Source organism: Xiphias gladius, chromosome 8 (assembly GCF_016859285.1).
Source record: "Xiphias gladius isolate SHS-SW01 ecotype Sanya breed wild chromosome 8, ASM1685928v1, whole genome shotgun sequence".
Taxonomy (NCBI): domain Eukaryota; kingdom Metazoa; phylum Chordata; class Actinopteri; order Istiophoriformes; family Xiphiidae; genus Xiphias; species Xiphias gladius.
Window position 1 is genome coordinate 26,784,604 of NC_053407.1, and position 72,089 is coordinate 26,856,692.

Here is a 72,089-nt window from a genome sequence, read left to right on the forward strand (position 1 = left end):
AACAATCCCTACAGGTAGTAGTAGTAAAACGTGCACTGAGTCTGCTTTGTTTTCGACACAATGATCCAGATTGCTATACGTCCCACTGTTCTTGATGCGAGGATGTCTTCTGATGTCTGTATGAATGTATCGAGGTGACTGCTTTTGCTTCACACCTTGTTTCTGTACTTATCCTCTGTTTTTTTGTTTTTTTTTCCTTTTTTGGTTTTTTTGGTAATTGGTTGTGGATCTCTTGTTGAAAGAACCAAGTGATAAACCTGCTGGTACAACCAGCATGCCACTGAAGCTTTTCTCATGTTGTGACAGCTGCTGCCTGTGTGACGTTCCACAAAAGCCCCCAAGACACAACCTGTTTCATTCTGGCTGAAGATTTACATGAAAAAAGACAAGTCTCCTATGAAACAAAATGGGACTTAGGTAATTGTTTTGATTACTCCTTTGTCTGGTCCCAGTTTGACGAAGGCATTACAAAGCGGAAAGTGGAGGTTTAGGGAAGAAGGGACTGAGGAAAAGTAGCAGCACATCTCCCTGTGGCAAGATTTGTTAGTTGGCAACAATGTGAGACAGATGGGAGGGTGGTGGTGGTGGTGGTGGTGGTAGCAGGAGAGAGAGAGGAAGGGGGGGGGTCACACCTTTGTGAGGCAAAGCAATTGGGAGCGATTAAACCCTCATTTGCCGTAGGGACTATCCATTCTGAGGCAGGAGCCGGCTCCAGCAGCGCCAGCAGCAATGTTCCTTTTATCTCCACTTCTCATGAAGACCCTGTAAATGCCATGGGAGTAGTTAAAGTGAAGCACACGGTGTTCTGCTGGGCTGGTTCATTCTTAATGTTGAACGTCATGACACTAAATGAAAAGAATTTCTTAGGTAGTCCGCACTAGTGCAATGGATCATGTATGCAATAAGACTGAAGCTTAACCCATGTAATTAAACTTGTGACCTACACAGTTCTACCTCGTCCCTTTTTTTTGCCATGTAAAACAGCTCAAACCACCACACTGCACACGTGCACATTTCACCTCACATAGCTTTGACTTGGCACCATCTGGAAACAAACGATGATTGAATGCTCAATGCGCTTTAATCCTCACCCTCAGCCGTTTTCAGCCTAGATTTGGCAGATGAGAATATATCCTATTCCTTTTCCATTAGGAAACCGCTTCAATACGCGGCGGCGCAGGCCGGCTCAGGCTGTCTCAGGCTGGCTCAGGCTGGCTCGGGCTGGCTCAGGCCTCCTGGTATACAGGGCAACTGGCTGCTCATCACCCGAACACTGAGGGGCCCCTCCATCACTGGTAGACACACAATCACAGGTTCCTGGCCAGGTTATTATGAGTCATTCATCACCTGTGCCTGCTTCGTATTACCGTGCTCTCAGCTTTGCTTCAATACTTTTAAATCCCTGTACTTTCTCATTCGTCTGTTCATTGCACTTATTTGCAGCTTCACCAACATGTCTTTTATCTCCCTACCTCTATTCCTCCAGCTCAGCCCCACCTCAGACCGTGCACCTGGCTCATGTGGATCTGTGCTGCAAACGTTCCGTGAAACACACAGCACAAAATGTACTGCTCAAGTGCTATTGACAAGCTTTGATGCTGCTCCGGTGTGTACTTGAAAACATATTGCGCCTGCACCTTGAGAGGACAAGCAGCCCAAAAAAAAAAAAAAAATCAAATGGGCCGTGTCCATTGTTCCTTTGATTTGCTGCACACACTGCTGCTGCTCCTTAATGGATGGATAGTGAATCTGAGGTGGAATTAAAATCCCTCCGCAGAGGCAGATTCTCAGACGCACAAGAGCAGGGCAGATCAAAAGCAAATGAGGAAATCCGCGCAATCCATATCAGTCTGGTATCATGTGGGGTTTGCCCTCCTGTGTCGGTACGTAGTGGCAGCACCATGGCAACCACAGCAATTGACTGGCCCGTGGCTCCTGCTGTGCACAGTGCAGGTCTTGTTATGTGGGATATTGGTTTTTTACTTGCTACCCCGAACCCTTCAGAGTGTGCATTAGCTGTGGTTTCTCAGGTACCCTGCCGTCATGTACGCTTACCTTCCATTTGGTTCTGGATGACTTTGAAGGACAGGATATGGAGAGAGGCAGGGACGACTGTGACAAAACGCTCAATGTCTCTGAAATGGTGTTGGTACTGTGAAAAGCCCGAAGGTGTTAAACTGAGTATGAAAGCTCATTTCCATTATCAAAAGCAGCCCTTATCAAACCTTTCATGAAACACACTGAAACTGTTATTTTGTCTATTGACCCTGCACTCTTTCGCCTAAACTTCTGATGAAGTGTTTGCATACCGATTTCATATTTTGTTCTGTATTTTCTTTTCTGTTTAATGTATTAGCATTGTTGTAAATTGCAATATGCCCGATGCTCTTCCTTAAACACCCAGTTGGCAATGACAGTTAGCGCGACACTGTGAATGCCGAGTCTATTCAGTTAACAGATTATATGCTCTTCTGTGGGTTGAGTGAATTCTCTAAATCTCCCAGATTCATGAATCTCTTTCAGAACCAGTGAGATGTCTCACAGCTAAGAGTGACACTGTTCATTTTAATTTGGGGAAATGTTGAAATTTTGATGATATAACTTTTGCGGATCAACATGTAACATGTAAGACTTTTGAAAACACTGTCCTTTGTTAGGCGAGATCTGAAGTTACAAGAAACACTTGATGTGAATCACATCTGTGCATCCACCAGTTTATGACACGAAGGAGAAACGGTGGGATTTTTGATGAATGTAAAATGTAAAATGCTTCGGGTACCTGAGAATAAAAAAGCAGCGAAAGGACTGAGCTTTTGCGTGTCCCTTTACACAGGCAATAAAGAAATATGCAGTAACTTGCAATGGATAAACTGCTTTAACTGTCAGCGGTTTTCCTTGACTGCCATGTACCCAGGTGTCGGACAGCGCACTTTTTTTATGAGAAAATGTATGACCTCTCTTGACATATACACAACGAGCGTGCGGCCTTAAGCAGTACAGCATCCCCCGAAGCATCATCCCCACACCTTCATTAAGTATGCAGTTAAAGAAAAAGAAGAAGCAGAAAGCATATGAATATTGAAATGAATAATGTATGGTTTTTGCTTTTGGCTATAGCAAGATCCGAGTCAAACAGGCTTGGTCTCATTGCTAGTTTCAAGGAACTGCAAATGTCAGTTATCGTTTTCTTTTTTTTTTTTCTTTAAAAAAAAAAAAATGTAATATGTATGCCATTACTGCATGTTCAACCTTTATTTATAAACACTCTTAACACTGAAACAAAGCATGTTCAGACGAAGACAGAGGGATGACATTTTAGATCCGGGGTCATGTAAATAGTGTTTTGTTTTCCTCAAGGCATTCAAACCAATATCCAAGCCCTGACACTGCAGACACATATTCAATATTTTGTGCTCTCTTTAGCTCTCTTGCGCACAGGTCTGTCTGAGCAGTCAATGCACCACAAAGTTGGCATTCGTTCGTTTAATCTAATTTCATTTTAAGTACAATATATACAATACAACATTTGAAATGATACGTGTAAAAAAATATATGTCATCTTACAATACAGTACCATTTAGAGAACGATGGAAAGTAAAACAAACACAGAAACAACATCTTAACACACTCGCTCCACTTAACAATATACAGCACATGTGGACTCCGAACCTGTAGTAAGGTAGTATCGGTAGGCTTCTACGTACAAACCCAGTACATTTTCATTAGCAGAAGCAGAACAATAATTCATAGATCCTGATGTACAAAAGGAGTTGTTTTATCCATTGAAAATGCGTTTGTTCATGCACTTTGTACATGCTCCACTGGAAGACAGCTCACATTTCTAATAACTCAGGAACCACAGATCATATTCACGTTTATCACTCGAATAAACGTGAGGATCTGGACCCTCACAGCCAATAATAATAAAACACAGGTAGACAGTTGCCTGCCTTCGAGTGATCAACAAATCTCTGCCCTTTTTCTGACAGGGATCTGTTGATTGACTTAGTTTTTAATCCTTGACAAATGGACAGTGAAGATGGCCATTTATTAGCTATAAGTACTCAACAGGAGGAAAGAAGAGTTTTTTAAGTAGTAAGTGAAAGGTATAACTGATACTGTCAACACTGTTCGCTCAAGGCCCTAGTACGGACTGTTGTTTCAAAACATGCTGCCAATAGCAAAAAAAATGTGTGCAGCTTTTGTTGTTATCCCCAAGACGTAAGTCTGACCATAAATCTGCAGCATGCAGCTAGTTTTGGCTAGCGTGTTATTTCAAATAAAGATCAGACAGCAATTTCTCCTCCAGAAAATATCAGTCTCGCAACACAGTTGCTCTGCTTGGGCATTAGGCGCATCAAAGCCATCCATTACACTTGTAAAACAGCTAACTGCCCTGCGGTGACATCGTGTGTTTATAGCTCGCAAGCAGGTAATACTAGGCTGAATTGGCACCAGGGTGTGCGTCATAAAGAATACCACACACGCAGCACAATGCAGATTGTGTTTCCGGGCATCATCCGTTCAAACAAGATCTCCTCCAAGGAGCTGATCCATGCAGGTCACAAAATCCTTCACCTAAATGAATAGCGACATTCCAAGGGAAACGCTGAGGAAAAACAATAAGTCATATTGTGAGGTGGTGAGCATTCTAATTTCATTTCAGACAGCGCAGGGGGGTTTGCTGAGTAAGGGTTTCGAAGGGGTGGTACAAGCCAATCTGTGGAAGGTCTCGATCTGTGTCACTGAACAAGACCTTGAGGAAAAACATGGAACAGGTGGCTATCGCAACAGCAGAACAAAGCTTTACAAAACTGTCGCAGCATGCTTAATGACTGCTTCCACCTGTTGTTCCTCAAGAACATCCGCGCTATGTAAACATTTACCTCTTTATTGCATTGTTGAGTGATTTCTTGAAGTCATTTCAATGAAGAAACTAATGTCACTGAACATCGCTCTCCGACAAATTTGAACTACATGAACGTGGAAAACGAGGAGGCTTTTTTTTTTTTTTTTTTTAAAAGCACAGCTCTGAATTGCTTTGAGCATCACGGTGATGATGAGTTAACATGTGCAGCGTTAATTCTTACAAATGTTAGTTGTTCAACAGCATAGAGCAAGTTGGGGAATTTGAAAGGGATCTTCAAAGGAAAGCCAAGCAAGTTTCCCCAAAGCAGCAGCAGACTGTATGAACCGAGAGCAAAGATCATAGCGAGGCAACCATGTAGGAGCAGAAACATTGAAGTTGTGAGAGTGCAAGGGAAAGAACGAATTGAGATCCTATAGCTCCAGGGGAGATGTTGTTTTGCTGGTGTAGAGAGTGAGGCAAACACAGACCAATTTACTAGGGGAAAATTGTGCTGTGGTGGGGAAAAAAAAAAAAAAAGAGACCTAAGAGCAGACCAGGTCCATTCTTCACTGTGCAATCTAATCTCAGCTCTTGGAGAAGGTGGGTGAAAACAAACATTGTTCTCCTGTCAGCAGCCTAGGACAGAACGTACTGTACAGTGCTACTAAAAGAGCTCAGCCCACTCACAGGCCCACCTCAACCAAAACGGAGAAGATAATTACACCGCGAAGGAATATTTGAAACCGGAAAAATGTTGGGTGTGACATGATGAATATTCAAGATAACAGTGACCTCTAATACTTTCCTGGTGGGTTTTCAAGGAGGCAAATAATTAAGGGCCAGATGGGGACATTCTCAAAGGGAAACCCCAGGGCTACACTTTTGCAGGCATAATATCAGACACAATAGCTTGAATTGGACGGTAGTTTCATTGAGAACCTGTTCCTAAAAAAAAAAAGTTAGTTACACTTCATGGCAGCTATCCTTTCCCCTCATTAACAACTAATTAGTGGTTCAAAATATTTTGAAAAGCAACAGTGGTCAATTTAAAAAAAATAACAAAATTAACAAAACTGTAATAAATTAGTAGTATGCTGTTCCCTACGTGAGATTTGTCTTCATTCCTCACTGGCAGCACCTTTCTGAATAGTCTTCAAAAACATTCATAAACGATAGTTAATTGCATCAGCCGCTTGTAAGTTGTATGTATAATCTGTCGTCAAGTTAGGGCTGGGTAATGTGGTTTAAAGGAATACCGTGATATTGAATTAGAAACATTTTCTGACATTGATGTAGTGATACTGATATATCATGATATGACAAAAGTTTGCAAAATCTTATGTAAAAAATGAACTTGATGTTGAATACTATGTTTAATAACTTGTTTTTTACTGTTACGCTTTACACTGGACTAAATTTGTAAAACAAAACCTTAAAAAGCTTCTTAATTTTTAAATCACATTTTGCTTGGAACCATTAACGGATAATGCTGGTGAGGTTGTATATACTTGTTACTGTCAACAAATCCCATGAAAAGACTAAACGAAAAATATGTTAGTCCATTTCTCAGTATTTCCTGACTTCCACTCAGCCCCAAGGCCATTCATTGCTAGTGAAGACATAAATCTTTAAAAATATTAATCATAAATAATTTTTTTTTCAAAGATAAGAAATTTACTCAAACAGCTGGGTGTTTAACTTTTAGCAAATGTTCCTAAAACAGTAGTAAATAGCGCATTTGTTGGGGACTATTTTCAACAGCAGATTAACACACATTTGGAGTTTTAGTGAATATTTCCCGAAGCAGTATGGCGTACGTGGGATTGGCTCAAAATAAACTACATTGTGTGTGTATTCGTGGTAATGGAGGAACATGTCACCCAGTGCAACGGTGTGGCTCAGTCAGGTGTTTTTAGGGGCATGAATGGAGCTCTGTGGCACAGAGGTGTGAGACATACGGTATCAGACTTTGGCTACATGACAATACCTGTTAGTAGGATCCATTCATTGTTGGATTTGGTCTTTTCATAGGACATTTTGCCAGTAAAAGTATAAAAAATAAAAAACAAGAATACTGTAAGCCTTATCCAGGACAGAAGAATGTTGTAACACGATAACATAATATGATTATATCATTACAATGCAGTATCACTTTTAAGTTGATAAAAAATAATACTGAATTATCACCCAGCCCTATGTTAAGGATAGCTATCAAAAACTGAAATAAATAAGGGCCTATGGAAAACTTAAGAAAACATACACTCATGAATACTCTGAGGTTAGTTGAACAGTCCTTAAGAGTGACTGGGAAGAAGCTCCACTAAGGTTACAACTTGCAGGTATAAAAAACTACAGCTTGATTTGGCAATCAAAATGAGTATCAATAAATACATACAAAAAGAATAAATTAACCTGGAAGTACATACATTAACAAATAATGATAATAATAATAATAATAAAAATCTTTGCCTCTATGACGTACTAAGAGTCTTTGTGTATAGTCCTCATTGGCTGGGAGGTTGTGTAGTCCATAAACTTATACTTCTAATAATAAGCCATTCTCTCTGACTGGCAGTAACGACTATTCGTACACACTCAATGTCAAAGGCAATCTTGTGGTCTACATCTTGAACCTCAATGTTGCCATTTTTAAACTCCCCTAATGTGATATAGGACGAACACTGTTTTCCTTTTTTAGTCCCAACTAGCTTCTCTCCTACTTCTAGAGCTCCATGGTGAAGAATGTCATTCTGCCGGTCGTCAGAACCAGTAGCTATCTTAATTTTACTAATTTTGTTAGATTTGTTAAAGACTATGACAAAGAAATCTCCAGTGGAAGGAGGTTTCCCCCAAAAGTATTCGTCCACCGTGCTGTAAGCCTTGGCGGCGTCATAGTTTTCAAAGACGTTGATGTTTGTGTAGAGGCTGGCAGGAGGGTTGTCAGGAATGTCTATGGAGTCTTCCTCAAAGTCGTCGTCCTTCAGCTTGTTCTCTGCTCCTTTGTATGAGGAGTAGTAGCCCATGTGCTGGAAAAGTGAGGGCTTGAAGCGGATCACGTCCTTCTGGGCCAGCAGACCCCTGAAGTGGATGAGGAGCCAGTCGCACGGCATTTCCTGGTAGAACATGAGGAGGAAGTGAGCCAGACGTGGCAGGTCTCTGGAGTGGTACAGCTTCCCGATGTAGCCCAGCTTGGAAAACTCCAGCATCACCCAGTAGGAACCTTCTCTGGAGGTGATCACCTTCTTCAGCGCTGTCAGGAAGTTCCTGGAGCAGCGCACATCGTCCTCTAACATCATGTAGAAGTGAGAGAGGTTTGTGCAGAAGTTGAGGAGGAAAGCGTAGTCAACGTTCTGCTTAGAGCGGAAACGGACCCGGTCTTCCGGGTCGTTGTAGTTCCTTTTCAACCCATCTAGAGATGGGTAATATTGCTCTGGAGCCTGGATCACCAGGAGGCGTCCGGCTATGATGTGGTGAGCAAACTTCCTAGTGATTTCCTGTACCAGGTTCTCACACCAGACCAGGTCAAAGTCTGCCAGGTGGACCACAACCACGATCTCTTTCAGTTCCTCGTAACTGGACTGATCAAAGATGGATTTGATCGTCTCCAGAAGGTAGTTCCCTCTTTTTCTTTTGACTGATGACAGCCCGATGGTAAGATACTCTGTGAAGAAAATATGAACATTTCACATTAACACAACTGCAACTGCAAATGAAATGCTTGCAGAAAACACAAATAATAAGCGAACTGTAAAGATTCAAAGTTTTTTGATTTTAAACTTGACTGTTCCCCAGAAAATGAACTTATATAAATTGTACCTTGAGGGTGAATGTTCTCAACCTTTGAAATAGCAGTTTAGCAAAAAAAAAAAAATGTGTAAATCAAAGTGCGCTTACTAGCTGTTTCCTAATCTTTAAAATGCATCTCACGGCCTTCATATGCAGTTCTCCTCCAGTATATACAGCAAGCTCTTATCACTGGCTCAAGTCACACATAAAGTTTTGGCACCTGATGCCTGATGATGGCACCTGCGCCATCGTCATGACAACTGAGCGACAGTCCATCTGATGTTCAACACCATGAGATGTGATTGAAAGTTCTAGAAAAGCTGGTAAGTGGACCTAAAGTTAAGAGGACTATGACAAACCATAGCTGTAATATTGTATGAAATGTGAAATTGGAATACAAGTGATCAATCTATTTTCTTAAATGTATTTGTCTGTCTGGAATATTTAAGATGAGACGCAGTTGCAGCTGAAAAATAGAAATACAAATGTTTTGTGAATAAAGCATGGCAAAGCAAGCAAGTATTGGAGGAGAGTTGTGTGTAGTGTTTAATTCTGGGGTTAAAAAAAGTCTCTGCAGAGCAGTTACGTTTTATGGTTGTGCTTTAAATCCCAACATCACAGATTTTAAGTTTTAGTTCTTATTCTCGCTCATGTGCACAACTACGACTTACTGTAACTCCCCCGAGCTCATGAAAAAAATTGTCACTGTAAATTCTTCTTTAAAGAAACACTAAACTTACTCTTGCGGTTCAGCGGGGTTCCAGCGAGATAACGATACGTGACATTAATGGTTCCGGAGAAATTACTGAGGTCTCTGAAGGTGTGAACGTATCGCTCTGAGCTCGGAGGGTGGACTGATGTTTCCCTGAGCTGCCTTTTATCCTCTTCCTGGAACACAACATGATCAAACAACATTTAGTGCAAATTAATGAAAAATAGAGGGGGGAAAAAAAGACATGTACAAGCTGTTATAACGACTGCAGAAAAGGGACAGGAAAGTCAACTTGAAAATTTCAATTTCTACTGTGAATAATTAAGATGAAGAGAAAACCAGACTTTAGTTTTCTTAAATTTGTCATTAACATCTTGTAAAAACTTGAGACAATTATGTGTTTTGATGTGGCTGAGCTAACCCTCGACGTTTGGAGACAAAAGCAATCTTAAAACCCCTTCAGGCAGTTTGCATAGCCGAGTAAATGGACTTAAGAGGAGCACCAGAGAGCTGAAAATGTGAACTCCCTCTTAATAATTTAAATAACAAACACAGATAATGGACTGTGTTCACCAAGTTTTGATGGCATCATGAATAAGAAATTAATCATCTGGATGATTTCAACTTGGGTCCATGTTATGAAAATTTAAACATGTTTCCTTTAAAAACAAGCAATTATAAAAGGGACAACATGTGTGGAGTGAACAAATACAAGAACACAATTGGTTTTAAAAGCATATTTGGTCACATTTATTTTCAGACATCAAGGAGGTCTACAAATACCAAGCGAGCGCTTAATCTAAATCTCTAATTTGGAAAGTAATTGCTGATAACACTCAAGAAACATAAATGTGCCCAACACGACGTACTAACCAGGACATAGCCATCTTCAATGTAGAGGTTCAGGAAGAGGAGGAAGGTGATGAGGAAGCCGAGGAAGGGAATAGTGGAGCGTTTCCTCAGACATCTCATCTTGTCCAGGGATTTCCACACCAGTCTCATGCTGTACACCCTCTCACTGGGATCTGCACGAGAAGAACGTGAGAAACGACGAGTTAGACCGGACTTGCTTTGAATGCTGTCAGCCCGAGGAGCTGCGCGCGTATAATTTGCCTTTTTATCAAGCATCAACAGATTGTGGGGGAATTAATTTTTAGGACCATACGACCACATATGACGTGATTATCTTCCTCTAGGATCATAATTATTCTTCAACAGATTTCTAATGATGTGTGATAGAGAAAGAGGGGAAGATAATGAGCCTGGGAGTGAGGCGGACCAAATCCACTGATTGGCAAATCACATGAGAGCAAAACCTAAGGCACTACAGGACATAAAGGATACTGATGTTCTCAACAATGGATTATTGATGTGAATGAAATAACAATGAAAACATTCACCAACTGGGGGCTAAATTTGTTCAAAGCACCCACACCCGCCACCCTACTGAAATTTTGAGCGGTTCAGCGATGCTGGTTGGCGCTCTGGTCGACTGCCAGCATTTCAATACTTTCTTATGCCTCGATAGTCAAAAAGAGATGCTCGTGCCTGCCCTTATCGTGTGGCTTACTCCTATTTCTTGTTAATATGTGATTTTTTTTTTTCTGTTTGTAGATTAGGGGCCACCGTGACTCAAGTCAATTCAATTTGACAAGGAAGATGACAAGGAAAAGAGACACCATAAGGTATAAAATGGATATTTACAGATAGTACCTAAATACTAGGTTTGCAATAAATGATTACTAGCAGTTGTTCTTTCGATTAATAAACCATTAATTTGATAAGATTTTTGAAACAATATAGAAAATATACACTTCCCAGAGCCCAGGCATATTTGCTTTATAAAGGACTTCAATTATTAATCGACTACGCACAATTAACACCAATGAATTTTCTGTCACTCAATTGTTTAGCAATATATATTTTTATTTATTTATTTTTCTTGTTTGTACAAATATCAAATAGAGACCGGCGTAGCAGAAGAAAATGTTCTAGTCATACTTTCCTTCTGGTTGCCAATAACGAGTGACAAAAGCTAATGCGGATGGCTCACTGGCACCTTGATGGTGGCTCTTGATGGTTTCGGGAAACTGATTCAGTTTCTCTGCCGGCGCAAGAATTTCATCTCGCGACCTTGCCCTCTGGTCACAAACCAGTTTCGAGATCCATTAACAACGGCGGTTACATTTGTTATAAACCAACAACACAAGGACACCTCAGCGTTATGAATGACAGGGAGAGGGAGGACACGAGGTACGGCCTGGAGCTCAAAAGATGTTTTGTCGAATCTTTCTTGCAATGGACTCTTCGGTGCCTTGATCAATTGAAAGCTACTATGAACAAAAAGGGAACAGGAGCAGTGAGTTGTGTAGAGGGAGGTGCACAGGGTGGACACAGTATCTGGCTAACTTGTACAATCTGATGCAATCCACTTCAATATCTACAAGACATATTACCTTTGAGAAGCTTATGGTATTGAATTTTTGAGGGTCGGAGATGTGCTGACTGAGCTCTAACTTTATTTTTGAGACATTAGTTTATGATGCCGTAACTGTACACCAGGGACTGACTGGGGGAGAAAAAAAAGCCCATAAACAGCAGCAGCAGCGTGCAGATGCAACAGTGGTGTTGGTCTTTTCTTTGCCAGCAATTAGACATCAGGATGTGCTTTTGTTCCACTGCTGCAAAGCCCCCGAGATGCCTAATAGAATACAAACTGCCTCTAAGCTCAGTTCAATGACCACACACACATCGATCACTCACAGCAGGAGTCGGCCTCACCTGGGATTCAGCCAGTCAATGCCTCTTTGTGCACACTTGAAAACTGAAATTAACATATCCATCCACTGTGGCCTGTTCTGTGCAATTCCCAGCTCACTGCGGTTTAACGTGAATGGCAATTATCAGTAGTTATGACATTTCGGCCTTTTTTTCTACTTAAACAGTATAACACACCAAGTAGGCGTAACTGCGTACAGTATAACAAACAAATCTGCTTTAGTTATGAAATGGTTAATGCTGGTGATTTTTATATCAATTATATCAATTATAAATTTCAAGAAATAGTATTTGAAGCATTTAGTTGCGATGTAGCTGTGAAATCTTTTGACAGACAGGCATGAACCGTACCACAACCTGTTAAATCTGAGCCGTGGGACTCTGCGTCTTCTATTAAATGGCAAACGCTGATATTCCCCAAATAAATCATGAAAATCTGATGCAATGCTCCCAGTTGGCACCTGTCTGGCATCCATGTTTCACCCATAATATTTTACCATATTTGTTACAATGTAGGCAATCTATCTGTCATACACTCTGCGTGAGCTATTGGGCCGCATCGCAAGAACGTTTTCATGTTCCTCTCCTAAATTTCTCTTACTTTTTTTCCCGTGATTCTCTTTCGTACTAGTGTTCAAAGTCGGATCAACTCTCTTAAATGCACAAACTTGACGTAGATTGCTTGTTTACAGACTGATGAATACCACCTGAGAAAGAGGGGAAGACGATGAGCCTGGGAGAGAGGCGGACCAAATCCGCTGATCGGAGAGCAAAACCTACGGCACTACGGGACATAAGGGATTCTGATGTGCTCAACAATGGATTATTGATGTGAATGAAATAACAAAGAAAACATTCACCGACTGGGGGCTAAATTTGTTCAATGCATCCACAGCCTCCACCCTACTGGTATTTTGAGCGGTTCGGTGATGACGGTTGGCGCTCTGGTCGACTGCCAGCATTTCAATGCTTTCTTATGCCTCGATAGTCAAAAAGAGTTGCACGTGCCTGCCCTTATCGGGCTCCACGCGCTCCACCACCTGCATGAGGAGGAGCGCGTTTGTGAGATTTGATCATTAGCATCATCCCCTAAAATTGCCATATAAGGCTGCCTGCTCTGCTTGGTTTGTGGGAAAGCTTCATTCACAAAAATGCCATGAAAGAGTAAAAAGAATTTCACACTGCTGAGCTTCAAAGAGTGCTGTCAGAAATCAGCAAACAAAAACATAACAAATTTAGCAGAGTACATTACAGCCTACAGTGGGGTGACGTTACGCTGTCGGGTGCAGCAGAGGATGATATTGGACAGCAACCTCCATAAAGACCCTGAGGCGGCTGTCGGAGTGAGAGAGTTTTCCAACAACTACTGAAATGTATAAGCTGCTGTGATGAAATATGCCAATAAAAAATACTGAAATCGAAGAAAATCTCTCAGTAAATTGGCAAGCTCTGATGATACGAACAGAATATCGTATTATATTGTCAGGGATGCCCTGAATACCGTGCACTGGTATGTGCTGAGGTGGCATGACATGCAATCTCAGTTACTCTAACTTAAAAGAACTTTCGCTGAATCAGAATACATTAGATTGTTTCCGTTGTATGTGTGGCGTGTCTCCAGTAAATTGCAGAGTTCTCCTGGAGAAAGCTGAGCGCAGCACGATGATGAGAAGAATCATTAGAGCCACTCTGGAGGAATCTCAGCTGACGGCTACAACACGGCTCAGGTAGCTTTTGCTTCTCGGCTTTGCCTGCCCTCCCTTCTATTTCGAGAACTCAGCGGCAGCTATTTCCCCTTTGCACAATCATAAGCGACTGTATGGTGAGACGCCTGACCTACAATTAAACTACCAGGCATCCCTTGCACGATTCCAGTGGGAAAGCTACAATTAAAACATTTTCTGCTTCATGCTGGGGGGAAAAGTTGATCTCTCAGAGTCATGGGTGTCTATACTGATGATACAAGAAAAAGCAAGGCGCCTCTCTTATTTTCAATAATTCAGTATGGGCTCAGAGCAGGAAGAGGATGAGATGCTTATCCTGCCAAAGGCGCAGCTGGAAACATGCTTTCTTCTGTTACCCCAGATTTAACTGTGACTAAGATGCACAGCAGAACATCTAAAACATCACCGTCCGTATTTCCAGTCTACTGTATATTCTTGGAATATGCTGTGGAATAGGTATATATGGATATATAACTGATGGTATGAATTCACTGTGAACTTCCACAAACAAGAGGAAAGCATATGTGTATTGTTATGTTTGCTCTTATGGCGTAAATCCAGAGCGGAACTGTAACAGAGAAATGGACTAAGTGTGTTTTAATGGGTGTGTCATCGTGGCAGTCACACACTCCCCCAGATGTCCCCAGCACCATTGCAGGACACAGCACACTTCCAGCAGGCTACGGCTGTTAAATATCCATTATGCACTTTGTGTGCATGTGAACTGGACCAAATAAACCACAATACCGCCTCTCTCCTCCTTTTTGCCCGGCAGGATGTTGTGCACGTAACTCATATCAACTGTCTGTCCCAAACTCCTTTTTGAAAACCGTGCTCTCAGTAAGAGGTTAAATCCCGTTAGATTGACATAAAGGGAGCTCGGTGGCACCAAAACTGTGACAAAAGCCCAGTGTACTAGCTGTAGGGACCTCATAAATTCAATTATATTTTCATTCTTCAGGCTAAATGTTCTCTTTGATCAGGATTTTTCTAGCCTTGCAATTTTTTAATTCAATACACAGCTATTTGTTGTCATTCTCACCATTTTGCCTTTAGCAAACAGTCACCTCCTAGGTGCCAGAAATTCCTTAAGATTGTTACTACAGTTGTTCCCCGAAGAGATCGAAGATACACTACCAAAAATCCTCCAAGGGAATTATCACCTGGTTGTATCACATCACGACTAACGGCTTGGGGGTGGAAATGGCTTCCAGCGGGAAAATGTTCTGCACGTCAATCCCTGACGTCACACTATGCTGAGGGTTATTATCTTGCTGTGCAGAAAGATGAGTACACGACGGATTGAAAACAAGAAACAATGGAATTGGAAAATTACATGAAGAGCTCTGTGTAAACTAGTCTCAGAATGAAGATGAAAAATTAATGTTCCCAACATTACCACAAAGTGCCTTGTACAATTAAGAGCATTGAATTCAGAACATGAGGTTGAATGAACTCATGTAACACCATCACCCAGATCCTTGGCTGAAAAAGTTTAATATATTAGAGCTGCAAATGACGATTCCTTTCAATAGCAATTTAAAAATAATCACTTTTTGTTCAATTATTTAGTATTTAAAATGTCAGATAGTGAAAAATGATCATCGCAAGTTCACAGAGCCCCAATTGGAGTCTTCAGGTTGCTTGTTTTGCTTGACTAACAGTCCAAAACCAAAAGATATTCAATTTACTATGATAAAAAAAACAAACAAAGAAAATCTGCAAATTCCCAAGTTCGAAGAATAAATCAATCATCTCATCATTTCAACACTAGATACAGTACAGTAGTCTTTGAGAAAGTAGGACGTAGTTTTTTTATACATGTTTTTTTCTGCAATATCCCAATTTCTCTGTGTTCCAGGCAGAAAGTACCTTGGCAAGCTATCTCTGGATTCATCCTCAATGTCGTCCATGTTTCTCTGGCAGCCAAAATGAGATGACTGATCCAGGAATTTTCTTCAGTACCCCCGCCCCCGCCCCTTAATGGTGAAATCTGATGGGGGCAGACTTGAAATGGAAAACATGGGCTCCCCAGTGTGGAGAACGCAATTATGGTCTGGCCTGATGTGCAACCTAATGCCAAGAATTCTATATCATGCCAAAATAAAACAAAGCAAAACGAAACAAACAAAAGCCCTCCATTCCCTCTCCATTCGTAATGGCTTGATTGCTGCCAATTGGAAACAGTCCTCCTGAATGCCAAAAACACCACTGTTTTTGTCAGAAGATGTGAAAGCAGAGCGAAAGGCAGAGTAAATGGAAAAAAGGCATTGGATTGAGCAGAGCGGCACTGACATGCAACAAACATGAGTCAAATTCCACAGTAATTTCACATCCCGTCTGCCCAAGGTTGTTCCTTTAAAGTCATTTCCACAAAAGTGAAACCACGGCATCAGGATGCCTTGGAGAACACGTGGCCTGACTGAGAACTAACAACTGTAAACCTGAATCTGAAGAAATCTGAATAGATTGCTTCAAAAAATGTTTGTGTACTGTATCAGCATAATGAATTCATTCCTTTGAATGCCAGCAAGGAACTGAGAAAGGCAGAATAATGAAGATGAGATTTGAAAATAAAATGTTCTCCTCTGGGAGTCTCAGGTACACACATCACTGAGTCCCTCCATGTGTTATAAAGAAATTAAAATAACCTCTTAACAAACACTTTTCTTGCTGGTTTGAATCAACTCTCAACTTTCGATTTAGGCCACGCCGTTTTTAAAATGTGAAGCCACGTTTCTGTAATGGGAAAAACCTAGATGGGAAACTCATTGTGAATAAGAAAAGGGGAAAAAGATAAATAAAATGGGCAGCAGAAAGCAATTCTCTCACATTTCATCCTGTTATCTGTTTTACATTATTTCCCCAGGGTATCCTGCACCTTGTAGATATACAGCTCTGCACAAATAATCAATTAAGCCTGCAGATTTGCGGGGATTCAGCAGTTGCTTTGTGTCAGGCCTTCAGCCACTTTCAATGGATTTTTTCTTTCTTGATTAAAAAGCCGCGAGTAACAGAGGCTTTTGTTGATAACAAAATCGTGGTGTGAGGGCGGAATAATAAATCCCTTTATCATGAAATGGCTGTTTTGTTAATAATTCAAATTGGTCAAACAGTATACCAATTACTACATTCTTACAGCCTGCCATACAAAGGAATCTGTCATCTACTAAGACTTAGCGACCCTTGTCAACCATCCGCACCCCTTATAGAAACATGGAAATGATCTTAATTATCAGGATCCAATGGGGAATTGTCAGTTAGTGTTATCAATGTACCGTGTGGTAAATTAAGGCCTGAAAGCTGTGTTACTGGGAGATGTAATTCCCGTAAACCCGTGTGTCACAGCAGCAAATCATGTTTGAAATTTGATGACCTGTCATCTCCACAAAGGTAATCTTCCTAAGGGACTCATCATGTTATTTGAGGTCACAACAAAAACTCTTATTTTGCTCTGTTTTTTTCTTTGCAACTTTCTGCTGCCAAGTGGTTTTCTGATCAGAAAATGGTTGCAGTGGTGTGCTTTTCCAATCCCGGCTGCATCAAACTCCAGAGGCCAGACGGCTGAGCCAAGGACCCGAACAGATGTACCACCCCCCTGCAGCAGCAGCAGCCCCCTCCCCCCGTTGCCTCCCTTTGCTGGGCCTGTCACCGTTGTCAGCAGCTTGACGCTGCTCAGTCTAATGCGAGGAGGAGGTGTTGTGGAATTGGCAGTAGCAGGGAGAGTGTGTGTGTGTGCTGAATGTGATGCGTTCCCCCGGACACACTGACCAAGTGCGCTGCCCTCCCCCTACCACCAACGGCACCACCAAACACCATCGCTACCACCGCCATGGTCCTCGAGGGAGAAACAAGCACTCCAGTTGTCTCCCATAAGGAACCGGGGTGCAAGACGAGCCTTGGAGTGTAAAAAACCCAAAAGCGTCTCAGCTGGTCAGCCCGTCAGGCTCTCTGATACAAGAATATTTCCAAGCACTGCAAAACAGCCCTTTCTATTTCGGACAGTCCCGGTGTCCTTGCTTTTATAAGCTCATAGCGTGAGAAGACAGTGCCTTGTTCTCATACCAGGATGTGTTGGAGACATCAACAAAGCTTTTCAATTTATCAGCATTAAGGCTTGTTTTTTTTCCAGAGCAGCAGTGGCACAGGTGGTGTAAGCTACTGGAGTACACTCATGAAATATTGAGCACATGCCACCCGGTGATGCTAGCTTCAGAGCAATCAAGCATCAAAACACTCTGAACAAGCGGCTATGGCCTATTCTCAACTGCAGCATAATCGTCTGGATCATCCAGCCCGGTCCGCAATTGATGATATGTGACTGTAAAGAGCTTCCTCAGATCGGTCCCTATTTTCCCCTGTTTGATTTCTACTTACTTGGCTGGAGAGGAGAAGGTCTCATATCTTTTATAGCTGCGAATGGACCAGTGCCATCTCCGGACAGCCAATCCTTTACTGCATCACTGATAAGAAAGGGAGACTGCATTTATCATGAAACACAAACTGTGTCAATCAAAGAGCGTAATGCGCTGATGATCTGGTAATACAGTTCTCGCTTCATCACAGAGAACTGCTGAGAGGCTGTCGGACTCTTTGCAGTGATATACTTTGATGGTGACAGTCACTGACGGCCTCAAAGTGAACGTGAGGCTGAGGATGTGGTTGTTACTGAAGCTTTGTTAGCCGATGTACTTTCAGTGTTGTCTGGATGTTTATGTTTAAGGTCAGAGGGAAATATGACAGCCGTTTGCCGTTTCAGCCGCAGTGAGCGTGATGAGGACGGTAGGCGTGTGAAGTGATTCATATGTGACCGAGCCTCTCCCAGGCCCCTTCTAAGCGGTTAGTACTATGACCCAGATTAGCGCTCTGCCAGAGGTGCAATGGGGAGCGATGGCGATGGACGACTGCGATAAGGCCTGCATATTTCCACTAGAAAACACACTCGACACGTGTACACCCCCTGTACACAGGCGGACCCATGCATATGGTCTCCATTTCTTCCCCATCCCTTGTGTGAGGTTGTGAAGATGCAGCCAGTGATATAAACGATTACCTACATCTGAGACACAAGATGATTACTATTTGAATGTTGTGAAGTACTCTCTGGGGCAACGATATTCAATTAGTTCTTTGTTATATCACATTCGGCTAATGGACTGTGTGTCTCCATGACTTCAAACTCCCTGACTGCCCTCTGTGCCTGACGTCATGTGTCATAAACATATGCTGCTGTTCTCCCGAGGCCATTTTCTACATTAAAAGCACAGACCCACGTGAATTAGCGGACAACAGCCTGTCATCATGTCTGGTCTATAAAAAACTGGACAGTGGCTACGGGCATGAGAGAGGACGGAAATAAAAGAGGGGAATAAAGGCCATTGAAGAAAAGAAAAAGAAATCCCCTCTCCTTCTCTCTCTCTGTCTCCATTTGTGAGACAGTAGAAAGGAAGAGGAGACTTGGCCCTGCCTTAAAAGCACTTAAAAAGCCAAGGTCACCTCCTGGTCAAATCTGTGAAATGAGAAAATGGCTGAAGGGGCAATAGGCCAGTGGCAGATAACATGAAAATGCACTATCTCCTCCCTACACATTTAGTGCTAGGGAGGATGGGGCACTGGCAGGCTTTTCAAAAGGCTCCATGTTGAAGTGAGGACTGGAGACACAATAAGATGGCCCAGTTTCACCCAGTATGACAGCGCATACATTGAAGTGCTCTTAGGAAATGAGCTTTTTGGTCAGGCTGAGAGTGGACAGCCAACAAACTGACTGTGAGCTTACAAAACTGGGTTTTGCATTTAATCACATAAAAAGTACTCAGGTAAATTTAAAGGTGCAGCGTCCTACTTCATTTTAAGTAAAGACATTTTAATGTCATTAGGAAAATCCAGATGAAAATCCCCAAACTGAATTGAAATTGTGCTAGGCCGATGATATGAAGTCAATATGTACAAATATCTCCCTAAGGTGCAAATCAGAGTAGTAAAACGTGAATTGATGTCATCAGGTGGCAGTGTTTGGAGGTGGTCCACGGACACTGAATTTTCTCTTGACACTGTGGGCTCATAGATATAAACCCCCCAAATTACTTCTGTTTAAATGATGGGCTTGCAGCTGTGACTCATAAAATGTGCCCATAACCTATAAGCCATGTTCACACACAAGAATAGAATCACCTGGGGTGCCACTGTGATTCTACAACCGCAGATGGACGTCTGTGTTTTAATAATGCGTGACTCAGCCATGTCCACGATGTGTAACAAAAAAACACAACCTCATATCGCCTAGCAGAATTCATCTAATGTTGGGCCCATTGAGTGTCCCAGTAATTTATTCAGATACATTTTTTGGTTTTTACTTTTTAAAATTCTACTGGGTCGAAAAGATAACATTTAGTTCGGTTCAGCTCAGCAGCTGGTAGAGACCAAACCAGAGCTAAAAGGAGATTGAAACTGCACTCAATGGCTGCACAGAAACACAGCTTCAGGGGTACGATAATGTCGCTACATGTCTATTGGATGCTTAAGTTTTCAACCGTTTGCTAGAACGTTAGCCACACCAGCTTTATAGGGGGGGATAGTTGGTATGTTAGCTTGTTTTGGATTTCTTGTAGTGCCCCTAAACACTGATTCTTGCCACTTTAAATAAAATTCAGGTCCTTCTGGTAAGAGCAGTCTTGTGTAGTGGCAGCCAGAAGCAGGCCAGCAGTTTCCTGTCTGTATTCACTGTCTAGGGAACAACTGCAGGATTAACTTGTAGAAGATGCTTGTCATAGCAATTGTCTGTGATGTGCAGAAACTCAACTGTTCACTGGAAGGAAACTATTTGCTGTTTTATCAAAATCAGCCAGCAGATACAATTGAAATACACTAAAACTGGTAGACATAAGAATCATGCTTGAATGAAAAAAGTAGTTCAGATTGAAAAATTTAACAATTCAAATTGTAGGGATAAAGGAGGCAAAACATTCATCAGAAAGCAAAAAAATTAGACAGCATTACTGAATTTAGACCTTAAAGTGTATTGGAGCGGAGTTCACAATTTAAATAAAAAATCTGTAATATATAAAGTATTATACTTAAAAATTAACCTTCACAATCTTGGAGATCACACATTCAATCCTATTGAACGCAGGAGAATGAGCAACAAGCAGAAATTGAGATGTAGCACAGTACCTCAGTGGATAGGTCTATGTTTCCAGCCAGCCTGACCAGCCTTGAATACCGTTGATCTTCTGGAGGCATCTCTCTGCTGAGACATTGACTACCTATCCCAGTGCTAATCTGATGGGAGAATATCCTATATCCCTGCATCCTCGGATATCTCCCAAGTATCCAGCATTAATATTTGATGAGAGATGTGTGGGATGGCCAATCACTCAAAGACATTTATCTCCAATACTCCTGACTGGGCGGCCCTCACTGAGCCTGAGGTAATCAAAAACAAACGTTTCATGTGTGAAAAGGCCCTTTCAAGCGAATTTTTGATACCACTGTAATGTATGTATGGAAGATTAGCTCTGCTGCATGCTGGGAATGCATTAGGATTTAAAATCTGATACAGACGTGGGACACATTCTTTTTCTAAATCTTACATTTATATTTTCCACCACCCTGACCAATAAAATAATAAAGTGCAGTCTAATTGTACATCTCGTCCGCCTTTGTTTGTTGTGTCTGGCCTCCGATGAGTCCCCAAGAGCACAAGGTGTACATTAATTAGCTATTCTGGGACTTAAGTCTGTACGTATTCAACCTTAACGACCCTGTTCGTGCCACAGCAACATTGCAGCATTCAGCAGATATAGGTGGTCATTGCTTAGACCTTGAGTTTTCCATCATCAGCCTATTATTTTATAACCTTGGTTGTGAAAAACACTGTGGCATTTGTGATGACAGAAATGAGCTCTCAGGTCCTCATAAACATCCCTTTTCTAAGTCCATACCCTTTTAATGATCTACAGCTGAGCAATTTATTCACTGTAGGTAAACTATTACAGTTCCTTCTCTTCTACCCCCAACTAATGAGATTGGAAACATCAAAATAGTGTATAATATTGAATTTCTGCTCCAAAACAAAGTGACTCTTGAAGGCCACAAATTTAAGCATCTGTCTAACAGCATTAAATTTTTGGGTTACTGTATCAGTAAACAACTCTATCAACCCCTGCAGATGTATTATATTCATTTTTTGCTATGGGGCAATAAAGGCGATGTAATTGTACCTTTAACCTTCATCCCTCCTTGTGTAGGTGCTCAGTGGCCAACAGTAAAGGGCTGTGGTTGTTCTGGGCCACAACCAGGTGCCCTATGTGATGCAAAATGATGCTGAACATTTCATCAGATTTATGGTTACGTAATAACACAAAAGCTTTCACTCAGAGTCTACTGCACACAGCCCTTTTCTGTCCTCTCTACTGGAAAGTTTGGTGGCAGTTTATCGCTATAATCAGATAGAACTAGAAGAGGCAACTGCAACACACTTACACTTTAATTAACCAGTGTTTTACTCTTCAGTCACATTTATGCTCAGAACTAAAGACTAAAGAATTTCTCCACAAAGATGACACCGGCTATTTTCCCAGGTCTGATTCTTTCTTTTTTGTCCTCCAGAAAATCAATTAGAATCAGGCCGACGGCGAACTTGTCCTACAGTCAAGAAAGGCTGTAACATTCTACTCTAAATTATTTTCTAGTATAACATATTAATACTGACTGTTACATGCTAATATGTCAACGTGTTAATTAGTCCACTTTCCCGTTAAATGTAGACAAATTCATAATTACTCTGTTTTTTAAACCCCTCTACTCTTTTTCTACCGATGATAGATCCTTCATTAACCCTGCTAAGGTTAATGAAGCATCTATCTGTCTATTACAGCTCAGTGAAATGATGTCTCTTGTTTTTGAATGCGTAGCCAAAGGGACTGTTTCTTTTGAATAGCAGTTGTCTGCAATTACTCTTGAAATGGATCTGTTGCTGTCAGCCTAAGATGCTGACAAAGGATGCCCTTTGCCTTTGAAGTACTTCAACTTGCCTCAGGTAAAAGAGTCCATAACTTGGCAAAAAGGAAAACTTTTTGTTTAGTTCCCAGCCTCAGGCAGGCTTTCAAACCAAGTGGAGGAGCCCACTTGATGTTGAAATGCACACATTATACATACCAAATAGTATGTCAAAGACAAAAAAGACAGAGAATCATCCCTTCTCATTTCATTAACGTGCAACTAGACCACTCTATCAAGAGAGTATGCTACCTATTTCCTCCTACCTTTTGAAATAGCAAATCAGAATCCAGTAAAACCTTTCTGTGTGCATTATTAATGCCACTAGAATGAGAGAGGTAGCCAAGAATACAACTTGCATCCAAATCTTTAACGGGCAGCATGGGAAATAAAAACACATCAACCCTGCTCATCATTTTGAGTCTGAACGTGTTTGTATGTGTACTGTTCACATGTTTTTAATCATAGTGATGATTTAAAAACTTGTTAAAACAAATACTTATTCATTTGGAAGACTTAAACACATTATCTACAATACCGTCACTGAAGGTGAGAGACCTGTGTTCAGCAGGTCTCCAAATGTATTCCGGAGAAACAGCCGTTCTCTTTCACCTCCAGCGCAGAGGCTCTTGTGTTTATTATTCAGCGTAAGTCGGCACACCAGCCCGGCTCCACCTTTGGCTCATTTCCGAACAATTTTCAAGCTTCCTGTAAAATGAATATGCATTGCCTTTGCAGTGAATCCATTTGCAAGACAGAATGATAATGAAGAGAAAGTGCTTTCAAAAAACCCAATTAATCTCATGTAAAACGGCTGCTCAATGCTTCTAATGAGATGCCATTTTAATAAGCGGGTATGTTGTACAACAAAGCCATTTGGTAAACATTATTGTTTATTTGTTTGATGACATGCAGGCAATGGAACGGATTGGATTTTGTAAAAAATAAAAACACTTATAAATGCTTAATGTAAGGAAAATGCTCCTTTCGTCTTGTAAAGTGCATTCTAAAGTGCAAAGAGGTTACTGTTACAAAAGCAGATGTGCACAGAGAGACTGAGCATTCATGTGTATTTTGTTTTTCAGGACTTTATGCAAAGCTGCATTACCATTAAACAGCTTCTTATTGAAAATAACCTTGAGCACTGAGCAATCTCAGGAGTATGCAATGAATATTACAATGACTCAAGAAAATCAAGTTTGTCTTCATAGGAGGAAGCTGCTCTAAAATTGACACAAATTTAGATGGAAAATATTTATGGGAACCTCATAAACAGAAGCTTAGTGCAGGCAAAACCTAATTTCTTTTTTATTGCACCATGAAATACACCTTTCAGAGGCTGCTGCTTAGACACGTCGAAAGGAGAAACAGAATGTGGTCGGACTAAGAGCCAGGCTATGTCAAAGCTCACAGAAAACTGTTGAGAGATGGATCAAATTTGAGCAGTAATCGGTAGCTTGTAAACAACACTGCTTTCAGAAGAAAACAAATCTACTTGTTATCGACTCAAAGCTTACAGACTGCATCTCTGCCTGGTTGAATGTGTTTACTTATTCATCAAGGTGGAGCGGGCCAGCTCCTTTGTCAAACTCTGGGCCCAAGCATTTATCCTTTTCCTGCTGTCGGACAAGAAGGGCAGCCCCGATTAAAGATGCATGGTGACCAGTGAGTTGAGCTTAAAGTTCTCCAAGCTTTGCGCTGCGCTTGTCAAATATTCACGGCCCCTACTGTGTGTTCAGTCTTCGGCACATGGAATTAATGTCGCTTTTTTCCACCGACGCGCAGTCTGTATGTGCATCTGTGTCTGGCAGTATATGGGTTAGTGGCAGGTTTAAGAGGACATAGGGGGAGTCTTTACGTTATCTTAACATGAAGGCTGCTCCACAAAAAGAAAAAGGCGAGGCAAAGATATCATTCAGTGTTACCGACTGGTTAGGTACTCCATGTTGTGCCGTCTGACCTGTACTATCAACAGATTGCTTGGTATTCAGTGAGATACTCGCAGAATGAGAGGTAATAGGAGTGTACTGGGCAAACTGTGCACTGAAATGAATACATGGAGATGAAACGAAAAGACTCCTGGGTCTCGCTGAGTATTCATGAGCAGTACAATCATACAAATCAGAGGGATGTCTTTAGGTTGGCTTAAAGATTATCAAAATGGGTTTGTGGTTAGATCAAATCTCAGACCAGCTGGATACACTTCCTAGTCTCTGCTGCTACTGTCTTCAAGACCTGATCCTCGGCAGCTAACAGTGGGAGATTGTGTTTATACTAGAAAGTTGTCAGGTGTCATTGTGTATGGATGTGAAGATGTGAAGCACTTTCGAGAGACATCAAGGACATGTTTAACCTAGATTTGGCACAAAGACTGGACATTAACAGACTATATCCAAATGGGGAAAAAAGCTTTTAATCAACTACATATTTTTATTTTGCATTTTGTTACCTAGCGAGCAATTGTTGAATGTACGAGTAACCTATTTCGTGGAAGACGGGCTCTACCTCCTGAGATAGTTACCCACAGCCACCCCGAAATCTAAGGTTACAATTCAATTTTCAAAATGAGATACCATAGTTTTACTAGACTAGCTAGGGTGCAGTTTATGTGACGTATCTGTTTGGCTCAGGAGTATTCAGCTTGCTGAACTTGTTGCGTCTATCTGTGTTGTCCGAATCGTCAAAATCTTCGGATTCAGTGTGCTTCCCAAATCCCTGCCTCAGTTCTTTAAGAACACTTTGGTCTTCCCTCAACACGTTGATCAACCTGAGACTTCCTCTAGACTCTCTACACATAACTATGTTCAGATTTTCCCAGTTCCCGTTCCCGGCGCCTATTCCCGTCTAGAAGGCTTGTACAGGAAAGAAAGGTAGAAGGAGTGCTAATTTATTTTTTCTTGTGCTTGTGCTGTGCAACAGGTCAGAAAAAAAACCAAGGTGAGGGTCCTGCCTGCTTGCTTATAACATAATGATCTCTAGCTGCTGGCTGAGAGACTCCCTGCCCTCCCCCTCTATGAATCATCTTTGCAGCCAACCATCCTTAGGGAGGCACCAGCATTGTTGTGCACAGACAGACACACAAGGCCAGGCCGTCGTCTAAGTGGCTCTGTTGAATCAAACACACACACCACCGCATTGGCAAAGTCATGTCATAGCGTTGAGATATGACCCCTCCTCAGTGGTACAACACTCTCCTCGGTGCGTTTTCTGCGGCACCTCTTGCACTGGTGACAGCTTTGATCGCGAGTGCAAAAAAGTAAGCACGGATGGATGGAAGCAACTGCTGATGCCTTGGTAACACCACGATGAGTGCATGTATGTATCAGTAATATATGGAGAGGAGAGGTTTGTTTTTATACTGAGGGCAGCTGTCCCATTAGTTTCCATTCTGTCACTGATAGTCACAGTTGATTAATTGATTTTGTGATTTATTCTTGTTTGCCATCATTGTGATATATTTATATTTGGTTTTAAGAGAGTCAAAGTGTTCCAGTCCAGCTAATAAGCCATCAAAGAGAGACTAAAAATATCCAGTAAGCCTCTTCTTTCTGCTCCATTCATGACTCAAAAGGAAATATGACAAATGGCAGTCAAATCTCACTGTAAAAAAGCTTTAAGTGGCTTCTGCACTGACACTATGCGTCAACCCACAGTCAAATCACTGTACTCACTTCCTTGAACTCTTGACTCCGTGACCACTTCACTCTCGATGGCCATCAGGAGAGAATACTGTGCTATTGTTTTTACTGGGCTAATGTCACTGGACTTGACTGCCCTTGAGATAAAATGTACAAGTTTTCAAGATTTAAAAAAAAAAAAAAAGGCACAGTGATGCTGAATGTGTTAGGCGTGTCATTGAGCGTCCTTTCACATTTTCTCCCCCTGCAGTGGTGCCGTGGTGCTTATTTTCTCACCTTGTTTTATTCTCAGCTCAGATTGGAGATGCATGGGCGATTATTGCCTTGTGTTCAGGAAGAGTGACAATGGGCGCTGAGCCATGGCCTGCTCGGTCTCTCATTTCTGTCTCTATTTTGTGTCTCACTGGCTGTGAAATACACTGATCAGCCTGCATATATGTACATATATATACATATATATACACTGTATATTGTGTGTGTATACGTATGTTTATATACTGTGTGTATTTGTTTCAATGTTCATGCGAGGCTCCAGTACATTTTAGATGATTTATAACAACCCAGCACAAAGATGCAAAAAAATTAGGTTTTCCCAAAATACAGTATCAAGAACATAATGATGAAAGAAAATGGATAACAAAGATTGTAACTGTGTACTTAACATTGTCCTTTGCAGTTTCAGCTGACCTACCAGAGGAGAAATGAGAGTTTACCTTAGTTTTCAAAAAGCCATTTTCATTATTATGCCCCACTTATCAAACTGGGACAGAGTATCTCTCTCACACTGTACAGTCGCCACTCCTGTGAAATCATAAAGCAGAAAATCACCATCCATCTGACATTTTTCGCTGGGGAAATAGTGGCGATAACTCCTGACTGAGTTGGCATTTGGAAGTTGGACGTTTGCGCCTCAGGGACAGGACAGGAGTTGTGGGCTGAGAGTCGAGAGGGAGCAGAGAACAAGTTTTTTTCTCTTGTGGAGAGGATCCGCTTTATCAGTCACAGCTGCTGTGTGGCTAACCCTGGTGGGCACAGACGTTTGGTGAAACCCCTACATTTCACTCTACACATTGCACGGTAGGGAGTCTCTCAAAATAGAAGACAATAATATGCATGGTGAGCTCTTCAAGGAGGAAATGAAATACACCATATGGGAGCCGGAGCATGCAAAATATTGAAAAATTGCTTTAGACACAGTTGTCTGATGCTGCTGATAGCTTTCATTCCTGACTCTGACAGCCGCAGAGCAAGGATTTCTCTGACTGCATCAATTCTGGGTACACACATACAGCTTTGTGAGGGGTGGGACTAGATGACAGAAAACGATGAGCCTTCCCGATCCTTCCATTATTCAAAATAAAGCTCAAATCTTTCCCAACAAAACAGGTGTAAACCTCTGCATTTTCACAGCTTGAAAGTAAATATAAACTCATATTTCATTCAGCCAGTTTGATACTTAGCTGGTAATTTCAAGAGGACAAAAAAAATGGCTTGAAATAAATAACCGCATAAAAAGCCGCAGGACGACAGCAGCGTAGGATCAGTAGGATTGAAAAGGCAGACCTGACTTTTAAACACAAGTATTTGATGAGAAACTTAACAAGGCTTGCTTTATTGTTTTTACCTCTAATCAATGGTAATTAAACAGAAATACAGTATGTCACGGTTATCCGCCAATGCACCGTAATGCCTTAGAATGAAATGGCCAAACAACTGAAATGTGAACAAGGGTTGTAAATGCCACGATTCCTTACATTTTAGCAGAAACAGAGAGTACTGTTGTAGGAGCACTTTATCACTAGTCATATACTGTATGTAACAGTCTTTGCCTAATTTTTTTAGAAATAGAGCTGATTGGCTTTACCAACCCCCCAGAGACTGCACAATAGATCTGAGATGTTGTGAGACAATTAAGAAGGCAGGAAAGCACAAGTACTTTGTAATTTTACCTCTTCTGGAGTCTTAAATAAAACCGAGGAAAAACTTAATCCGCCGACCCACAACATTCAATGATGGGTCACAAGAGACACTGCTTTATCTGAAGGGGTCAGAAGCTAAAACGCTTGGAAAACACTGGCTTAAACCGCAGGACATGTTTCCATGTTACTAACATCTACAATACAGCACGCATTTCTCTTCTGCATAAAATGAAACGTTTGCCTTTAATACACAATACCAATTTACATTGTTATCTACTAGCGGGGTACCATTCGTTTCAGCCCAACCTTTGTGCTATTATTAGTCACAATCCAATAAATGTCATTCCACACTTAGGTAACTGAATTATTTAGTCATGTTCCCCTTGACATCTGATGTAATTCATTCTCTCTCTATTTTGTGCACCCTTCCCCCATAGACGTTAAATTAGATTAACATCTGAGCTTTGGGTAGGCTAAAGAAATGGACATTGATCCACTTAACCCTTTCCACAGGCCCCCTCCATTACACAGTTCCCTTTCTCCTCAAATCTCTCCTCCCAGTAAATTACCATGAACGAAGCCTTGTCTTTGATGTGACTCAGGCTTGTCTCCACAAGAGAAATTAGCCCACATTCATCAGAACCTCGGCACACAGGCAGAAAAACAAGACAAGTGTTTTCCTTGGTGATATGTAGAAATTATACTCTTGTCAACAGAAAGGCAGACTGTTCAATTAGATGCCGGGCTCCCTCCTGCAGGCGAGCAGCACGGCAATGATCCAATCAGGGGGAGAGCTGGATGGTTAATATGGCTCGTCACGTCTCAGCTCCCTTATCTCTGGGTAATGCCACTCAGTGCCAAAGGGGCCTCGCCGCCAACTCATTCCAATTGATTTAGTGAGCATCGAGAACCTGCCCTCTTTAGTAAAGGGAATACCAACTTGGTTGAAGCACTTGATGGCAGAGAGGTGGCTTTTACCCATGCCACATGCTTTATACTGCTGGCATCACTTTGAGAGACTAACTGCTGACATTTAACAGACAACAATGTGACCTCCGGGGCTCCGTTCAGAGCATAAAGGTCAAAAGCTAGACTTCGTCTCCCACAAGCTGGGAGAGAACAGTACCAACTGTGGAGAATATGTGTTAAATGTTGATGCTAGTTATGAGATTAAAGCCTTTGTTCTCCCACTACTGCTGTGGTATAGACACAGAGGCAGCACAGGGAAAGCCAGAGGTTAAGATGCGATCTTTAGATGAAACGTGAAAATGTAAAAAGCTCATAAATCACGAAGCATTCAACCACCCATTCTCTTGAATTCAAACTATAACTATTATGCTTTTACACAATCCCAGTAAAATTTACATGCTGTCTTTTTATCACATGTTTACGAAGAGGCCATTTCACCAACGAAAAACAGAGCTCTTGGAACCTTGAACTGTACCCGTGGCTCTGACAGCCATGAATAAACCATGCACCACTATCGTGATGAAGGAGGCGGCATCTCCCACTCATCGGTACACAGGGGCTGATGCTCTGTCTGTTGAGCCAGTGTCCCAGCATTGACTGCTGGTTGTAATTCTCTCAAGAGATTGGAGCTGACAATCTTAGGCTTGCCAGACACAAAATCCTGTTTATCTGTCAAGACAAGCGGCTGTAGCCCACCATTCTCTTCCAGCTCTGCCTGTAAGCTCTCTGGGCAGACAAAGTCTTAGACAACGTGAAGACAGAAAGACAGGCCTGATAGCGAAACTGACTGTGCCATCAACACTCCTGACACCAAGAAGTTCGGTCAGTTGTGGCTTACCCAGGACTGCAGAGTCTTAAACTCAGGCAATTAGATTTGACTTTCATATTCTTTTGAAAGAATTGCTTGAGGTTAACTTAGACTTTCTTTGTCTATAATAAATTGAAGTACTCCAAACTTATCAAACTGCATTCTAATAAAGTTCTGTGTAGTTTCTCACTATCTTTCCAAAATACAGACAGATTATTTTTCCACATAACCTTATCCGACCTCTGGGAGAGTTTAAGCAGTGTTTAGAAGCTCAAAAGAATCAAAGTGCGTTGACAAAAAGTCTTGAGACTTCTTGAGAGATCAGTGTTTCTGGTGGAGTGGCTTACACACAGCTTGTTCATGTAAGGAGGACTCAAGACAGAAGGATTACAGAGCATAAAACATGGCCAAAGAGGACAAATGTGTAACTTAGAGAGAGATGGCAGCTGTGGCAGGCTTGCGAGCTAAGGTGCCAGTGGAGAGTGAGAGGGGAGTGTTGATGGGCTTGCTGGGTGGAAAGGAGTGATGTGAGGCTAAGGTCGGGCAGATGGTGGCCGATAATGAGGGTGTAGAGGTATAGGGAGGAGGGAAGTCGTGCTGCTCTCAGACTAGGGCTCAGCAGCAAAGGCTCGGCACTGAGTTGAGGACCAGAGAGACCGCGCGAAAAGGAGTGTGGGAAGTAGAGGGAAGAAAGGAAGAATAGGCCCTGTGATGAGGGTGAGCCCAGGAGCTCTGCGGAACCTTTAACCTTTAACAAGATCACCCATCATCCCACGACGTCTGCTCTTGGCTCGCACCCACCAGTCACCAAATGCGAGAAATGTTTCAGCGCTCACTCTCTTGAAATTCTCCAGCTCCTTTGGGTACATCCACTCCTGGGATCTTTTTCCAATGTCTTGACCTTGCCTTCATTAGTGGGTTGACATTAGTGCATAATTAATGAGAAACAAATGAGCCTATGCTAACAAACCAGCTAGAAGTGAGACAAGGAGAGTGCCAATTTTTGTGGTCTTGGGCCCGACTAGGGGACAACATCTTTCCTGCCCGCATACACTATGAGGTAATTTGGGGAAAAATACAGCTGAATTTTGTTTTCTAGGACAGCAGGCATACATATGTAAGAAGTAAGAATGGAAAATAGAGATAATGATAGTAACATTAACACGGCTAGAAAAAATTGTCTGAGGCGGCTGCAACAATTTCCCCTATAAAGATTGTTTATAGTCCTCAGAAACACAGTTTTTTTTTTTTACATCATCTAATCATTGCACATCTAAAGCCCTTTAGCAAGCTAGCGTAAAAATGTGAGAACAAGAAAAAAGGAAGTCAGAAAATCAAATAAAGTAATGAAAGGATGTGTCCTAATCCAGCTTAGATGTCATAATTTGTGTTGGCAGAAAAATGCGTGCTTTAGCAGTTTCGCATTAACATTCTGATAGGATTTCCTACTGGTGTTGACAGTGCTCTATGCTAATTCTTCAAAAAGTATGAGCATCTTTTTTACAAACAGTCTGATTAGGCTTCATATTTATGAAAAAGAGAGAATTGTACTTTATTACCCCCCCACCCATCTCTGCCTCATTTGGTCATAATGACAGTTGACAAGCCCTGCTGATTTTTTCATTAACAGCTCATGCCGTCACCAAAGCATCGGTGGTACACAGGAAATGAGTGCTCATATCAATATTCCGGATGACATCTCACACACAATGCATCTCAAGTAGTCACTGACTCTACCACGTGGTCCCCAGGGGTAAGGTATTGATCAGCCTGCATTATCATTATTGATCTACAAGCGAATCAGGGGGGATCAAAATCAGCCACTACTTAACATTGTCTCTTTATTGCGAAAATCCGAGTTCCCATACATGCAGGAGATGCTGTGAGCTGCAACAGACCATGATAAGATTTGATATTTTCATCATTTCTTTCATATCTCTTCTGTGATCTCACTGGAGAATCATTATATCGCAGCAGAAAATCTAATTAGAAGACACATCAATATGGTGCTTTATTTGGTTTTCCTTTAGGTTAGTGTTAGGGAAAGTTAACAGGATTGTTGATCTTCATTTATGACAGAGTATCTGATATACAGGCATGCACCTGGGGCGTCTGAGTCAATAACTGTATCAGTTTAAAAGCTTTCATTAAGGTAGGTATAACACTTCAGTGGCTACCTTATTTTCTTCTTTATCTTGGAGGCTAGAAAGAAGAAATAAAGCACAAGCGAAAGCCTGGGTTCCATACAGGATAAAATCTATTCTCTATTATTGCACTGCCGTTGCTTGAGGGCCGTCAAGCTTAAGGTAATGGCATTGCCTGTGATAAATTTATGGCTGGGCTGTTCCATGTTCCATGAAGGATATAACGGGCTGGGAATTGTCCAGATTGTTGGAGTCACAACTAAAATGACAAATGACCCTCCAGTGACAAATCAACAACGTCATTTACAGTGTCATTCAAATGACTAAGTGTGCTCTGATGGCAATCAGCACATTATATATTTACACATTTCTGCATGAATAGATGGGCAGTTTAGTGAGCTGTCAAACCTCCAGAATAATTGTAAAGAAGAGAATACGGTGTGACTCGTTGATTTTAATTTGGGTGATTCGATGCGAGTTGCCTTGGAAACCTTGCACGATAGCAACGGTACAGCATTCGACGGGCAATGAATGAGTTGGTTCAGACACATAGTGAGTGGGGTCCTGAGGCCTTGCTACAGGCTGCATGTGGACCATCTGAGGACTGTGGTCTGAATCCTGTTAATTACACCTGCTCTCAACGGATTGGACACCCTGACGTTTCCTTAGTCGGCTGAATTCGTTTTCATCCATTTGTTCTCTCCTTCTTGCCAACCCAGACGGTGAGACTGTTCTGTTCCAATTAATCAATACTCACAGATGAAGCAAGCTGGCAGTGTTTCAGCAGAGCAAAGCTAATAGGGCAGTAAAATGGCTCCACATTTCCATCTTTTATAGGGCATAGGACTGTCTATTAAAACAGGACATGGCTCCTCTAGGACCTTACTTTTGTCATCACATACTAAATAATAATTGGTTTACCAAAGGTTAATTGCTCAATTGATACTAGGCCATTGGAATTTAATTGTGCTGTTAAATGCTTCAGTTGTAGCCCATGGTTTTGTAATAGTTCATTTGACTTGGAATGAATAGAAAAGCTGTTTGGACCCCAGATGATTTCTAAAAGTTGAGAAACTGTTGCAAAGAGTCTGTCCAAATTCGACACACGGTGTATCAGTGGTTGATTCTCTAAATAATAATTTGAGTTTCTTAAGCTGAAAACTCTTAAAGCACTAACTATCTTTCACTTATTGATCACGCACATCCCATGATTTTGTTCTCTAGCCCTCCAGTTGAGTCTTTCCAGCAAGTCTTAGCATTGGCAGATAGACGCTATTCAGCAAGATCAGCTGCACGTGGGAACTGCTTCTCTCTCAGCAGATAATGGGAACATTAATATGCCAATCTGGGATTTTGTGAGTACATCAGTTTTGCTCATTAATTCTTATATTCCTCAACAGTATGGGTTGATAGAAAATATGTTCTCTGCAATAATGTTTTTAATCCAAAGTCTTTAAATAAACATCTATTAGAGTTATATTTCTCCAATGTTTGCCAACAAGAGGAAATCATGTAACTTTAAGTTCAATTAAAGATAAAGACCTCCTTCATGAATAAACAGGCCAATAATTCACTTTGAGAGTGAAAAATATCCTCCTTCCCTCTATTATCCTTTTGTTTTGTTGTTGTTAGATTAAGGATCAGGTGTTTAACATTGAACTGTGCACACGAAAAGATAAAAAGGTAGGAGAGATACAGTTACATATTTGGGAGTATTTGCCATTTGAAAAATATGTTTTCAACCTCTGGAGCAGGGCCAAGGGAACAATTTCAAGGCACAACCTGTCAAGAACATAACCTAATGGAGGCTTTATAAATTATGAGGGCAACATCCAGTCCTGCTATCAGCTCATTTCAAAGTGAAGGCTGCTGAGGCAGAACTGTATCAAATGAACCTGAAGCAGACGTCTCATTCCTGTTTATCAAACATCCTCTGGCAGGTCTCCTGGAATAGCAGACTATCGAGTCAACTAAGACATAATTATTTTGTTTATGTACTTCCTCTGCCTTGCCTCCAAGGGCAGGTGTGACCCAATTATGACAACTGAATGACAACTGACTCGTTAATGCTAATACCTTCCATGCAATACCAACCTCAGTATGTTAAGTAAGCCAACTAATGTGAACTAACTAACTAATGGTGAGTATACATTTTTATCAATCTTTGTGTAGCGTCAAGGCGCCAGAAGAGGTCAGCCTTGAAAAGTTATTACTAACAGTTAGCTAAGGATTGACTACTTACACATCCAGCAGAAACAGAGCGACATTACCATCCCATTAGAGAACATTTTCTGCACACCTGATGAGCATCTGCACACCTGTTCAATGTAAGTCCAATTTTCTCACTCTGTCTCTGTTTCGGTTTCCCCAAACTCCTTTGGGGAGAGAGTTTAGGTGCAAGATCATTGCATTGAGAGCGTCGAGACGGAACCATACGGTAAATGTGCTGCACAACCAAACCATTGAGCTCAGAGAGGCAAAAAAGCTCTTTAGAGCGGCAGAGTTGGGTGATAATGGTGATTCTTTAGGGGTTTCTCCCCATGAGAGATGTCATAGTAGTTTGATTCAGTGAACAAATGAACACAGCACATATTGATTGATGTTGCTTTAAATTAAAAAAATACAAAGAGGAGGAAATGAATTAGTCCGTTCGCAAACCCCAAGAAGTTAAGGTACTACAGTGATGCCTAATCCTTTCTCTTCAATTACCATTCTCAATTTAAAACAGTCGTTGTTACATGTTAAGGCTGTGAATGATCAGACTGGAGTCGTATCTGACACGTCCTCGGAGTGCAGGTTGCCGCTAGCACTGATGGTAATTTTCTTTATGTTGCTGTTGTATTCTGCTCTAAGTGACATGTGTCATGATTTTCCTTTGTTCGCTGAACTGTATTGCTTGTGGAGTTGGGATGATAAAAGTAATTTCCTCTGTGGTATCAACACAGTCTGACAGACAGGAGTGATAACGGGTGAATTTTCCATTTTGCTATATACCTCTTTGTAATGCTGTGAAGTTCTCCCCTCAAAGAAACCCCTCCCAAGCACACAGTGAAGCCAAGACTTCTGTCTACATACCCTCTAACATGTTGTCGAGGCAAAGCAACCCCCCTGAGGCCATAGACATGATTGCGGCTGGTGAAATTAGATTAACCGTCAAATTCCCGCTGTTTTTGTTGTGAGAGATCCTGCTGAAAAACGCTTGACAAGAATGTCCCACGGAAAAAAACAGCGCCACTCCGGCAAAGCTGCCAGTCCTGGCATCTGACCCCTTGGCGCATCCGAGCAGCTACAAGTGTTTTCCATCTCCTCTGACTGCTCAACCTGTCAATCTGCCTATTCAAAGGTTTCCCCTTTCCCCAGGAAAAGCTCATTTTCCCTTCCCCTTGGCCCAGTCAGTAAGTGTCACTTCAGTTTAGATTTCACTGCCTCCCTGCAGCCTTGCACTAAAGCTCCAGTGGAGGGAGTTCTATCTGCTGTTGTGGACCTGCTGTCCAATTAACACTATGGGGGACAGGGGATTAAAAAACAACTTTCCGGTGAGTAGCTGTGCTTATGCCTCTGTCCTACATCAACAACCAGCAGTTACGCTGCCTTCACGTTAAATGGGTACTTTTAACAAACATGCTGAGAAACATTCAGAAAACATTTAAACAAAGCAGAAAACAAAAAAGGCTTTGAGCAAATATGTATCCCTGATCACTCATGTGGACAGATTTTCATGGTGTGCGGAGTGAATCGATATTTTTTTCTCCGTTTTAAATGCTCAATACCCAGATGTCCTCTGGAAAAATTCCTGTTTACAAAAATCCTGTTAGGTCTGTGGTCTGTCAACATCACGGAGGGGTTGAATCTTAATACAGCTTATGCTTGTCGAGCTTCCAATCTGCTACAGATTGCTGGCCTGTCGGTGAGAGTAATAAGAGACTGGTTCTGCCACAGAGATTTCCTAAAAGACTGCTGGATTAGGAATTCACAGGGGCCGCTGCTTCTGCAAGACAGCAACCCTTTTTTCTCCGCAAATCAATTCTAATTTTGCTCTCCCTGTCGATATCCTGCTCATGGCTCTCTTTCATTCGGGCTTACTTGCCATTTCCCATCATCCAGATTTTTTGGCAATGTTACTTTGGGTAACTTGCTAACAGCCGCTGTGGTTATCAAGAGGCGGGATGGCATGTAATTACGTTAAGCAATAGTGTCCTGTGTACCAATCTATTCAACAAACATCCTCTCCAATCGCTGAGTGGGAAGCTCTGTAGCTTTAGCCAGAAGTATTCTGTTCCTTTTATTACAATTAAAAAGTTTTTGTTCCTGAAGAATGTTCCTCAAGGCTCTTGTATACCTGCCGTCCTTCTCCTACGGACGTCTCTCAGCATTATGTTGGTGTATTGCATTTTTTCTTGGCCTCCGCAGTAGTTGTCAGGTTACCAATGTCAGTGAGTGAGAGTGTGTTATTGCAGCAGAAAAACTGCCCGAGGCAACGTATTAAAACAGGGTCACGGGCTAGCTTTCCCCAGGGCTCCCTGTCAAATTTTGGTTTTGATGTAACAAACATGTTTCAGGTGAGGGTGAAAGGTATGAGAAGAACCCTCCCACCAGAATGAGAAATAGGGATGTTTCGAGTCTGACTGCATCAATAAATTAACTGCAAATACTTTAACTGACCTTAGAAAAACAAGCCCATAATTTTGATTGGTATTTCTGGCAGAAATTAGTGAAGTACAGACTTTTTACAACAATTTGAGTCATAAAGAAAAGCACATATCTTCAACGAGTGTTCAAAATTGGATAAAATCATTGTAGCTCATGTTTTGTTTCTCCGTTTGTTTTGTATTATTGTCAGTCCTTCATTGGAGACGGAAGGTAGCACGAACCTTTATATTCAAACAGTCACACATAGGAAGATAGATGGATGCAGTTCAGAATTCAGCGGCTAGTTGCATATAAATCCATTTGAACGCACTGGGCCTAATCAGCCTAATCTCAAAATTGTCACTTAGAGACTCCTTCAAAGAAATTGTAACTTTCAACAAATCCTAATGCAGCACCTTCCTCTCTGGCTACCATTTACCTTCCCAAACACAGAAACTGGTAGTCGGTGTACCATATTTGTGGGATGAAAGCATGTGGGACACCATTGGGAGTGACATTTGTGCAAAAAGAGCTGGCCAAAGTAGCCCCTGAAAAAGCCAGATGTGTCTGCTATCAAATGGCGGAATGTAGCCATCAACCCCATAATCACAAAATTGTCCTCAACAAGGCAGCCAATGCTTTTTTTTGCTGTTTCCTGTAGGTAATGAGAAGCCGAGTAGAAAATTGCCTGGCGCAGGCTTATAGTTACGTACCTGCTTCTGAATTACCTCTGCCCGATTATTTTGTTTGCTGAAGGCCATTTCTGGGCCTCTGACTCACCAGGTCTCATCAAATTGTCTGGATGGCAGCTTTTATCACAATAACACTAATCACTCCCACTTCCTCGCGCTACAGTAATGCAACACTAAAGAGACATGACAAGACAGGTGGGATATCTCAAAGTGGATTTGAACTATGATTTTGAACAAAATAGATAGCAGAGGGACTCCGAATTAAGATTTAGATGCAAAATACAGTGCATATGGAAAAAAAATCAACTAATGACATTATGATAAAGTTAAATTAACTCGTTTCATTAATAATCTCACATCTTTCACCTTTTTTGGACTGTAGAGCAGTTTTCAAGCAAAATAACCATTTAGAAATGTAATTTAAAACACACCATAAGTATCCTTTTGTTGGAATGGAAATAAGGTATCCTAAAAGGGCAAAGTGAAGACGAGACTGTCTGTACCCGAAGGGGTGACTAAACCAGTGACCTTTGTCAAAGGACGAGATTTCCTCGAAAAGAAGACCGGGAACAATGGACACACACAGTGTCCCTAATGCTTTGTCTCAGGAATATCTAACGCACTGCTTTGCTGGAGAGAGGCCAGATAATAAAGCTCAGTCAGGATCAGTGAAGCCGGGCTCCACTGACTCTACCCTCATTGTTGGATGCGTCCCTCTCTGGGAGTCGCTGTGTGTTATCAGTGATCATCAAAGGCACTGTCAGGAAAGTGTGGAACTGGGGCTTCCACAGTTTGTCCGAGACGCTAGACACATCCAAATGAGACAGGCTTATTAATTCTTCAAAAGCCAAACGGCTTCCTTTTCCCCAAGACTCATTTTGGTACATTTAAGGATGATAAAAGCTCAGCCAGGGAGCTCTCCCGCCTGTTTTCTGCTGTCTCTCTTTTTTTTTTCTCTCACACATACATCATACATAATGCAGGCACATGCGTTCAGTTGATCTCAAGAAGATATTACTTCTTGCTTTAAAATAGCTGTCATGTTTCAAAGTCTTTTGTAGGAATGGAAAGAAGGACATTTCGGGGACAAAACTTCAGAGTTAAAAGCAGACAGTGAAACCTGTGGTTTGCAGCTACCGCTTCTGCACATAGACGCTATGTATGTTTTTCATGGCTGAGCTTTCTGCTTTTTTTCTGCTGTCAGAAGGCAGTAATAAATGTGTTTATGATATTGTGTGTCAAGAGAGCCAGTGCTGGGAAAGTGCATGCGTGCTCAGCAAAACCATTCCCAGAAACCAAAACTTTAAAAGGCAAAACCGTACTGTTGTTGAGTTTCTTCTGACAAGTTTGCTAGTCAGCTACAAACTCGAAATGTGAAGGAGACAAAGTTAATTCTGAGAAATGAAGCAGCCAATTTCTCCCCATCTAATGTAAGAGCCGTTTCACTGAAAGAAAATGGAATCACAGACAATGAGAGCTGTTTTAATGGGATGCAACAGAGGAGGACAAAGCCTTGAAATTCATTACAACTTTTTTTGCATTTCCTCACTATTGCTGTGCATTGGATTATATGTGGAACATCAAAAGCTTTAATTATCTTAATTACTCCTACATTTGTGAGCAGGGAAGCTCCTTGAAACCAAAGGAAAATGCAAGTGTTTCTTTGGCAAAACTAGTCGTTAAAATGCACATAATTTGAATTTATATGAGAACCTTAATTGGTGAATTCATGCTTATCAAGGGGCCTCCTTCATTACAATTCAAGAGGCTTCTTTGTGGTGGCCATTTTTTCACATAATGAATGTGATTCTTTTCCTCCCTCAGTGCAATAACTAATTGCACGGATGGGCTGATTGTCCCCGTCCCCACCTACACACCCAAAATGACTACAGCAAGTTCTTTGTTTACAACTGACAACCTGAATATAAGAAAAACTCTATTCTATTCACTTGTGACGCTGATAAAGTGGGTGTACAATACTTTAGCCATTGCTGATAATTGAAATACACTCTAATAACAAATTAATAATATATTAATCTGACTATGACAATAGCTCAACTATAACGACTGGAATTTTTCACTTGTTTCCCTTTCCATTACCAACTTGACTTGAAATTCAGTAAGAGGGTAAAGCAAAACAGAACCAGGCAGGACCAAAACTAGTGAAGTTTACTTAATAAACTTTAGGTATTTCTGCCTTCATTACCTTTTCACAAAATGGCTTTCCCAACAGTTAGCTCATACCATTTTCTTTTGGAGTAAGACAAAAGGACAACAGAGTGTCTGATGTTTCAATTGTTTCCTGTTGCTTTCCCTTGAATTATTTCACGTAGGAAGTGGACCTGAAAGTACTAATGACTACTGACCTGCCAACCACACTACTGTAAAGAAACTATTCCATGATAAAATCTTTTTCAAATATCACTCCAAATCACTCGTTAAAATGAAAAATAAGCTTCCTTTCACTGCAAGCATTGGCGATTGCCAATTACACTACGGAAGCTGCCAGCAAATGTATTTTCTGGAATGGCCAAAACCCTGAAATTATTTAAGAATAACTAAATACTTGGCTGAAAAGCAGTGTTTCATTGTCCTCTCTGGCTCAAGTCTCAAGCCTATTGCACCTGTGACCACAGGCAGCATCTCTGATTAATGTGGGGGGCTGTGGTCAGAGGTGCGCTCCGTTGCACATGTAACCGAATCCAACACCGAAGTCATGCTGCACTGACACACCCTGCGGTACACTTTACATCACGGCAGCAAGGTTGAGGTATTACAGCACTACAGTCCAGCAAAAAAAAAGATCTTCAGCCAGTATTAAGTTGCTCTTTTAAGATACTCACTTAATACTTAGTTAATATTTTCAATAGTCTAAAGTAGGACCTGTACATTCCACTTATTTCCAGGATTTGCTCAGTGCAGAGAGCCCTGGCCACTACCAGTTGTGGTGTTTGTGCACGTCAAGGCGTCGTGTCATCTCTGGATGTGCATGAGTATTTTAGGGAACAGAGCGAATTTCGTGCCTGGCAGCTGAGGAGTAATTTGGTCAGACTAAGGCAATCTTGGTGAATCGGGGGATTAATCCGATCATCTTAATCGCAGTAAGGATGCAATCCACGGCTAACAGAGGAACTTGACCAAAATTGTTTTGGTACGTCGGTTTATACAAACAGCAACAACAGAGTCGCTGTGGCTAGATCACCGCAATATACTCTTGTTACGTAGATACTGTAAATGGCATTACTGAACCCGAACCTAATGCAAACCTGAAACAGTTGTCCACAATTTCATTGTAGTATAAATACATTGGGATTATTTACATGCATTTACATTTATATGGATGTAAATGAAGCCCGTGCTAAAAGGTCTACGAACGGCGACAGCGTTAGCCAGTGCAATGCCCTCTTGTCTAGTGAGTGCGTTGGATAATGTGGTGGGTCTCACCCTGAGGTGCAGGGGATCTCACTACAGGATCAGATGACACTTGTGTAGGTCAACTCTTTCGGGCACAAAGCCCAGTTGACTTGTTCAGCAGAACTAAGCCAGCAGCAACTGCCAGGGGGTTAGAGGTTAGCGTAAGCCGCTCTGTGCCACCGCAGCCCAGTGACTCTAACCGACAGGGTTAGCTGTGGGGCTGCAGGACCCCTCTGCGAGGTAAATCGCTGGAAGAAAGACACAACAACAACACAAACATGACGGGAAGATGAGAAAAAAAATCATGAAAATATAAAAAAAAAACTTGCAGCCTGGGATTTTATGCATCACACAGCTTAATCATACAAGTAGATTTTCAAAGGCACAATGCACTGACCATTTGTGGCCAGTGTTGTGGTTTTTATATCTTTCTGACATCTGTTTTTCAAGAAGGCATCAGATGCTACTCAGGAGGCGTGATGGCCTATTTCACAAATTACGTTCGTTAGAATATTTTCTAATTCAAAGCACACACTGTAAGCTTTATCACTAGTAGGAAATAGATGTGAAAATGTATTGGAACAGTGGAAATTAGGACCAGTGCATATAAGCCAAAGAAAACAGCAATCCAATAAGCTTCATTATTATTATTATTATTATTATTATTATTATTTTTGTTCCAATACCGTGTGAGCTGTCCCTCAACATGCATGTTTATTCTGCTCAGGCACCTAATCAACTGACTACGACTACTGTAGCAGACGCGCTGCCAATGTGCATGTCATTTTCATATCTGTGCAGTGACTGTAAAAATACATTATAAAATATAGACCAAACACATGTTTGCCGACATATTAATGAAGCCCCGGTGGCCAAGGGAGACGGCACAGCTACACTGATACATCTCTTTTGCCCCCAGCGTACAAACAGCGGTGTCAATTTCTTGACTGAGTCCCTTAAGGCTGCTGGCACAAGAGATACTTCAGTTTGAGGACTGAGGGGGTGTAGGGAGGGGGGGGGGGGGCGCTGACTCTCTGCATGAAAAGATAATTGTCTCCTCCTTACCCAGAGACACGGGTGTATTTCGATGACCTATACCGGGTACTATTCCCCCTCTCTTGCACAGCCTGAGATGTCACAGTGGTTTGCCATAATTACTTTTGCTGATAGAGGTGAGAGAGGACATTTGCATCAGATGAGGCACCCAATGGTTGGGTCCCCCCACTCAACATATGCAGCTTTTAATGTCACAGTAATCTCTAAAGGCTAGCACTGGCAGCGCCACTGTATATCTCCACAACTAGCTGAATCAGTGGTTTGGAAATAGGTTTGACATTGACTTCGGATAAACGTGGGACCACACACAAAGTCACAAAAACACGCACACGCACACATCCTTGTTTTACTATATTTGTTGGGACCCGTCATTAACATAATGCACTCTCTAGCCCCGTACCCTAACCCTAACCCTTACAACTGAATGCCTAACCCTAAACCTCACCCTAACCCTAAAACTAAGTCTTAACCCTCACACAACCATTTAAACCTGTGGGGTCAAGCATTTTTGTCCCCATAAAGCTTTTGGACCCCATAAGTATAGTGGGCCCCCAGTTTACGGACCCCACAAATATAGTAAAAGAAGCACACAGGCACACACACACACTCACAAAAAGAAAGCACCTTAGTAGAGATAGGTTGTGCGTCTTCACTCAGTCTGATTTTTTTGTTGTTTTCTACAACAACAACAAAAAAAACAAAAAAATACTTGGGAGCAAGATTGGCAAGGTCATGCCGTGGTTTCTTAACACAGCATCCCTCTCTTTAGAGGCTGTAGAGATAAACATATGAGGCGTGTACTCCTTACACCTTTGGTGTCAGAGGAGGTTTTCACCGTCTAGTATTTGCTGCCTACTGCCGTAATTTGCCTAAAGATTTTTAAACCTTGCGTATCCATGTTTTGAACAGAACAACACTACACCTGGCTTATTATTTTTTTTGCCATTTATGGATGCATATTGCACAAAAAAGAAAATTACAATTTACTTAAAATCGATACAAAAATACAAATTGTCAACAAAATGATTCACAGAAATTTGACCAACTGACACACACAAAAAAAAAATCACCTTAAACACTCCTCATAGTAATTAAAGATCTGCCATTAGTGTAACTGTCTGAGGTGACAGTGAAGTTGTATAGTGTAGTTGGCTGCACTATCCAGTTTGACAAAAGGAGCACACCAGTTTACAGTTGCTATTAAAGTAATGAGGAAATGTATCTCTCATGATGCAAATATGTTGATGTTGAATTTATCAGTAAAATATTCACTGACAACATATTTCATTTTTTCTCCACCAAAATATCAGATCTTGCAGTACAATACCCGTGTGTGGTGACACACAACTAGGACATACAGTAATTCCAATAACGAACCTCCACCTCACTTCAGATCAGGCAAGCGGTTCCTCCCAATCAACCCCAGGTTTGGCTGTAATTATCAGTATCACTAAGCACAATTAACAGTCAGAGCCTTTACCCCCATGACATGCAGTAGTACACAGGAAATCCTGTTCTCGGGGAAAATGGGAATGCTGGGGAGGACGGTAGGCATATTTTCATGTTGTCCTCTTGAAAACTCTTGAAAAAGACATCCTGTCCGGAAGTTTGAGTCCAGAGTTGGTGTGGTACATAGAGGTGAGAGTAGTTAGTTTTACTTGGTACCACTTCATCTCCCAAACTAGCCCCAGAAACTTCCCCACCGGGGATGTGTTGACCACTTCTCCAAGCTTTGAAGGTGGTTGGTCACGTGGTGGCTGTCCCATGTCATTTCTCTGGGCTGAGTCCGACGGGGTTCCGAGGACTTAGTCCTTGGTCCAGGAGTGCGTTGCTCTTACTCATGTTTCATCTCACCAATTGGATTTGGGAGACCTTTCTAGGAGCTGTTGCCCTCTTCAAGACATACCGGGGTGATACGGTCAAGCAACCCCACCCGCCACCAAAGTAAAGAGGTAATTCTTAAGGCCGAGAGACCAGAATTCCTGAGAACAGTTTGTTGTCAGTTTGTAAATTGTGACAACGTTCACAAGCTAACAATCCCACTTCTGATTGGAATTCCGATGTGTCTGAGGTATTTACTAAAAGATTAGAATCCATAGTTTCAAGAAGTTTTCAATGTTTGTTCTGCTAAAATGCACCGATCGTGCGAAGATGACGCAGCGGTGCTTGTCACTGGAAAGCCCTGGTTGTCTTGTTTAAAAATGAAGCTGGAGCATCTTGATATCTCCGATGGGTAATATATAACAGAAAACGTTTGCAAAGATGTGTCACCAACATGTTTGCGTTCATAATGTTAACCAAAAAAGTGCATAAGACAGGCACCATCATGGGCACACTTGGAGGGCTCTGACCAGCATTTTATTTTGGATTTTAGTGATGACTTAGAACAAACTCTTATATATTTAATATTCAGCCTGATAATGAAATGGAATAGTAAATGTAGACAAAAAACATAATTGTGCTAGTTCAGCTGACTTAAAATGACACAGTATTTTGTATTGGTAGCAACAACATATTCAACCATCGTGCTATTATCAAAAGTAGAAAGAAAGAAAAGCACGTCCAACCCTTCTGAGGGCTGCAATTTAGAGATGACCTTGAACCCACTTAACAGTTGTACATTGATGCAGCAGAGGTGTACAGTCAAGAAAGCCTGCATCTCTCTGTCTTTGTGCCATCATTTTTTCCTTCCAATCTCCCGCTTTGGGAGAACGATCCTGCCTTCCATTGTCTCTAAATCCCACACCTCCCAGAGCATGCAAGTCTGTTCATCACGCTTTCTCCATTCTCTTCTTGGTTTTTTTTTTTTTTTTTTTGTCTTGGATTTTGGTGACATTTTCAAAGTGCCAGATCCTTGCCTTGAGACAATGTGCGTGTGCCCACACCTCTCCGCCCCCCAAAATACACACACACACACACACACACACACACACACACACACACACACACACACACACACACACACACACACACACACACACACACACACACAGAAGCAGATACACACACTCCTCGCCTGAAGCCAGGCCCCTCTGTGCTCGTCTACCTCAGAGAAGCTGGAGCTTGGCATAGAGAGGAGGCTCCACTGGATTCTGTGCTCCGCCTGCCAATGCTGCTCTTTTGATCGGCAGCCAACTGATGACAGATCTACATTAAGCTCATAGTCTTCTCTCTTTTGCTCCGCTTCTCCTCTCCTCTTCCCTGACACCGGGGCGAAATGTTACTGTAAGTCCACAAGCATTGGTGGGAATCGAGGTCCCGTGGGACTAGCACTGTGAGCTTCCTCTCCCGCCAAACTGAGAGAAATATAGAATGCTGAGTGGGTTTCAGGCTTGCAGAAAAATACCATGTGGGTGTAAGCCAAAGATAGTGCCATACCAAAAATTCAGGGGGACGCTTTACACTGATGTGTACCTCCAAGTTATGAAGGAAAAATGCACCCTTTAATATGCTCAGAATTGGAGATACTGGGAAATTTTAAGTTATTTGGTGATGAAACGTTGTACTTATTTTTTTTGTTGCACTTGCCTGCCCTCAACTTTTTCTTCTACTTCAGTTTTACTTGGACATTTCGTAAAATGGCCTTGCATAACCTTGTGAAAAAGGCATCTATTCTAGTTGAGAGAATGTGAGGTGAGAAAGCTAAACTGTGGCAGCATTTCTGGTTGCTCAGATTTTGCAGATACTCAAAAAGGGACTATGAGGCTATGCCCGGTCTATGATGGATTTCTTTCCGTGTGAGTGCTGAATGTGGGTGATGAGTCTAGACAGAGGCCCTTGGTCTCAGGTGCAGAGTGACTGACACCAAAAACCAGACGCTGAGGGTTAATCTGTCAGACTGACAGCAGACAATATTTCAGCAAACTCTAATATCTGCGCTGGAAATTTTCCAGACACAACAAAGCACATTATTGCCATGTTTACAAGTGGATTTTCATTCAGCTGAAAAAAAGGAATCTTCTTAAGATTTGGATGCAATTTTGGTTTGGAATGATTAGGTCAGACAAAGCTGCCAAACATAGAGCATATTGTACTCTAAGCTATGCACCCCCCCCCCCCTTGTTTAAAATTAATTAGAAAATGAGCAGCTTTAAAGAGATGAAGGGGTTTTCTTGTTCTGCGACTGAATTTTGGAAAAATGTAAGAATGCTTTGGCAGTTTAAGATGTATAAAAAGCTAGGAGATCTATGAAGGCAACATAATTTTAGATGATGGAAAAATGCTGTTCTTAATTAGCATCGTTCAGAAATCCTGCCACTCTGCAGCATGAAAAACAGATATTGTGCTCGAGCTGCGTTTCAGCTCCCACACAGCAAAGTGAGTATCTGCTGCTCATAACCTCAACAGAAAGCGCCAGTGTTGGCTAGCTGACCAGTCCCCAACATCAGGCAACTAGTTTATCAAGTTGCTTGCAAAGTGGATGTGGACAAATTGATTTTGGTTCATTACGGTGCATTTATGCAGCTCGTATGTGCCGATGAAAAATAGTGCACTGTGACAAGAGAGTGAGAGCAATTGCAGAGGATGCATGGCTAACAGCTGCTGGTGAACGAAGTCTGACGGGCAGTGATGCAGCTTCGCCTTTAGAAAAACACAACCAGCTGTTATTTCTAAGGGGAGTCATCTGCTTATTACTGCAATATCCAGCAGGAATAGCTCGTCTTCGCATTATTTAGCAAGGCAGGCGGCTTTGAAAGAGGTGCGACTTTGTGCCGATAGGTGAAAACACTGTCTTTTTCGCTTTAGCCGCTGCGGTTTTTCAATCATGTTTTTCCCAGACACTGTGATTGAGAGCATAATTTTGAAGAGGAAGGGAAAAAAAAGGTAGCAGATAGCATTTGGTGGGAGCTCATTGTATCGTTTGTATTTGTTATTACAGAGCTGTCCCTTGATTCAGCGAGGCAATGCTTTTGTGTGGGCTGTAAATTGGCAATCAGCCTGTCAAATTAACATTCGAATGGTCACTGTAAAGCCCCTGCGAGGAGGTCATGCCCTGTCTCAGTGGAGGAGAGAATGCAATTGTGTTACACCCTTAAAGATCATTTTACTGGGTTGTGGGGCATGGAGAAATATACTAGTACCCACAGGCACATACACCTCATAATTTCCACCGTATTTTTAAAAAAAAATCCGTTTCAACGAAGCACACATGAAGATATTCACTGATGCATTGTTTTGCAGCGAAACCTCGGTCTCCCTCTGTACTGAGACAAGGGGGAAGGAGTGAATCAGGATCCACGAGCGGGAGATGGCGAAAATGAGCCCAATGTAGCAAATGTAAGAGTAAGCAGGAGAGTCAGAGTGCATGTGGGCACAGGAGGGGGAGAAAACGACAGCAACGCGCTTGCCGTGAACGTATGTGCCTCATAGCTAACAAACATAACTCAGCCTCTGCCTTCAGTGGCTGCACGGCTATCAGGAGCTGCCATACAGTATCACTGCATCTATCGTGAAATATCCTGCAAATGTCAGCTCGAATGCATGTGTGCCTTTCTTTCAAGCCTGCTATAACTGTGGTACTTCACAATTCAACAGTGATGCCTATTTAGGTAAATGTCAAAGCAAAGTGTTGTATGGAACTGGCTAATTTGAAACCCATCAACTCATCCTGCTTCCGCTGATATGGTTTACTCTTTGGATTATACTCACTGTATATTAAGAAGTGAATTGTTTCTTCATGGCTTTGTTTTCGCAAATTTGGGTCCGTTTTACCGAAACTCCTCACATTAAGTTTATAGGCGGTGACATTTCTTGCCAAAAGGAATTATTTGCACTTGTACTCTGGGTTTCGGGGAAGCAATCGTCAGTTTTTAGCTGCCTCTTTTTGCGACAGGCATGTGTTAATTCCCTACCCTCGTACAGTGGCCTGCGCTGTATGCGTTGTTCCCTCAAACCCCGCTCCCTTTGGCTTCCCTGATTTGAAATCGAAGCACACAGCCTTGCTCCGTGCCATGCTGTCCTGTAGAAGAAACAGCTGTTTGCATGAATCTTTAATGCATGCCCACACCGGCATGCCATTGAAGCAGACGAGAATGTGGAGGATCACGTCGATGCCTGATTTAAACTGTTTCAAGTTCCCACCATTTCAGAATGTCAAACATCTCATTTACTGGAGTGCACCACTTAAAAATGTTATAGGTTAGAAAAACAGAAACAGCTACAGTAGTTTAGACAGCTTGCAATGTAGAGTTCCTTCATCAACACGGAATTTTAAGGTGGCAAAGAAAACTAGTTAAAGTACAGAAACAGCTTTAAAATGTAGAAACACAAGGCATTGCAAAACCTTTTGTCTGTCATGGGGCTTGGCAACACTGTTGAATTTAATATGGCCATATTAGGACTAGTATTATTCTGATATTAACGTCTCACCAGGTATGCAAAAATGCTCTCTCCTCAAGTATTCACAACGTGTCATCTTCCCCCTTTTAATTAAATAAAAATACTTATATATTAATATATAAATACAATGGTTTTAGCCAGAATCGTCCCTTTGTTGTACATACAAAAGAATCAAACAGACTGTGACCATCCGTAGGTGTGGTTACAACCAATAGGATGAGAGCGCAGAGCCAAGCCCGACAGCGTTTCCCATACATGGGCTCTACTTGGACGTCCCGCCCAGGTAGATACAATCACTCCGTTTTAACTCAGGTAAATCTTGCATTGGAAGGCCTTATTTCTCTCTTTTCAAACTCACTCATTTTTGGCTACACTTACTAAGTGGGTGCTGCAGGCTTCGCCGTGCGCAGCCGCCTAGCTAGCGTCTACCATTAAGAGCTATGATCGTGGCTGTGTCCAGGGCGAGAACATGTTACATGTCTACCTAATTAGTATTCAAGAGAACTCAATGTGATTCGCTCTGCACGCAGTAGATTCGTATTTCCGCGTCCTCTGAAAAGAGGTACCTAGTTCACCGCTAGCGATGCTGCGAATCTTTGGATTTAAAGCAATATATTGTTCGTTTTGATAACTGATGATGACTTGTCACTTGAATTTCACTTTATTCTGCTATGCAAACGATCGATACCAATGATATTATTTGTGAGAAAAGCATTGGGTTTCAACCCTAACCCCTATTCCCCTGACCCTAACCCTATTGTCTCAGAGCTAACCCCTCATATTGGGGTATCGCAGAGGCTGCCAGAGCACGTCAAATGCTACAGCATTTTGAAAAAGAGTCACACACGCACGCAACCCACACACATTCTGCTGTAGTTTTGTCAGTGTGTTTTGTTGTCTTAATTTAGAAGGAAATTTAGGCCCCTCTGGGTTTTGCGTGTCACCTAAACAGTAAGTATTTTCTTCTCTTCTAACCTTGTTCCGGCACTTTTATATTATTTGTCTGCAAAAAGAGCTTGAGTGAAATAAGCTAAAAAGTAAACACCATAAGCTGGATATGCTGCCCTGCACAGAAGAGCAATGCAGCTGTCAATATGGCTTCGGGTTTACAATCGTTGTGCTTGGCGACTGCTGTCTGTATCACACAAGTGTGAAAAGCAATAACACCACCAAAGTGTAACTGTTGGCGGTCAATATTTTCTCTCCCTGATAAACCCTCTGGGCAGGAGCGTTCCTCCGTCTAGCCAAAACAAACACAGCTTTGCAGTTTCAATTTGTCATAGTGTGTGCATATGGGGCCAGAAAGAAAAAAATATATATGTAAACCGTTGTCTTGCCACTCTGCGTTCTCAGTTTCACAGAGGGATCCTCTAAAAATGAAGTTTAAGGATTGCCTACGATAAAGTCCCTCAGCTTATCAGTGTCGACAGGTTCGAAAACAACTCCCCGCTAAAAGCAAATTAGTCTTCATGGCTGTTCCGCTGCGACTTTGATTCGGGCTATCTTTTTGTAATGTCACTTCTCTACAGGAGAACATTTTATGGGAAAGCAATTCGAGGCAGCTACTCTGAACTACACACAAAAAGTGTAATTTGGCACAAAACACATTTTTTTCAGATGCAAAAACAAAAAGAGAGGGAAAAAGATTACCTTACAAAAGTCAGATGTGTTTGTGGGGGAAAGTGTGACGGTTGACCTGGACGGGATACATGAAGAAATCTGCCTCAGCTGTGTCTGGGAAACAAAAGACACCCAACACGCCAAGGTTATTTCACAGCTGTGAGGCTTTTCAGTGTAAATGTAATAATCGCACGTCATTTACAGCATCTAACCGTGTTCACACATCAGTGCATCGAACGGTGAGTGATCCACGTCGCAAACACAACAGTGCGTGGGAAACACCAGATTTACAAAGTTTGCACACATAGTGTGCTAACTTAAGGCGCCCATGTTGTAATCATACACACCCACAGACACACACATCCACATTAACACACAGCAAACAAGCCTCCAATTCCCAAAGCAGCCGTAGACTCGGCAGACTCTTCTACCCAGTGGCTTACTTTTGAAGATGAATATCCGGAGCCCCCTAAGGAAAACAGCGCTTCGCCAGGAATGTCCAGGAACGTTAACTGTCGCCGTCCCTCTCCACGCTCCGACACTGACGGCTGTGATGGGAAGGCGCGGCGCGCTCACACTGAGGCAGGGTAATTGGCTAGAGATGATGGGCCATAAACATACATCACAGGGGCGGCGAGGCGCCAAGCAGATACCTAACTAAGGCTCTCTTTCTACTGTGTGGCTCTTGTTTGTCATACACGCACGCAGCCAGCCATCCACGCGCACATGCGCGCACACACAAACACACACACCAGCACACACACAGTCGTCATTGTCGTCCCTTCCCTAGATAATCACTCTCTTTGAACACATGGACTGGCCCATCATTATTAGAGCGGAGAGAGAAAAACCCTGCAACTCCCTTCGTTCAATCCATCATCATAAAAGCAAGATGGCAAACACTGTACATCGACCAGCCACAACGTTAAAACCGGTAACTGGTTTTACTTTTGTGGCTGAATGGTGCACATTCTGTGTGGAGCTTTTTCGCATTTCCTTGGCATGATGACCGTAACCCAGAGGATGCTCTGTCCTGCCATTAACATCCACTGATATATAACAGGCACTACCCATTCAAAATGCATTATAACCATAACAGATAGGATGCCCTCTCTCTCACCATTACTACCACCACACAGTGGTGGATAATAGGCTATCCGTTCCTGCGGTGCTACTGCCACGGTGCAGACTCTCCCTCCATTTCCATAACACTTCTGTCATAATAAGCAGGGAGAGCCTTCCAGTCATGACCACAGCTCTCTGAGAGGAGGTCAGTTGTGTCAGACTGTAGGCTCACACGCTGGTAATTGGGAGAAATAAGGCCGAACGAGGAACTAGCACTGGAGCCTCCCTTCCTTTTGGGTGGTTTGCCGTGCAGGGCAGCATTTTTGCTATGATCCAGTGGCGCTGCTGAGCCATTTGACGTGTTTAAAAAAGCAAGGAAATTATATGTGATATGGGAAACAGTTGCAGTTAATTTGGCTCATAAAATTGCAACTGTTTGCGCCATCTCATGATGTTCTATCATAATGGATATTTCCTCAGATATAGCATGCCCTACTCTGCATTCTTTAATACCGTGACATGGGATGAGGATTTCATGAATAAAATCCACTTCATTCATTTAATCCTCTTTCTTTTCCTGGGTTTTCCAGATTTATTTTGACAGGTCTTGCATGACCACTTTTTTTTTTTTCTTTTTTTTTTCCCAGAGACAAGTGCCAACTTCAAGACCCGTTCAGTCTCTGAGAGTCCCTCAGTGGGAGGGACATGCGGGGTGTGGGGGTTGAGGGTCCAGGCGACGCTCTCATTATTCAGGAAGACCATCGAGGCCACAGGAAAATAGCGCACTTCATTTTTCTTGTCAAACTCCGGCTGGCCTAATGGCGTGCTCACAGCGAGTGGTGAGACGACGGGATGGCGTGGCCAGGCGGAGACGTGGAGGGAGTGCCGATCAAGGCAGAGGCAGCTACCCTACGTTCTTCTCAAAGGTAGACCACCTGAGTTGCTAAAGCTGCTGAATGCATTACGGTGGCAAATAAATATGCCTAATCTTTCAGGGAAGTAGACAGCAAGTATAGTATGACTAGCTTTCAAAGAGGAAAATGAAATATGGTCTCAATTATACTCTAACTGTAGAGAGGCACAGATGTTCCCATTGTTCCTTCCATCCCACCTACTCCTAAACCTTCCCTCATTACTGCCTTCATTACCAGTGCCATCGATATGGCACGCGGCTGCCAGAAAACCAGGATGTATCCACAACTCATCATCCAAACATCAATTAATCATCTGCCCGGCAATTACACAACACACCTTCCACCGATTTCGAACACAGTGACACGTTTTCTGTTTCATCCATACACCAGAAGCTCCTACGACGGAGGCTGTAGCGAGCTGCAGGCCATGCAAAGCAATCTCCTCCTGCTCCATATATCCGCTGGACTGGAACTGCGTTTTGATCAGACGGGATGATGGGGCAGGTGTTTCGGTACAGCTTCATGTCATTGAGAAGCCTCATTCCATTGCATTCCCATCTCCAGGCATGGTAGTGGGCTGCGACGTCAGCCAGTCTCCTTTGTTCGACTCCTAATTGGGGTAATTTATTGTCCTAACAGGCAGAGCAGCTGTGGCTTTACAGCGTAGTACCAATTAAATACAGATGCTGGAATGAATAGATGGGGCTGAACGTGACTTGGGGACCAATCACTAATATTAACTCAGATCTCTGCGAGATGAATATGACAAGCTGTGATGAGAGATTCTCCTCAATGCATCGCTTTCCCACTGATATTGAAAACATGCAATTTTGATGAGGAGTCCCGAAAACAGTCGCAACCAGATCTCAGGCAGACGTCCTGCGTCAGTTCTAATAAGGTATGCAATTATCTGCGAGATTAAACACTGAAAGAAAAATCCGTGGGTACACCTGACAGCCTGGTGCTAGGACTGCCATTGCAATACAATTCACAATTAAGCTACTGGATCAGGTGAATATGAGCAGAAGATCTGTGGAGTATTGGGGGGGGGGGCAAGTGGAAGAAATCAGGTCGCTGTGAAGATTTCTCCAGGGCAGGGCTAACCCCGCCATACTGCGCTTGGCCCGCCTGCCTCTTCAGTCCGGGCTCTTTAGACGAAGAGCCCCGGGGACTGACACAAATGTGAGTAACGCAGGAGATGGAGGCAGTGAGAGGTCACCACCTCGGAGCTGCAGATTAAAGAGAAACCGGAGAAGTGACTCAGTGACTCCTTCGGCTTAAGATTCAAAGTGGAAAAGAGCGGGAGTAATGAGACAAGCCCGAGCAGGTTCTCCTTTTTTTTGTTCATTAGTTTTCTTAGGTGAAGATCTAATGGAGTGTTCGTCCGTGTTCGCCACTATTTATTCTGAATGGAAAGTGTTTGTAAATCTAATGTGCACACTCTGGGACAACGTAAACATTCCAAATACTTATACTGTATATTGTTGTAATTCTTCCATCCATACAACGACGTGCTGCTTTGAACTGTACTCTACTGTAAGTGTCTAATTCGTTTTAATTCAGTAAGTGCTGTTAATGTGTAGCAGCTGAAAGCACGGTAGGGAATACTAAGGAGCACAGTTGACGGGGTTGCTGCTGCTTTAGGACAGAAATGAGAAGAATACGTTAAATCTGTATTAGAAATCTGTAATTAAAATCTGAAGTAACCTTATAGGTGTGAGTGAAATAGTGAAAAACAAAATTCCGTCAGCTTGTTTACTTGTTATTGTAGTTAACTGCTACAAAAAAAATCATACCTCTGTTTGGCAAATGCATTGGTTTGATCATTAAGGGTGAATCATTAGATAAATAATGCTCACACGAAAATAAAGAGATAACCTTGAGCTTGCCGAAATATCAAGCAAAGGCTACAATAAATCAGCACTGTACAATAGACCAACAAATGCTGTTTATGAAATTAGCAGTTTTTAATCTTTTTAGTGCAAAGCATAGATCAACATCACTGTAATTAAAATACTACACTATTTACAAATGTTTCATCTTTATAAAAATTATTAATATTCAATTTTCACTGGATAGCTAAAAATATGTTGTGACAGGGAAAAAATGTTAAGTGTTCAGACAATTCAAAAACTATTTGCAGATAATTCATATCTGGCATTGTTTAATTTACTTATATTACAGTCTGTCTTCCACCACAGAGCAGTCAACAATGGACCAACAGCCACCGCCAAGAATTCTTGCTCTTGATTGGTTAAAATATACAGAAAGTAAGTTACTCCTTTGCTTGTTACCTAAATAGATGAGGCTACTGAGTTTTGACAGCACACTAGTCTTCGCGTTTACCGAGTTTGAAATGCTTGTTATGAGTAAAATGTTGAGACAAAATAACGGGGACTACAGAGTTTTACGTAAGAGCAAAAGGAGATTTTCCCAATTCAGTCACGCCGAATGCCGCTCTGTCTCAAAGACAAATTTAAAGTGCAACATCACAAGTCATATAACACAACAACTATTCGAGAGAGTGCAGAATACTAGATGATATACTCATGACACTGTATACAAAGTACTTCTATGATACATTACCTCCTTCTAGTCCTGTGGCACAGACTCTTTATACAGTATATTGAGGAGGTAAAGAAAGGTTGTGGGATGAGCATTTGACACGACGGCGATAGGGTCGTATTCGCACTTGGTATCGGTGAAGCCCGCAACGCCTTGCTTGAACGATCTCTCCTCTTGAGATGAAAGATGGAGGAAGTTCGTGGACTTGTACATCCCCCTACCTTCCTCTATTAGAAATTCCCTCTCGGCACGAAGCTCCACTGAATCCCGGAGCGTACCCGACTTCAGGCGCTGAAGACACTGTAAAGTACCTGTTTGCTGTAGCCCTGACAACAGTGGCTCTGCTCTGTCTTCGCTGTAACCTCCCTTTCCCCCCTCTCACTCTCTCAGAAGGAGTCGAAACTCTGTCTGACTGCATGGCAGGAAACCTCGGTGCTTTATGGGGATAAAGAGCTCTGACCCAATTAGGTGCCTTTGTTAAATAAAACTCCACTGGCCCTCGTTTAAACTGCCACATACCACCACCACCCTGCCTCCCTTGCTTGTGTTTTTACAGTACAAAGTGATTACAGATTTAATTAGCTGAGGACCTTGCTTCAGGGAGACTCCTAAATCCATATTGATATTCTTGCAGAGTTTGGAGATACAGGCCTCGGCGCCGTGATGATAACTTATGAGCGAGGCTGCAGAAAAATATAATGAAAAGATGATTTGCAACTTTTGCCCATTCCTGTTTACTTTTTCCCCTAAGGCTAATCCTTCTGTTGCAGTACGATGCAGAGAATTATGCAGAGAGCAAGGAGCTGATCAATGCTGTCTCACTGCTAGAGCCTTGAATTTCAACAGGCCTGCTGTCAAGAAAAAAGTTTTTTGGGTTTTTTTTATATCTGAGGATGTTCTACCGCTAAGCTGCTGAAATGTATTAATTGTATCCATACCTTCATCTTTTTTAAAACTGGACCACATGATGAGAATGGAGATGGAGTGAAAACGTTGTTACGTAACGACTGCGTTTATGGTTAATAAACAATGTTAATTGCATGTCTGTGATGGAGACAAACTCCGGTGTCCTGCATGAAAATTGGACACGCTACAGTATATACCCATCCATGAAAGGCAAAAATCCGGTACTGATGTAAATCCTAGGGACGGGCTGACGTTGAAGCATGCCTTGCCACGAGAATAGCCATGCAAACCGCTTTTTCTTACGGGAATTCTTTCAATAAGAAACTACCTTTAATTCTTCCCTGAGCCAAAATTACGAGCCGATACTCAGAAATCCGCACGGAGAAATCCACAGGCAGAGATACCAGTTTTATTTCGCCAGATTATAATGCAGCCACAAGGAACAGTCCATTTTTCCTTTTTTTCCCTCCAAACACTCCCTGTCTTGTTGATACTATTGTTATTATCATAACATTCCCCGAAATCATGCTGGGTTTACATTAAGTCCAGCTGAGGGATGCCAAAAGATACACTGAAAAATGTAGGAAGTCACGTATTGCACCCAAGGTTGAATTTTCCATTAATTTCAAATTCAGATTGAAAGTGTTCCCATTATGACAGGGTGGCAAGAGCCTTAAAGAGCATACTGTAAAGCACCAGTTTTAGCATGGAAGCCTTCAACAGAACAGCGATAAAAGCTCAAATGAAAGCTTTTCAGCCAACATGGTCCCGAGGATATGAAAGGTATAGGTATGATAGGTAAGAAAATGTAAAAGAAGTGTGCTGCGTTTTTCTTTTTATCATCACTGTACACTACGGTGCTGAACCGCAGACTGGGGGAGCTGTGAGGTAACTTGCTGGAGCCAGGGAGGAAATGAAAATGAGGGTGGAGAGTATGGAGGTGTCGAAGCGGCTCGTCAAACTCCCTGTGTGTACTATGAATATTTTACTACTGACACACAGCAGCTTCCTGCCCGGAACTGCACCCCTGGAGACAGGCAAAGACAAAAAAGACAGAAAAAATAGAGATCGAAAAAAAATGGATAGATTGATAGATTACACCCCCACTCCCACCCCCATCCCCTTCACCTGCCAATTCCTGTCTCATGCCCTCATCTCCCAGCCCTAAATTTCTCAAGGCAGGGCTGACAGGAGAAGCCCTCCACAGCTGACAGCGCTGCCTGCCAGCACCAACAGGGCCCGTCTAAGAGCTCACCCACATCTCACCAGCAGGTAATGCCCAGGACGGACGTGCACGCGTGGAGAAAAAGTGGCACAAAGAGCATGAACCAGGCAGGGAAACTGCGTTTTTGGTGCAACAGTAAATATATTAAGGACAAACACTGCAACATTTGGTAATTAGCGCTGAACACGAAATACTACTGAGGCCAATGCGAATGTCGTCAGTATTTATGTCAGGTATTTAAGTCATAAAACAAAGTAAAGGAGAAATTAAAATTTTGACCTGATGATGGCACCAAATGAAAAGTTAAGAGGTCTCAGAAGCTGTTACAAAACATCCTGAGGTGGCCATGAATGTCTGTGCCAAATTTCATGGTTATCCATCCAATAGTTGTTGAGATATTTCAGTCAGGAACAAAGACAGACAAACCGACAGACCTACATCGCCATCCCTAGAGCCACACCACTAGTCATCACCTATTCTAAAGTTTTTTCTGGGCAGCTTTGTACGTGCTTGCCAGATAGTGCTTGGTTATCTGCCAGTGCTGCTGGTAGAGCACACAAAGTTATCCATCACACAGAAAACCACCACATTTTGACTGGGCGCCGGTGTCAGTTCTCTATTTAGCGAAGACGCACACATGTACACTGGTCTGCAATCCCAACCTTCCGTTGCTCAGTGAAAACAACCCACTGCTGAGCTAATCGCAAGCCAGTAATCGGATAACTCCGCCTCTCCCCGGAGAAGCAATCACAAAGCAAATACTGGACCTGCTCAAAATTATAGCATTTCAAGCAGCATAATTTGGATTAACAAAAATTGACTCTAGAGTCATCTGTTATTTCTTTGAACGGAATGTCTCCGTCACTTGCTGTCTTACAATAACATCTTTGCGGCAAAGTGAGTCAACGCCGGAGCAAGAAAATGCTTCCCTCTGTTGTGAATGTGATCCTCGAGGATCACCACAGAACAACGGTTAATTTCTAGCTTCAGGAAGAGCTCTTGGGGAACTTTATTAATTCCTTTTTCAAGATATACAGTACAATGGACCTCCGTTAATTCTTGGAGGTTCTATATGACCTCTTCACGCCTCCAACACTGCTGTACATGCTGGGGCTATAAAAACACAAGCCAACACCATGCCGGCGACTCTCCGAGGTATGGGTTGCAATAAATGGAGGTTTTGGCGGCTTCATGTTAAGTGCTATGTTATGATTTAAAGATTGTCATACTGATCAATACGTCCACATCAAATGAGCTGAGGTTTACAAGGGCAGTTGAGGGAGGAGGCACCACTAAAGCGGTAAATCTGACCAGAAGCACTTACTTCCACCACGTATCCTATGGGCCATTATTGGTGGGTGTGCTCACACATCAAAGTGTCAGGGGTCTTCCAGGCTAAAAAGGAGTAAGAAACAAAGGACCATTAAATCACAGTGAGACCCTGCTTCGAGCAACACACATGCGAATGCACACACTTAAACCCTGCAGTATAAGGACTGTGAAGAGAGTTTAGGACCCAAAGAGAAAGGCAGAGAGAGGACAAGGAGAGAAAGGGAGTGCGACATTGATTTTCACCCCTCTGAAGTGCCAGTTCATCATTCTGTGAGACACACTCTATCGATCCCACGCCTTTAGTTTGTTTGTAATTTTGGGGGCTGAAAACCGTTCACAAAGATAGATCCTCATGCCTCCGAGATGAAGAATGGAGGGATCAAAGGATGTGTGGAGATAACCTCATTTTGCTGGGTGCTCCTCACTCAGCTGCTTTTTGTGGCCCTGTTTAAAAAGGGAGCTTTGGAGTGGGAATCCAGTTAGCTGAGTGTTTATTTTAATAATAAAAAGACCAACTCTTGCCACAAGTTACCTTTTCTGCTTTTTTTAAAAAATAATCTCAAAGTTCAATGAGTTGCACTCTTTCCCTTCAGTGTGCTCTGGTATAAAGTGGTCACAGACCATTTGGGATAGTCAAAATGAGGATGCTCTCTGCATTTTACTAAAATCACATTATATAACTTCTGGACAATGAAGTTCATCCGTCAAGCAATTACCTCCTGCTGCTTGGAGCCAGAGCCAATGTGCTAAGATGCCTAATGCAGTTTTGACTCAAAACCTCTAATGCCCCTCAAATGTTACTGAATCATTCCTTGTTACTTGTGACTTTTTCAAGCAAATAATCTTCTGCGTGGTGCAGCAATATCTCGACTAGCATGCAATCCTAAGTGGAGCTTTTGTAAAGGATGCAACTGTGAAATCTTCAGAAGAAGCTTCCTATGTGAAACAAACTGAGCTGCTGGTTGAAATTCTACTTGTTGTTTTTACAACCTGGGTCTTATTTCTGTAGATTTGCACATCACTTATTATTTTACTCACTACATTAAGCGCTCAAAATTGAAATTCCTTTTGTTTGGCATAGAAAAACTGTTAACATTTAAAGTAAGTATGGTGGTTCAACCTTATACCCTCAAAGACATTTACAACATCCAGACTGCGTCGTAACTGTAAGTGTTTGGTTTCGTTGTCTCTTCTAAATATGTCTCGTAACCCTCTGCGTGTTTGTTCGTCTTCCCTGAACGTTTGAACATTTAGCAGTGTCACTGCATTCGCAGATCTCAGTAAGCAAGTTTGGGAAATGCCCGCACTCCGCCAAGTAAAAGAAAATAGGACCCACATTGCCTGCACTTTACACTTTCGGTACGGTGGGGGCACTATTTCTGAAGACGCTCCCGCGGGTCGTATCGGAGAGTGGGGACAAATTACTCGAATGGTCGTTCAGGATGGAGGACTTGTTAGAATATGGGTTGGAGTCAACATGTTTTAATGGAATAAATACTTCTCTCCTGCAGTGAGGGTTTTCACTGCCAACGTGATGTTGGTAAGGCGCATATTCATTGCAGCAGGTTTTCCACCGTGACCTCCATAGCTTCCAGGAAAATTCTCAGCCTGAGAGACAAACACCCACGTAGAGCCTTACCTTAACATCTCAGCTGCAAAGTATTATTCCCCCACTCCCCCTCATATTCACATCAACAGAGAGCCATCACCTCAGAAAACCTTCAGAGATACCAAGAGAATGCTTGAAGGTCATCATACCACAGCATACAATACAGCAACTCCAGGAAAACATCTTTTAACCAAGGTTCAATGGACCCAGCCCACTCAGACTTCCAGAAAAAAAAAAGACGGTTTTGTTGAGATTTTTGTAAATAATTTGCAATCACCATGCCAACACATTTCCCACTCTTACCCACTTTCCTCAAGCTGAAATTATTCCCAAGAAAAATAAAATACATCAAACAGGCCACCGAATTTGTTGTAGGAGGGATGTGAGCATATTTTTTGATGATCAAAAACCATCAAATAAAGCTGTTGAATGTTTGTCAGCAAGCTAAAATATTAGCAATTCCATGTTTGCATGCTAGCAAATGCCAGCACTCTAACTTTCTCCATGTTAGCACGATGACAAACATACCAACTTCAAAAGTGCTAAAACATTAGGCTCCAGCTCATATATTATTTATAGAGTCTGGAGGTGACTGTATCGATGCTTCCTTGTTGAAGTTGTTCGAGATAAGCACCCACTGCCCTGCCCTGTCAGATGAATTTCTGGGGCTATTCATCATGGTCCTACGGAGTCCAAAAGAATACACCGGCAAGGACTGAAGTATGAAAATAATTTCTTTTATTGAAGGTACAGAACTGAACCGTACTGAACTAATACTATCAGGAAAGGAACCACACTGAAATTTACGACTTCATTCCGGTCGTCATGATGTTTAATGCAAAAACAAAAACGTTAAAACTCTTCATAGTCGTTGTCTACCACTATATATTTACAACCATTCAACAAACACTACAGCAGCTGATTTCATCCTTATCGGCACACATCTGCATAGTGACTGGTTGCATCATAAGCCTGCAGATTCTTGCGACCTACTGATTCATGTGTGAGAACTTCTGTTTAAGCGGAAGAAAACAAATCCATCTGGTGGTTTCTACTGAGCAATACCTCCATTCTCTGTTCTGGGTTTATTATCCTCACAAACTACAAGCTGCAATGTCAAAGCTGTTGTCTCTTTCGTCACCTCAGTCTCCCTCTACAGAATCTTCCAAAGTGGCAAAAATTCCTTGAAAATGGGCTCATCAGAAAATTAAAATAAAATACCCATAAAAGGATGATCTGTCAAACACAGATGATAAGAGCCAATAGTAGAGAGCCTGGAGATGTGGAGATCATCCATGTGAACTGAGAGCCGAGTCCTACAGATGCTCTTGCCATACTTTCTGCCTACAGGCAGTCTGTCTGGGGTACTTCTTCATTTCTTTACTCCCCAGGTTTTTAAAATGTCATTTATGTCTAATGGCCATGCTCATTAGCTGCATCTGAAAAACACACTCTGGTCATTACCAGCTACATTTGCAGTCAGGTTTCATGCCGAATTCTGTTGTTTGACTCATCCGTCACAGCCCCGTTCCTTGGCAGCTGGCTCCACAAATGACGCAAAGCACAAATCTTCTAATTATCTGCAACTATCTTTATCTGCTTACATTGCTAGTGAATGTATTTTGACAAGGCTGCTTTATCAGTGTAGCGAGAAATTCAATCTGAAACGGCATCCATCATGTTGAGGCTGCCAAGGCCAATCGGGGGACTATACGGGCAGCGGTACACTAAGAATTGCACTTTACCTTGGCATGATCCTCTTGTTGAGGGTTGTGCATGACTGGAACTGCAATGGAGACAACAGCACTCAACTGTCTTTCATTATTTACTTATACCACTGTCAAATATGGAACAATGTTACAAGAAAACTTTGGTATGCTGGGGAAAGATGTCCAAAGAAATCCCTTCAGATTCAAGAAGATCAAAAGCTAATTCAAGAACCAACCGATCCACTTTTGTCATTGTCAGGTTTACTTGGAACAGAAGAACAGCTTAACATTTCTACCCTAATACCTCAAAATAAATAACTTGAATCAGCGCAGCACACTTTTTTTGGGTACTGCTCATTTCTTTAGAGGAGTGCTATGTGGGTGTGCAACAGCCTGTCCAAGAAAGAAATAGAGAGAGAGGGAGAGTGGGTGAGGGAGAATACTGGCTATCCTTTGTCAACTGCTCAATGCCATTTAATGGCCTGTAAACCCCTTTGCTGGAGAAAGAACAGGCAATTAGCATACTGAGTGGATTACAAGATTGCTCTGACTCCTGGATTAATGTGTGCACTTAATCTTCTCTTTGCTAAGCGATTCTTGGATATACAGCTGTTCAAGGGGAACAAATTTCCCCACCTTCCAAAACACGACATGAAAAGGGATTTCTTCCATGATGGCATCAGAATTTAAGTATAGTTACATTATGTATCGTTGGGCTGAATTGTCCAAGGTAAACAAACACACAAACAAACAAAAAACCTCTGGATTTCTGATTTACCCTTTTTTTCAATTTTACAAACCCAAAGCATAACAAGCAGGTCTATGTGCCAACATTAGCATGGCCTGAGGGGGTTCTCAAAGCCTCTTCGGGACAAGTTTGTACTCTAAAATTCTGTTCCTGTACTTTGATTTTACCCTGATGTCACATCAGAGTGGAACATAAGTGGCTGGTCTGGTTGAGTGACCCCCATGTGCTCTTTGTTTCAGCCCAAATTCCCCCTATGTGCCCCTTTCAGGTGGGCCAATTCATCTGGAATAAAGACCACCTCAACAAACATCATAAAAATGTATACCTTTTGATTAATTAAAAAAAAATATTTGTCAGGAAATAGAGCAGAATTTCAATTTCTCACAGGAAATGTGATATATTTATTCACCTGCTATTTTTTAGGCCCTCATGTGCTAACTAAAATGAGCATGGGACAAGACATATCATGGTGTCTCATCTCGGTGGCTAACAAACCCTCCTAAACATTTTCCAAAAATCCCCCTCTTGTTCACTTAGGTGCGTTTTCTGGTATTATCTTAAGGAAAAAACAAGCCCGAACCCTAAAAGGATAGAAGGTTCCCATTTTTCATATTTGCCCCTGTCCCTTACAGAGGCTACACACACCGTTGTGTACCAATGGATCCCTTGGCCGGCCATCAACTCACTTGGAATCTTTTATTATGTGTCCTTGAACACAAAAGCCAAACATTTTCCAAGTCCCTGACGCACAACTATGCCACACACCAAACCATCTCCTTGATTGCTATCCTCTGACTATCTGTACTCTATATGATAAACTTAGGGCTGCACTCCATATCTCCACAAACCCGGGCTTCATCTGCTATCTCTGCCATCATTCCTGAATCACTGTACTATTTGCTGCCTTTGATATGATCTTTAATCCACGGCTCCCCACCTCATCTCCAAATCTTTCACCCAGAGTGTCAGCCCAGAAATGAAAAGAGCTGATAACTTTGCATGACTATTGCTCAGAGCCAGGGCAGGGTGTCTAAAAAAGGCAACATCAGCTTCATATTGCCCACATTCGGGGACACACAAACAAAAAAGGGTGCACCCTGTGGCAGATAAAATAGTGTCGAAAACACATATTCACTCATTCACATTAGGTATTCACTGGAAATCTCTCTACATTTTCAAATGCTGAAGTGCCTACATGCCAATGAGCCATCATGTTGCAACAGTTTTTAAAAACAGCTTAGGACAGCTTATTTGCTGTGCCGAATTTGAGTGAAAATGGGCTCAGGAACAATAACAGAATGCATCATTCCCTGTCTTTAAATATCAGCACAGATTACCATCTTACCATCAGCAATAGTCTGCCTCCATCCTCACAGATAAAAGGCTTTCAGGATACACTCCCTCAAAAAACCTACGGAGTGATTCACTGCATTGTGTCAGAAGGGAACAGATGGTTGAGGCATACCTTCCCTGTCCATTGAGATGAGCGCTTGCTGTTCCAACAGCTAGACTGGCATACCTAAGCTACACTGGGCTTGTGCTTTATATCAAGCTTCACTCCTGAGTCATTTTTGGTGGCTAAAAGCTGTAGAGACAGAGTGAGTACAGGAATGAGACAGAGAAACGAAGCCTGGATCCCTGGACACATTAAGAATGCATTTTCTGCTAGGAAATCAATAATGTCTCATTGCCTGGAAGATCGTCAGGAATGCCGTCACTTTTAATGTATTCATTCATTCTTCTCAATGAACTCGCTGTGGTGATCCAGTGTTTTCCATCCCATCGGCCCTCCTTCTCCCTCCTGTTCTATCTCCTGGGAGGTTCTTTTACCTTGTTAGGATCTCCTCTGCCACTTTAGGAATGGCATTTGTCTGAAAATAAGTGTGCAGAGTGAGCCCTGTAGCCTGAGACAGGGCATCACAAGCAATGAGCTTAGACATGTTTATTTTTTCCTCATCAGATTTGATATGCTGCACTGCGTGATTATTTTCTCCGCACAAACCCTGAGTCGTGCTTTATGAAAGCACCCAGTTCAGTTTAAGAATCATTTCAACCCACCCACTGCCCTCTGACTTCCCCAAAACCTGCTTGCATTTACCTCCAAGGTGCTCTGTGACTCAGCAGGGTTGAAAACACAACCTATTGCAGACCAGAGACATAATATATCTATTCACTCCCCTTAATTATCAACATTAGATGGCCATAGACGGTGGCAGCATACAGGCTCTCAGACAGCTGCCATCAGTGCCTGGTCTCTTTCCAAAGAGTGAATGGAGGACACCAAACAACCTCAGACAGCACAGACAGCAACACATCCCCAGCAGTTGGGTAAGCAGTCGAAAAAAATTACAGATTGCAGAAGTAGCCTTAGGGAATAAATGGTTGTTGCCAGATGTAGTTCTCAAGAATTGGCTGTGATGATATTTCCATCTTGATGTACCTGCAAAATACAGCTCGCCGATTCGTCTGTTAGTCCTCGTGTTTGGAAAGTAACGATTCTTCCTTTAATTTTCTGAAGAGCAAATCATCCACTAGTGACTTTCTGGATTTCCAGAACTTGACAGAAATCTCAATTAAACCTTTTTGTCAGGGTATGTGAAGGTGTATGAGAGGGTGCACGTGCACTAGTAAACATCGGCGAGTCTCAAGAAGCATGCGAGCGAGTGGGTGCACACTCGGATCACTTCTGCTGAGCGTAACAATAAAACATAGCTCAATGTGAAGCCCTCACTCAGCAACTTTAATGCTGGCACTGCGAACAAAGGGGTCAGAGCTTACAGTAATTTTTGTTCTCTGCACATCAATATATGATGCTTCACTGGGGGCGATGAGAACCTGTCCAGCGTCATAAAAGGGATCTTTTTCGTACGAGGCGAGTGAACACACTCTCTGTGCACATCAGACACCTTTCGACCCTCCGACAATGTGGGGCGTGAAACAGCGGGGCCTTAACGGTTCAATTCTGCTTTCCCTCACAAAACCACTGAAGTCATATCTGGTTCATTACAGCTAATGTACCATCTGCTTCCCAGGGCGATTCCTCATTAAAAGTGGAGGAGATAAATAACATATCTCCCGTCTGCAACACTGAACCCAAATGTGACCAGTGTTGGTGGGGGGGAGGGTGTTCAGATAGGCTCGATGGCTCCTGCTTTATATTTCGACAGTCTGTGCAACATGATGAAAATTGCAAGTAGTAGTTCTTTAAATGATTGCTGCTCCAGACACTCTTGACAGATATTTGGCACCTAAAGACATCCCAGGGAGCTTGTGACACTTACAGTATGTTCCAAACGGGGGTTCAATCAATCAGAAAAGAAGTTTTGCAATGAAAAATCAATCCTTCATCAAAGGATCCATACAGATATACATTACTGGATGTTTGTCTTCAAACGACAGGGCAACGAGGAAGCAGATACTTGGTGTGCAGACTCTTATTTAGTATTTCATCATTAAATGGTCCATATAGTCTCTAAGAATTGTTGAAGATCACCAGTTCAGAGAGCCCGAGGTGACACATTTACCAGCTTTATACAGCCGCCAGTAATGCAAAGTAATCGCTTTTGTTTATCTATTTCCCCAGACAATTAAATTCTCCATTACTGTCACCGTGTATTACAAGGACATATGTGCGTGGGTGTTTACTGTAGATGTGTGAGTACGAAAGCAAAATAAATAGCTACTCCCTTGATGCTGCTTGGTTTTAGCAATCCACTCAGGATGGGACGCTTTATATAAGCACCTATTTCCGATCCAGCACCGCATAAACTCTTTAGTATAAGGAAAGCAATGAAGCCGCTTTTGTCATAATTTAATTTTTCAAATAATATGGTAGGAAAAACAGGTGAAGTTAATCACAATTCTCAACACGGGCTCGTCTCTGTCAAAATGAATGGATAAATAATGCAACAAGAACTGCCAGGGAAAATGCATTAGCTTTGAATATACACTGGACTGCGGCGTTGTGGTTCTTCTCAAAGACCATAAATAAACTTTTTCTAAGTTCAGTCCCTCAGCACAATCACTGTGAGGGTGAGGAATGGGTCTTTCATCTACTTTTGAGGCTTGTGCAGGTGCTACTGGCTGTATTTGTACCTGTAACTTTGTTTGTTCGACCAACCCAGTCATTCCTTTTGTATAACTGGATACATTTAGACCAGGTCTGCTTTTATTCTAAATCTCATACATTCCTTCATGTTCATTTAAAAAACAAAAATCTTTTTCAGCCATTGTGGAGATGTTTCAATTGCAGCAGACAAGTGATGCAACATGAGTTGTTTTCTCACTCATAGAACAAAGGTTACAATGTAACCAAGACACTTTACTTTGTTCAGTCACATAAAAGCTGCGGGGATAAACTTATGTCCCCAAGCTGAATTGTGTTCACATCCACATCAAATCAACTTGTGCAGATCCCAAGAGGTCCTTTGGAGCGTGATGTCAGATACGATGCTGCAAGACTACAACATCTATGCAACACATGAATAAGAGTTGGACAGTGGCAGTGCTCAGATGAGAAAAATGATTTCCAGTTCATAATGTTGTTAAGGTAAAAAAGGTACTTCTATCCATGCTTCACAAATGTACTTTCGACTGCTATATTGCCATGGGAAACCACTCATCATGCCACCTCCACATAAATCTCCATGTTGTTATCTGCATCCGAAGACACTCTCATGTCATAAGATTTTGTCAGACCGGAATACCTAATTACCGTTGATGTGCTCTTGAGCAAAGCACCACCAAAAAACCACCAAATCTGCTCCAGAGGAGCACAGACTTCACCTCTCTGCCCCGAGGCCGGCAAGAGAAATTATTTGTTTTCAGCCGAGCTTACCCAGTTGAATACAGGCTAAAAAGGGAGTAAAATTGCATACTATAATACACAAGAAAATTGTCATGCCTTAGCATAAAATAGATAGGGAGTTCTTATTGTACTGAAGGCTTGTCAGCGTATGACAGTACACTGTGCTGATTTTCTAACCAAATTCAGTACATTATGTGCTCCATAGGCACTGTATGAAATCTAGTTAATAAGTGAAACCACTTATAGCCCTGCACATTTCTACCAGAGATCTAGTTTTATCGAAAGCCATGAAAAAAATTACTCATTTCAGTTCACTTCTACTGTGGCCTTTTTAATCATATGAAAACATAGGATAGAGGCAAATTGCACGTGAAATCTCGTGCAGATGCCGACTTTAAGTATCTCTAGAAATAGGTCCACAATTCCTTTAGCCCTCACGGTAAAGCTCTCATGTTTTTACACTGAAATCGCATGTCACAGCACACCCAAGACATTAGTAAATTTCTGCTGAGCAGCTGTCCAAATGCCTCTTCTCTGCACTTTTCTCAAAGGCATTTACTCTCTGCGAAGCCAAAGAGAATGCTGTGAGCTGAAAAGAGCTCCTTGGAGGTTTTTTTTTTTTTCTCTTCTCTCCACTACTGGACACATTGGAGAGCCTTTTGCAGATGGGCACATGCAGTGCAGTCTCCTCATGAAAGCACAACAGGCTACATTTGGGGAGGCACACTGTTCAGGCAGGAGGCTTTACTGAGAGCTCAAACGGCAAAGGCTGCTGAAGTCAGCTTCTGGCACGATAAGACAAAGCTGACAACTCGTTATACATGGGGCTTTCACTACCCGTGCCCTGCCACTTCTCTCCATATCTGTCTTTGTCTTTGTGCTTTCACTTCTTCTTCTAACTGTTTGCTTATATAATGCCCTGGAGCAAAGTAAGCAATTTCATGATAATTTTTATAAATAATTATACTTTTTTGAGGGCTGGTCCCTCATGAAAAAGCACACATTATTTTTGATGATGTACCACCTTAGTGTTCTGTCGATTTATGATCTAAGAAGTTATGTGTTACCATTGTCCAGCTTAGTTATGACTTTCAAACACTCTACGCAACTGTGATGACCCTTTGGCCCGGCAACAGCTCCAGAGCTGGGTGACCCTAATTACAGTGTGGGCTTTGCTGCCAAACCATCTCATTGGAAACCAGCCACAGCTTTGGCGACCCTGGCATACGAACTGTTCCCAATGGAAAGCAATTTAATGCTTGGCTGCGCAAAGAACAAAATATATGCAGCACAAGAAATCCCGTAGATAAATTAGAGCAGCCAAGTGGGCTCTTAAGGAGCTTCATCTGAGGCCTGATGAGCCACCTGTCACCTTAGAGGTGATATGAAACTGCAAACGTGGCAGGAAGAAATTGAATTCTGTCACCAAGCTGCAGGTACAGAGTTTCTACTGCAGTCCATAGGTGTGTTTGAGCAACTGGCCTGCTGAAAAAGACATGAACCCAACTGTACAGTAGAGTGAAGATCCAACATACTCAACCTCACCGATTTAAGATTTTTTGACATGCGGCCCTTTTGACACTTTGGATACCAAATGACACAGTGACACACATTTCCCCCATCCCATTTCGCCCAGAAACCAACCAGTATTCCTACAGTGGAGTATCTGCCCCTGGTTCACCGTGGATCAGTTAGGTTGGGATCATTTAAACACAGATTTGTTTAAGAATATGATCCATGTAAGCATAATAATAACTGAAATACCATAGATATTAAAACTACATAAGTACCTCTACAAGACAAGGCCTCAAAGGTAGGTTAAAAAAAAAAAATCATCTTTAGGCACGTTGCCATTATTTAACTATATATTTTATTGAATTTTAGTGGTGTACATGACCAAATTTTGCAATTAGTGGCGTTGGGGCCCCCAAGGGCCTGGGGCTGGAAGGCAGTTGCTCACTGTGCCCGCTTAGTAAGCTAACCTTGTATATACTAATACAGTTCTTTCTCATTCCCCCAGTCTTTCTCCTTTTTCACACCGTTTTAGACTAGCTAGAGAACATTTCCATTCCATGGCATGATTTTGATACCTATGACGGTGCCTGTTTAAAGTCTGATTTGACATCGTACACGTGTCACTACAGTTTGAAGGTGTGTGTCCTACCAGTCAGTGATGTTAAGCAGCAACAGTTGTTTCTGGGGTGTTTTGACCCTGTTTATTTTGAGACAATTTGTGAGTTTATTTCTTATTCTTTACTTTCCCTCCCTCACCAGACTGGAGTGTGGGTGTGTCTGATGAACTTCAGGTGGTGCAACCTGATTGGCTCAGTTCAGCTGATCAGAGTTGTGTCCACATGTGATTGGTCATGGATGACAGCTCTGGGATATATAATGACCAGAAGATGATTACCAGCTGGACTTCTCAACTCACCTCTTAACCTACAAGTGCTTCAGTCTGTGAACTAGTTTTGATGAAAAAGCATTTTGCTTATTGTGAAATGAACAGGTTTAGGCTGTGTTTGTGTAATTTTCATGTTAGATAACTTGAGGTTTTAGCTTTGTATCCTAATATAAATAGAGCACTTTATAAATAGTAAATTAGTACACACCAGTAGCAGTATTGATTGCAGGAGAAGGGAAAAGCCATTTCTGGTTAATCTACATTTTTCTTAGTTCATTGTTTAAGAGCTCAGGTCTGTATCTTTGTTTTTGTTTTGTTTTTTTGTTTTTTTTGAGTAGGTAATTTTAGGAAATTGTCATTAGTCCCAGCTGACATGGGACATCAAAGTAATGTTAGAAAGATTTTGGACTCTAACAACTCTAACGTTGGACACACATTATGTTTTAGTTGGAAATGAAAATTGGGTTGATGTCAAAATCCAATGTTGGCTAAATGACACTCGGATGTTGACATTGGGTTCTGGTCACCACATCTCACGATTAGAATGTCGATATTCTATGTAAAGATGGTGTTGGATTGAAACGTTTGAAGGACGTTTTGATTTTGGTCACTTAACAACACAACTTAAAACCAACAAAATATCCTTTTCAGGTTTCTTTAGTTTTCTACATTGAGTTGACATTGGCATTAGACATTGTCCTGACTACTTTTATCTTTAGGATGCTGATCATTTGACATAACGGGGTGCAGGAACAACTGCAAAGTAACTAAAACTAGAACTTTTTTTCCCGTGGTTGAAATGTATGCAAAGTTCCTTAAAGGGTTCCTGGAAAAGTCCTTGCTGCATAAAAAAAAACCACTCTATGTCTATATCGCTTCTAGCAGCCTCTTGCTGCCTGTGTGTTGATGCAAGTTAATGCATTGTCTTTCCCAGTAGTTATTAGGAGGTGCTAACAGAAAAATTTCCTTTTAAAGTCCACTATACAAGGGTAGTTGAGGAGCAAATCAGCCTGGGCTGAGAGGTTCTCGGTTTGAGCTAAGACCATGATGACCTTTTAGATTGAAACAATGTCCTGGGGAGTCAAACCCATTAAGCACAGTAACTGTACTGGAGTGAGCCCTGCGCTGGGAATCTATCTCTTTAGACTAGCTGACAGCAAACAGGCCACCCCCTCGAGCCTACCTCAGTGGAGTGACCCCTGTGATGTCTTGAAGCAGCTTCGACAAAGTAATCCCATTTGCCCTTCAAAGATTGGACTTGTGCCTCCTTGGACCCCTTTTTAAACTCAAAGATAAACATAAAGAACACACACAAACACACACCTTCCCACCAACCAGTGGTGCAGAGTTTCCAGAGAGGAAATTTGAAAAGACAAGACTGGACAAACAATTACAAAGAAAAAGCCTTTTTTGCTCTTAATTATCTGAACCAAAGCTCGTCATGTTCCTTTCATATTTGATTTGCAGTCGAAGACTTGTATAAACAAGAACCATTTTTAGTTGGACTACAAGAGCGGGGCCAACCCTGCAAACACGAATGTCACTGACTGAGTGATGAATTTACACTGTTGCTCACCCGAATGCTGCATGACTGAGTGCTGAAGTTACACCATCGGTCGGCTGGTGGAAGTGTTGGAGTTTCCCCATTGGCCATTGCTATTTCCAAATGAATAGCGCCTTTGTCGCCACATTTCACAACGTTTTTTCAAAAAGGCACCTGCTGACAAAGCTACACTTTTTGGACAAACTCTAGCTACTTTCCATAGAAGAGAAAAGCCGGTATTGCCCCGCGGGTGCGAAGTCGCGCTTTCCCCCCACAGACACAGCTCTCTCTGGTCCCATTCAATTGACCGCACAACATAGACGTGAATGAGCTTCTCACTATTTCTCTGAGTGTTCATTTTAAAAGTAAATACAGCCCAAAATCACAGCACGGCCGTTGTAAGTATCTTATGTGTATGGTGATTTTGTTGGACAACGTCAAGGTTATAAAATCAGGATTTTAGCAATGCTGAGCAGCAGCTTGGAAATGGCTTGGAAATTACCGCTAGTGAACATGTAGTCTTAATGGGCCGCGTTACAGTCACTATATACTTTTCAGTGATGACTAAAAATCAGTCCCATTAGAAGGACATCTGTCGGCTAAATGATTATGACATGAATTATGTGGAAAGGCTGTTACTGTAATTATTCTTTGCAGAATCCTTATACCTAAATGTTTAGGCGACTACAACATGCTTTGGGCAAGAATATTGTCATGGATAAAGTACCAACCAATATTAAATGTTGGGCTAAAACAGGACATACATTAGGGTCTATAGTGTCGAAATAAGTTTTTTTTATACCTGTCCATTCATCTATTCTAATCAGCTCCCTTTTTTCAGCAGTATAAATACCTGTTGTAGCTTCCTGCTATTCTGCTGAACATAATAATAGCTTGTGTTAAGCTTATTTAACAAATAAACAATACTTTAATTTCTTTGTAGGGGGCAGTTTTTATTTACTCAACACAACTGGAAGAGGTCTCTTTCATGTTCTGATAACCCCTAATGAAAGATGAAAAATTGAATGTGTATGAAATGAAATGAAAAGTTTGGAAGTGTAAACTTCCCATTCAAGTTAAAACTTGTATTCAATTTTTAATATAATTTACTTTATTTTTGGATATTTGACCTGTATTTTTACTGATAATGACATAGGTACTAATTGTGGCAGTTTTATTTGAACTATGATG

The 72,089-nt window shown here is 42.0% G+C and overlaps 1 protein-coding gene across 1 annotated transcript; it reads right to left on the minus strand.

Moving 5' to 3' along the window:
• Positions 1-7,353: 7,353 nt before the first annotated feature.
• On the minus strand, positions 7,354-50,178 carry LOC120793480 (alpha-1,3-mannosyl-glycoprotein 4-beta-N-acetylglucosaminyltransferase C-like). The gene is made up of 4 exons (XM_040133599.1): positions 50,105-50,178; positions 10,221-10,372; positions 9,376-9,523; positions 7,354-8,510 (listed from the first exon to the last, which is right to left on the minus strand). Exons 2-4 carry the CDS (start codon positions 10,347-10,349, stop codon positions 7,354-7,356), a joined length of 1,434 nt encoding a protein of 477 aa, XP_039989533.1. The 5' UTR covers positions 10,350-10,372; positions 50,105-50,178.
• Between the last annotated feature and the right edge of the window lie 21,911 nt (positions 50,179-72,089).

What these genes read in the sequence shown, in the direction of transcription:
- LOC120793480 (XM_040133599.1), bottom strand. Translation starts at nt 10,349, where the DNA reads ATGAGACTGGTGTGGAAATCCCTGGACAAGATGAGATGTCTGAGGAAA. An exon ending in TTGAAGATGGCTATGTCCTG is followed by an intron (nt 9,524 to 10,220) that starts GTTAGTACGTCG and finishes GTTGTGTTCCAG; the next exon opens with GAAGAGGATAAAAGGCAGCT. An exon ending in AACCCCGCTGAACCGCAAGA is followed by an intron (nt 8,511 to 9,375) that starts GTAAGTTTAGTG and finishes TTTTCTTCACAG; the next exon opens with AGTATCTTACCATCGGGCTG.